Below are 72089 nucleotides of genomic sequence, written 5' to 3'. Positions count from 1 at the left end.
AGGTATTTATGTTTATAGATACCTCTGCTTCTATTGTTCAAATTGTTTTGCATTGATGCATGTGATTGTTTCTGCATTTTCTTCTAGGCTTTGATTTGGCATAGCTTGGAATGTTAGATAATTTCCCGTGATCTACATGTCGGCCATCTTTGTTCTTTTAGAGCAATCCTTGTTATTACCATTCATTATTTCTGCATTCAAGAATAGGCGATTGTATTGATGGCTTACGGACTCACAATTCGTATATTTCTCAATTACCGAGTTTGGCGTTGGATATAAATGGGTATGTAAACTGTCTATGATGCTATCTATCCCCCTCCCCCTTGTTGAATTGTTCATGTTAACAACCATTTTATCTATAAGCTCAAGCATGCAGAGGCCCCTTGTGTGTGGTCAGGTTTCACCGTATAACTACTAGTCTAAACATGTACAATTATTTAAATATTGGGTTTGGCTGTGCGTTAAGAACTTGGTACCTTCTCCTAGTCTGATGCCATAATGAATTGTTAACTATCATTTCTTCTAAGAGCTCGAGCTTCTAGAGAGACATGCAACTTTATCTTTATGTTATTATTTTTCCCTCCCTCTCTCGGTCTTTATTTTTACCTCCCTCTGTCGCTCTATGGTTTTAGATTGGTTTAATCTTACTCAATATTTTTTAAACGTTTTCTCTGAAAGTCTTTGTTTGCTTTCTTTTTCCTCCAGAAGAATCCTAGTAGCAGACTTATTAGTCTTTAGTTTATAGTAGCACTAAAATTTTCAATTAGGTTATCTTAGACGACAGCAGTGTTACTATTTACCCTCTCCATCGTTATTCATATTTTGGTCAACTTAAAAATGACTACTAGGTTTTGCTGTGAGGCATTTGGCCATAAAACATGGCCTGTTAGCATGATTTGATGACTCATTGGTCAATTTAGGAAGGAATTCTTCATTGTTTAGTAAAAAAAAATGTAGAATTTGGGAGTGTTAGCATTTTCAACTGTTACTTCTTGGCATATTATGAATAAAATTGGGTAGAGCCTCATGTTTGAGTTGCCTTGATTTTATAGTTTCTCTGTGGTAAATATTCTTGTAATCCTTGCAGGTTTTTAGCAGGGGAACAACAGGATGAAGTAGAATAACCTGCCGTATAACAAATTGACGGTCTCTTCCTTGCAAATGTTTGTTGTTGTTGAAGTTGCATAGATTACTCTTCAAAGCAACATGGATGAATCTTACTTGACAGAATTAAATAGCTGTTTCTTAGTTGATTTTTGATTTCTTGTTCAGGGTCATACAAACTTGCCAGTTCTGTTCAATCATTTAAAGAGATCGATAAATGTTTAGTGAATTTTACGAAAGAGAGGAGACAGTCCTTATACCCATGTATCAGTAGGAGGAATTGAAACCATTTGATGGAAGATGGGATTAACAAAATTTTCTGCTGCTGAATTGTTATTGTGGATTATTTGGCAAGTGAAGAACAAGCAGAATGTTGGGAAAGGCTGTAGTATCAAATATTTGCGGTGCATGGTTCACCAACTCAGAATTATGCCTGGTTGAACAAGATTGATGAGTGTTGGAGCAATGGGAAGAACATGACCTGGTGTATTCTAGAAACCCACAGCAAGCTTCCATCAATAGAATGCTAAGATAGGATTGAAATTGTTGAACATATTAAACATGTTTATTCAATATTTATTCTAGCATGATCAGCATTTTTAGACATGTTTTTCCTCTTCTTTGTTTTTCGTTCTGAAGAATTCATTTATTGTTTTATTCTTTGACTCTACTTCTACTACATGCCATACTTTACTTTTAAAAACTAACTCTCCAAATTCATTTCAGCTTGATTTAGTTTGATTTGAGTTTGAAAAGATGGCTACTATAAAGTTGCGTGCAAGTGGAGCAGAGAAGTGTCTGTCAGCCCAGGAGCAACAAGCAAAAGTATGAACCCCCCTCATTTTATTTATTGAAGCCTTACTACTTTCTTCATTAAAAATATTACTAGGGATATCATTGACCATAGATCTATATGGCAGATAAGATAACCCATATTATGTTCCATTTATTTGAATGAAGAGCTGCATTGGTTTGATCTCTAAATTAGATCGTTTGGGTGGAGAAAACTTAATTGGAGCAATTAATTGTCTTGTTGCTTGGGTTTTCTTTTCTTGATTCTCTTATCATACAAGAAAAGATAGAACTAGAAATAATGTTATTCGTGATAAATCTAGAGCGGCTCTCATTAAAGATAAGATGCGTAAGACACAATTAAGATGGTTTAGTCATATAGGAAAAAGACCAATCGAGGCTTATGCATGGAGAGTGGATTGAGTAGAACAAGTCTTTAGCAAAAGAGGTGGAAGAATACCAAGAAAATTTGTTTGTAAACTCTTAGGTATAATATGAGCTATAAGGGCCTTGTAGAAGATATAGACAGAGAATGGAAATGATTACAAGCTGGAAATCATGCCGACCCCACTTTGTGGGATTAAGGATTGATATGTTGTTGATTCCCTTGGTAAAATAAAACATAAAGGGTAAGGAAAGTATTATTTTTCTTTTAGGCGATGAAAACATCAACTCTTTGCTATCATAGTATTCTTTTTCTGTTTGTTGTGTCAGAAACAATAAACAAAGTGCCCATTTGAGATCCACCAAAGAAAAAGGGAAAGAATCAAGATTTGAAGAGAGCTTAAAGCATTGATTCAGATATGCAAAAGCATGTTTTACTATGGTGTTCTAACTATAATTCATTTCAATTATGAAGAAGCAACTTTAGTTGATACAACTTACTTTATTACATTTTCTTCTTCAATGCTTTTGCTTTAGGTGCCTACTGCAAATAGCACCAACACTTCTAAGATGTGCCTTGTTGGTGCTAAAGATTCATTGGACATCTATACTTGTTAGATACACCATCCAGCATGCGTGAGATTAATTGTTCTAGAACTGGATATGCTTTTTACTCTTTGAGTGGCATATATCCATCAATGTATAAGGTTTGAAGAGAAAAACTTGGAACTCAATCATATAAGGGAAAGTTATTTGGACTACTACACTTTTAAATTGAGGGATGCTAAGTGCAAGACTTTCAATTCATTTACTGATAAAGTTCTTTTAATAGATGATAGGCTTTTTGTTAGTACATTCTCCAACATGCCGAATGTGAAAATGGTTTCTTCCTATTTTGATATAGCAAAATATTGATGTATTTCTAGTAGTTAATATGTTTGTTGAATTGTTAACAACCATCTAATCTAAAAGCTTAAGCTGTAAAATAGAGGATTAACTTTATCTTTTATGTTATTATGTTACTCTTAACACACCCCCTCATGTGTGGCCAAGCTTCACTAACAACTTGTCCAACCATGTGCAACAATTTAAATATTGGGTCGGTAGTGAGGTTTGAATTTAGGACCTTTGCCTACTCTAATACCATGTTGCATTGATAACCACTATTTGATCCAAAAGCTTAAGCCATTAGATAGAGGGTTAACCGTATTTTTTATACTATTATTTTACTCTCAACAATGTTCATATAGACATGGGAACTTGTGTTTCTTTTTTGTTGTGCCCTTACCATGCCACTTTTATTTTTCTTTTCCTTTATTTTTGCCTTTCTTTTTTGCAAAACTTGGCATGTCGATGAATTTGTCTCATCATTACAATCATGCATCTTAGATGGAGGAACATAGGGAAATGATAGCATTCTCAATTGATTATTTTGCATCTCCATTCATTTGTGTAAAGAAAGATGGGATCGTATCTCCAAGAATTTTGAATTTTTATTACTCTAATGTTTGTTTTTTTGGTTTGGTGTTATATTGAGCAAGTAGTTTAATTTCATTATTCCATCCAAAATAAAACAAAAAATTATCTTCATTGAACACTAATTCTCTTATCTTTGACGTGTTTCAAACCATATTGTAGTTAGAAGGCCTCTGTGAAATGCCAAATACAATGTATATGTTGTAAAGAAAAACTAATAGGTAAGCTAATGTTGGCCCTTTTGTTTCAGATAAATGAGATTAGAAAGTTGATGGGTCCTATTGTCAGCATGTTTCCAGTGCTTTGTTCAGAGGCATCAATGTTAAGATACCTCAGAGCAAGGAACTGGAACACAAAGAAGGCAAGCAAGATGCTGAAGGAAACCTTGAAATGGAGGCTGCAATACAAGCCAGAGGAAATTCGATGGGTATACACTTTATGCTCATTAGTTTTTTGCTTTACTGATTAACATGTCTTAATACGTTACTGATCAAGGAACAAAATTATTATGTCAACATGCTGTGTACCATTTTAAATCTAACTGGGATATGGGTTTCATAACTGATTGTCCATTCTAACAATGCTGTTAATGCCTGTGAAATGTGGAATATAGTAACTGATCTCTTTTTCAATTCACTGTTGTGTTGGTCCTTGGACATCACGTAGTTATTGCTTCTACAGGCCTGAGAACATGATTCTACTCCATGGCATACCAGCTAACCTGAACAAATAATTTTGGAAGAAATTACTTGATATCTCACCTCCAGTAATCAGCTGTACAGTACATATATACAAGAGATCTTTCTATCTAAGGCTATACAAGAATAGGAAACTACCAAATACAAGAATAGGAAACTTAGGCTTTAGGAAACTACCAAAAAACTAAAACAGAAAGTTGACCTAAGATAATTCCTTTGATTACTCCTTTAATTTGGGGATTTAATCTTTCCAGTCATTCCCTCTAAGTCAGGGATTGATTCCGGATTACAACATAACCCTCCAGGGTGGCTGCATCACTTCCCTGTCCCTTCAGAAGCCTCTAAGCATGATGTCTACTGCAATGCAATGCCATGTGTCCTCCTAAGAGGGCACTTTACTACAGCAGTAAAACTGGGAAAAAAAATTTACACATTATTGCTAGAAATGACCTTGTATAGGCCTAAAATATTTTAGTTTTAAACACATCTTGTTTGTTATCCCTGTCAAGCAATTTTTTTGGTCATTCCTAGTTTTATGCACATTACTATTTGGATTTGTATCAGTTTTGCATACAAGCTTGAAGCATGCATAACATTTTGAACACTTTCTTGTTTCCTCTCTCTCTCTCTCTCTCTCTCTGCTAACTAAAATGGGAAAATAGGGGGTGGTCAGTGTAGCTCCTTGCAAAGATGTGATTTTAGCTACTCTTATCCCTCCCAAGCCCTTGGGAGATCAACTAAGACATAGCTGTAGACCGGTAGATTCTTACTAGTGTAAACTAACGGGGGGGATTGTTGTATATTGATATAGTTTACACCATTAAAAGGTACAGTATTGTCAAAGGGTATACCTATATAGATATGACTAATCTCGTTAGTCATGTCATTTTGTTGTATACCCATTCATAAGAGGTGTCTATTTAGTTTAAATAGACATACCTTTTGGTGAATAGGTAGTTATTTTTTGGACTTCTAAAAGGTGTGTTTAATTTATATGGACACACTTTTTGATGAATAGGTAGTTACCTTTTGTAACTTTTCCTAAAAGATGTGTCTATTGAGTTTACCTAATGATGAATAGGTGACTATGTCTTTTGGAGAGGTTGTCCATATGGAAATGAATGAACATATCCCTCCATGGATGGTTGTATTCTTTCATCAAAAGGTATCTATTCAAACATAACTAGTCCAAGGTTATAAATAGGAATCCATTGGATCAATGGAGGTATATATTCCCTTCAATCCTTTCTTGTCCTTCCCAATTCTGAACACAATTTTGAGATTGCTATTATAGAAATCTTCCGTATTGCTGGCTGCAGATTTCCATGACACTGATAACTCTTGGGGGTGGTTTTCTGTCAACCTTGCAGCAATTTTAGTGGGGACAAATAGCACCTTAAAGACAGTGATTCATCACTGTCAAAGTTAGGTTATACAGAATCCTCACAATATTTCCCCAACAGAGCCCAGCTAAGGATGCTAGTTGAAAAGATGCCCTCCTCATGGTGTCTAGATATGAAATTCTTACCAGTAATGAGTTCTCCTCCATGGCCACACAAGAGAGTGTGCAAGTCAAACTTGTGACCAAAAATCCTCTGTGTCTTTTCCACCAAACTACCTCCCTTGATGCTTTATTGTCTATGTTGATGTCGCATCTTAGCTATTACTTGGGTCTGGTTGTTAGTGTCTTTGTTCCAGTCACAACAATTGTTACTTATGAGACTCACTAAGTAATTTCTTTTATGCAAATTTACTTATGGTTGAGCTAGATTATTGATTTTTTTTTCCCCTGGTTTTAGGAAGATGTTGCTCATGAAGCTAAGACTGGGAAACTTTACAGAGCTGACTATTTTGACAAGCATGGGAGAACTGTTCTCATCATGAGACCTGGCTTCCAGGTAGATATGGTTGTATGAAAAGGCTTGCAGGTTATATCACTAGTTTCCAATATTATTCTGCATTTTGTTCTGCTGTGAAATTCTCCTCTTATGGTGACAGAGTACAAGCTCAGTAGACATGCAAATCAAATACTTGGTTTATTGCTTGGAGCGAGCCATAGCAGAATTAGGAACGGGTCAGGAGCAGATGGTGTGGTTAATTGATTTTGAAAAGTGGAACATGTCAAGCATATCTGTCAAGGTGACTAGGGAAACGGCTCATGTCTTGCAAAATCACTACCCAGAGAGGCTAGGACTTGCAATCCTTTACAATCCTCCAAAAGTCTTTGAGTCGTTTTGGGTGGTAGGTTACTATCTTACCAGTTCTTACATTCAACATGTGCTTGTCAATCTTTATTTTTGACCATTTTTTCCCTTACTGTAATTCACACAATGTCAGTGGCTGCTATATCAAAATACTGAAACTGCTATGGTGATTAGCCTCTGTTTTTCTTACTGTCTTGTCCTTGCATTGTTGCAGGCGTGGAGAAAAAAGTCTTGGTTAGGTTGTTGCAACTAATTGACAATCTCCCATTTTAAATATGAATTTCATAAATATCAAACAAATTGTCAGGCATTTTATCTAAGGGGTTCAATATATCAAACCTTGCAGACCAGCAAGAAATGGGCAAGTGGTGGATTTAGCATTCCTTATGATACATCATTTTCTCAATGTAATTGTTTGGCAAGATTCTTGTATACTCCAAAAGTATGGTTAAAGAAGTTAGTCTAAATATTGAGCTGGAATTGGCTTCTTGGAGTATAAGAAAGTTAGCGATAGATGGGTAGCCAAACTTTTCTGATAGGCACAATTAATGTAACATATCTACAAGAACCTTGGTCAATATTAGATAAAATAAAATAAAGAAATAAGAGGTTGAAATTGCAATGCGTGTACCCATTTCACTTGGGAGATAGTGAAACATAGAGAAAATATTATATCAAGGACTGCATTCCTCTGGATATGACCTAAAGGTTCAATGTCATGATGAGATGATTAAATGCCTTGAAGATGAGATTGGGCATATGTTATAATCTGACTTAGACTAGAGTGGTTTTCATTTGGATACATTTTCAAGTTGTAAGATTGTAATGCTGGTCTTTCTAATATTTTATTTTACAGCAGGTTAGACCAAATTTATAATGTAGGGTTTTTCCTCTTATGTGGGTTAAATATTACAAATTTATGTTTGGCAAAAACCCACGATTCATAAGCCCATTTGATGGCCCCTATATGCTCTCAATATCTCTCTGCTCTGCTCCCTCTTTCTCCTCCCCTGTTTTGTTCTTTGCATTTACCTAGTCTCTCTTCTTTGAGATTTCTTCTCCTTCTCTTTCTCTTTTTCTCTTTTCCTTCTTCTTCTTGTCCCTCAATTGGGTGTCACTTTCTAAAGAAGCATTCTTATGACAATCAAAGCTAGCGTTATACATCTAGCAAAAACATAAAAACGACTAGTGCCCTACAACTCCATCCTATATCTACAAGCATAAGAAATCGCACCATGATCTCGTCACTGTAGGTAAGAGGTAGTAATGACGCATGTTCATGACTTATTTGGTTGAAGACAAAAACATATATCTGTAAGGATAGAGAAACTTGGTAGTTTCCATACAACTGATGAATAAGGATATAAATATAAAACTTTCTAATGAAGAGAAAGGAGTTAAAACTAGAATTATTTTTTCTATTGACAATGGAAGTCTGAAGTTTACCTTTCTTGATTTTTTTTTTCACTACTATTTTTGTTCCTATTTTCTTTTCTCTTTCTGTGGCAGAAACTTGGTTGAAGGAATGTATGTAATTTGCTTTTGCTAAATTAGAAGGGAGTGTGATATCGGATTAGTTGCAAATGTAGTATTCTACTATCTACTAGATCAGAATTGACAGGGGACAGCAATGGATTTTCCTTCCTCCCCTTGCCCCAAAAGAAATAATAATAATAATAATAATAATAATAATAATAATAATAATAATAATAATAATAATAAAAATAATCTTGCATTTAACACAAAACAGGGGAATTAGGGGCTGCTTTAGGTTCATTGGAAAGTACTTGTAAACCTCTCTTAAACCTTTTGTTAGGTTCTAAAGAAGTTTGGACTGTAAAACTCCATCTATTCTTTGGATTTGACACATATATATATTACAAATGGTAACTGCCCATATGGAGACAGTTAAACACAAAAAAAGCTGCCTAACTTAGGAAAACAAATAAGTGTATAATGAATCAATTAAATTTATCTTCAAACTAAATCTTCGATTGGTAGTCTCTGGTAGATCCTTGGTATGTAAGAAATCCACCTTTAATTTTTCTTTTTATGAAGTGTCTGTCTATTTAGGTCACTTTGAACATGTTGAGTTATTTCCAATATCTAATTAGACGACTAAAATATTGGATGATTGAGAGGTTTACTTGACCCTCGCTATGTCTTTAGTGTCAAATACGTCTCCTTTGCGACATCCCAGATTTCTTGTGTCGCCTCGTGGATGATGAGATTTTCTTTGATTTCATTAGTCATGGAATTGACAAACCATGACATTATCATATTGTGTTCTGCCTTCCATGTCAAGTATTTCAAATCTATTGAATTCGATTTAGGGGCTTCACCATTAAGATAGTCATCTTTTCCTTTACTGCTTCTCAACATCATAATCGAATGTCTATTAGAACTAGGAACAACGGGAACTTGAGAGGAAGAAGAAGTAGAGACTGTTGTGGTGAAGGATGGCATTGGGACAATAAAGGAAATTTCTAATTAGAAATGCTCTAATTCCATGAAGAAGTTTGGACTGTAAAGCTCCTTCATTTATTATTTAGATTGGACACATACACACACACACACATATATATATATATTACAAATGATAACTGCCCCTATAGAGATAGTTAAACACAAAAAAAAAAAAAAAAAAATTGCCTAACTTAAAAAAACAAATAATGCTATAATGAATCAATTAAACTATCCCTATTATTTTGCCTAACTGCCTAACTATTCTTATATTTTTACACATCATTTTCTACAGGTTCATTATCTATTATAGACAGAATTATTAATCTTTTTTTCTTTTGCACTCTTCAATGTATGATGTGTTGAACCATTTAAAAAGCAAAAGAGAAAAAGATGGTGGAAAAAAAGAGATTGTGATGGTATTGAAGTCTTATGAGCTACCATGAAGCTAAGTCAGGAGGCACTCTTAAGAAAAATATTGGTCCCTTAGGTGATGGCCACTCAAAAGGGGGAAGGGGGGATTTATTGAGTGATAAAAAAAAAAAAATTGCTTATTAATTATTTATGTTTTTATTCGTTTAATCTTATGTTGTATCTATGTTACTGCAATCAACAAGACAAATATCAAAGCAATAAAGAGTGAGTAATGAATACGGTTATATATAGTGGTTCGGTGTGTCATAAACACCTAATCCACTCTTCCAAGGTCTCAACCACCCCTGGGGTTTCACTAAACCAATCAATGCCAAGGTTTTCCCTTAGCTTACCTTGGAAATTACACACAAACACCTAGATTTTCATCGGATCTAGGAAACCGAAACAAACCACACAAGAGTTTAAAGATTATAGATATCGTCCTCACAGGGACACAAATAAATCACGATATCAAAATATTACAAGGCAACAATAAAATAATAATCGATTATACCCTTAGTTGATGGAGATGAAAAAGAATCACTTTTCAACGCTTTGACCTCTGACTGCCTTGGGCTCGATGTTGATTGAGAAATAGGGTACACAAGCCTTGCGGATCTTGGATGTGGCAATGAGGACTTTGAAAATTCTTTTGATGACTCTTGGAATGTTCAGAATATAATTAGGAACCTTCAATCCAATCTTAACACGAATTTATACTCATTAGGGCGACTTACTTTCCTTTTAAAAAATTTCTGTCCGTTGGGCTTGAGTAGTCGACTAATCTAAACCTTTAGTCGACTAATGCTGAATCTTTAGTTGACTAAACTGAATCTTGAGTTACTGACCTGAAACTAAAGTCGACTTATCTGGATCTCGAGTCGACTTGTGTAGAGGTTTAGTCGACTATTTCTATTTGAAAACGCTTCTCGGCCAAATCAACTAATGCTGCAAAAAAAGAAAAACTCATGCAGAGATGCTTTCTGCTCAGTCGACTAATGCCATAGGCTTAGTCGACTAATGACCCAAATATGCAGAAAATAAAATTGCTCCATTAAGTTATATTTGCAAATGGTTTTGGTAGAAATATTTTACTGGAATTAAGTCCATATAAAAAATAAAGTTGGGGGACAACGATTTGTGCATAAGTCAAAATTGGTCTTTTTGATAATCATCAAAACTCCAAAATTAATTCAATATATCAAGTTGGCTCAACAAAAAATACACGGCTTTTTACAAATAATTGTCCATGATCATATCAAGCCTTAGATGTGGACAATAGATAAGACAGGCAAACTTGTTTGTTGCAATTGACTAGTTGAACTTATTATTCACCTGAGGCAAAACTGACTGGCAAACCCAAAGAGCCAATGGACTGTCTTGCTGAAAGGAGCTGCTTTCCTCATCACCTTCTGACTCATTCTGTTGTGTTGCCACTGTTGAGAAGGCCATCAGGTGCCTTCCTGGAATCAAGCAGTTCATTGATATCCTTCACTGATGGTACTGGCTCAGGGGAAGTAGACGATATAGAGTAGAAGAAGATCAAGAAAAAAAAAAGAAATAAGGACCAGAATGAACCCATGATATTATGAAATGTCCTGGTTAAGATTTTGTCCAATCAAGTATAAGTCTTAAGCATGAAATTTGATTATATAGGGTTTTTGATAGGTTTCATTTTTGGGCTTACTTAAACTATGAGAGGCCACCATATTTGTGTATTCTTTCTTTTGGTCCTCTTTGTATGGCTCTCTATTACTTGCCCTTTATGTTCATATATTTGCAAATGAGATCCTGTTTGAGTAATCTTCAACTGCAATATTAGCTAGCTCTGTGTTGTCCATTTTTAGCTGGAGTTCATCTGTACTTCAGAAATAGATTTCCAACTCCAAGAGCAACCACTAAATGCAAAAGGACAAATAGATGCTCTAGTTTTAGGAAAATTAAGATGTAAGAGGTAAATTTTGTTAGACTTGTATCCGAAAGAGAGAATTTATAGATTATAAAGTTAAAGTTTGCTTGATTAAGTTGGTTTTGTATTATTTGACATGCAAGAATATGTAACTACTTGATATGAAGTCTGGAGTGCATGAGGTTTCTTCGGTCTTAAAAAGAGTTTTGAGTTATCATGTTTCAAATCAGTTTGCTATATATTTGAATAAGTTAACGATTCAGCTGAGGTTGAATAAGTGGCTTAGGATTCTTTTAGAGTCTACTGGATCATGGAAGTTTTTCCGTGATACCATACATCTTGAAATTTTTACTCAATTAAGTTCCTGCTAGTTGCAGTGGTGATCACGAAGTAATTGTCGTCATTAGATTTAATCCTATGTGGCAGTGGAAGGCATGCTTAGGAATCCTGTTGTGTGTGACAAAGACAATTCCTGATAGCCTAATGATAGCTTGAAAGTTCCCATAATGAGTAATTCTAATTTTTATTCTTAGCATGTCTTGGATAATCACTTTGGAGGGAAAATTTTGTCCCAGTTTACATCTTTCTTGCCTTGTTTGTTTTTCTCTTTATTTGCCACTACAACAACAACAACAACATATCCGGCCTTTATCTCACTATGTGGGGTCGGCTAGATGAATTCTAGACTTCCATATATTTCTATCTTTTGTCATATTTTTATTTAGGCCCATTTTCTCTTTATTTGCCATTGTCTTAGTTTATTTCCTTTTTCCATGGCTCCCAAATCAAAGAGAAAGTAAGATGCAAGAATAACCATTTCTTGCTTAATGAGCCTTTGCCTCTGAATTTTGATATTAGATCTTATAACAACTGTCTTCTCAAGTTCCATTGAAATAAACATTTTGTAGATGGTGAAACCATTTCTTGAGCCCAAGACAACCAAGAAAGTGAAGTTTGTGTTCTCCAGCAACCGAGAAAGCCTGAAGATAATGGAAGAGCTGTTTGATACAAACAAGCTCGAATCAATCTTTGGTGGTAGAAACCCGGTCAAGTTTAACTACGAAGCTTATGCAAAGCAGATGATGGAGGAAGACAGGAAAAGAACTAGCTGCCTCAGGTCTGGAGGTTTGTCTCCTTGTGCATCGCTTCTGACATCTCCAGACCCCGCTTCTGAGGCCTCTGACGAAGGCGACTTGTCCTCTGACGATGAAACTTCCCACTCTACTAAAGGTTCTCAACTTGGCCGCAAAGCTGTGGCAAATGCTTCCACCAACTAAATTGAATACGCCGTTGGAATTGAGAAACTGGATATTGGATCCAAGATACTGCTGCTTTTTGTTGTAGTTTCAGCTTGTACAAGCTCAGAATGAGCACAAATTGTGATCTAGATCTCTTTGTCTCATCCCACTTGGCAGTTGCCAATTCTTTATTTTTTTTTTTTCGAACGCACAAGACTGGCCAAAATGAAGCAATAAGATATGCTTTGAGCCAAAATGTATTCACTTTTCCTTTTTCTTTTTACCCTTCTTTGGTTAGTTAATTGTGTAGATGTCCGGATAGTACAAAATCAAATCTTAGTATCTATTTTAGGTTATGTTCAATTAGGATACTCAATTAGGGGATCACTTGGAGAATTTTCTGCTTTTAAATTGTTTCCTTTCTCATTTAATTGATGATTATTAAGATAATTACAATCTATTAGGGATGTGATTAGGGATCCCTTTGTGTATATAAATACATCAGGTATGTGCAACAAGAATTGTGAATAAGATTTTCAGTTTCCCACATGGTATCAGAACAATAATTATTGATACACTGTGTCCCTGTATTCTCCAGCCATAATCGCTGGCAACCCATCCGTCACCTACCGAGATTAAGTATATGCTCGATCACGAAATACGTCCTACTTATTTATGACGTCAGTTGTGACATCTTTGATTTCATCCTTCATTGTTGTCCCTGTCATCCATCTCCAGAATCATCCTTATTTGAATCTGAGCCCAGTTTGTGCCACATTAGTTTTCGTCTAGGACAATTATGGTTGTCAAGAAGGGTTCCTCATCAGTGGATGTCATCTTGAGTCGTACAGGAGTCGCCAACAACTCCTCATTCACCATCACCGACCATACATTAAATGGCCACAATTACCTCCAATGGTCATAGTCAGTGTAGATCTTTTTCTCTAGGAAAGGGCAAGATAAGTACTTTTGTGCAACCCAAGAAAGAGGATCCAAAATATCAATCATGGAAGACAAAGAACAACCTAGTTATGTCTTGGCTTCTCAACTTCATGACAAATGAAATTGGTGAAAACTTTCTCCTATACGGAATAACTACAGAAATCTAGACAGTTACAAATGAGGCATATTCTCACGTGAAGAACACATTAGGATTATTCGAGATAGAGTGCAACCTCCTTGATCAACAGTAAGGAGATCTGATTGTCACTCAATACTTCAGCACTTTGAATCGTCACTAGCAGTAGCTAGACATGTTTAGGGAGCACTAGTGGAAGTGCCCGGAAGATGATTAGTACTACAAGAAGATTATTGAACAAAAGCGGTTGTACAAGTTCTTGATCGGTTTAAACCAGAACTTAGATGATGTTCAAGGCAAGATCTTATCTACAAGAACCACTCCAAGCCTTTGAGAAGCATTTGCCGAAGTCAGATGGGAAGAAAGTAGAAAGAAGGTTATGCTGGGAACTCAAAATCCTTCTCCCGAAGCTACTACACTTAATGTTCGTGGGAACCATCCCTCATCAAATCAAAACAAATAGAAGTGGGAGTGGCCAAAATGTGAGTTCTGTCACAAACTTGGCCATACCAAGGATAAATGCTGGGATTTACATGAGAAACCAGCAGACATGAAACCTCCAAACAGAAAAGATTAAAGGGAACGTGGTTAATTCATAGGAACGAAACAACTCCCTTAATACAACGCTTTTCAGCAAAGAACAAATGGAGTTCCTATAACAGATTTTTAGGCAATCACAAAACAGTACTACATTCGCAATTGTTGCAGTTAGAACAATAGCTCACAAAGGTAATATCCCTCATGCTTTCAGTTTTAAAAACAACCTTTCGAATGTATGGATTGTAGACTTTGGGGCCTTAAATCATATGTTTGAAAACTCACGACTATTCTCTCAAATCTGCCCTTGTAAAGAGAGGTGTATTGTTTGCATTTCTGATGGCACTCAATCCCAAGTAGCCAACATGGGAACAATGAAATTAACTGAGACCTTTCTCTTTCACTGTTATGTTACATGCCTCAGTAACTGTTTTTCATAATGGTTGAGAGTGTGCAACATGCTATAGCCAACTTGACCAAGTTTTTAGGAGTTTGTTATTAGTTGTTTATTTTTAGTCTAACAGTTATGAGAACATGGGCAACGTTGCAGTTTGTTTGCAGTTTGTTTGCTGAGTTTTCTATGTACTTAAAGTGTTTCTCAGTTAAATTAAATTTTATGTGTCTTTCCAGCAACTTTGATTTTCTTTGTGAGTTAGGTATTTTTTTTTTGCCTACAAATTGGTATCAGAGCCTTCTTCTTGAGGGATTGTGAGTTTGAGGGAACACCACACACTCAAAAACTAAACCAACCCTGTTACACCCATTATGGATTCTGATTCACCTTTCACAGCCGCTGCTCCTCCAGTGTTTGAAGGTGTGAATTATCAGGTATGGGCAGTTAGAATGGAGGCATATCTTGAAGCTTGTGATCTCTGGGAAGCTGTAGAAGAGGACTATGTGGTTCCTCCTTTGCCTAACAACCCAACTCTTGCTCAAATCAAGAATCACAAGGAAAAAAGGCAAAGGAAATCAAAAGCAAAGGCATGTCTGTTTACAGCTGTATCATCAGCAATCTTTACCAGAATTATGACCTTGAAATCAGCAAAGGAGATCTGGGACTTTCTCAAGAAAGAGTATGAAGGCAATGAGAGAGTTAAAGGGATGCAAGTGCTGAATTTGATAAGGGAGTTCGAAATGCAAAGGATGAAGGAGTCAGATACTGTGAAGGAGTATTCGGACAGACTTCTCAGCATTGTGAATAGGGTAAGATTGCTTGGAACTGAATTTCCTGATTCTAGAATAGTTCAGAAAATTCTAGTTACTGTCCCAGAAAGATTTGAATCAACAATTTCCTCTCTGGAAAATACTAAAGACCTGTTAAGCATTACCTTGGCAGAATTATTGAATGCTTTACAAGCTCAAGAGCAAAGAAGACTCATGAGACAAGAAGATTCCATTGAGGGAGCTTTGCGGGCCAAGCTTGAAATTGGTCAAAGTAGCAAAGGGAAGAAAAAGACAGCAAAAGGCAACAACTGTGCTCAAACAAAAGGTACGGACAACAGCAGTAGCAATGGAGGTTATAATAAACAAAGTTACCCTCCTTGTCAACATTGTGGCAGAAGAAATCATCCTCATTATAAGTGTTGGAGGAGGCCGGATGTAAAATGCCATAAATGCAATCAGCTGGGTCATATTGCAAAGTTTTGCAAAAATAAAAACCAGCAGCAACAAGTTGAAGCACAGATTACAAGTCAAGAGGATGAGCAATTATTTGCAGCAACTTGTTTTGCTACCAGCAACTCAAGTGAGAGCTGGTTAATTGACAGCGGATGCACCAATCATATGACATACAATGAGGAATTATTCAAGGAGCTTGATAGAACTGCTGCCTCCAAAGTCAAAATTGGTAATGGAGAATTTATTGCTGTCAAAGGAAGAGGAACAGTTGCAATGGAAAGCAGTTCAGGTACTAAAATTATAACTGATGTTCTTTATGTACCTGAAATTACTCAAAACTTGTTGAGTGTTGGGCAGTTGCTTGAAAAGGGATATAAAGTTCTGTTTGAGGACAGATTATGTCTAATCAAAGATACAGCGGGACAAGACTTGTTCAAAGTGAAAATGAGGGGCAAAAGCTTCTCATTAGACTTGATGGAGGCTGAGCAAGCTGTCTTTCTTAGTTCAAACAACAGTGTAGAGCTTTGGCACAAGAGGATGGGACACTTCAATTCTAATGCGCTGCTGCTAATGAGGAAAATGGATCTTGTGCAAGGACTACCACCGCTGAATGAACTGTTAATGTCAAGCTGCAAGGTGTGTCAATATGGCAAGCAAACCAGGCTTCCTTTCTCACAGACAGCTTGGAGAGCAACAAAGAAGTTGCAGTTGATCCACACTGATCTCTGTGGACCTCAGTCAGAGCCATCATTAAAAGGAAGTAAATATTACATTGTCTTTATTGATGATCTAACCAGAATGTGTTGGATTTATTTTTTAAGATTCAAATCAGAGGTTGCAGAAGTTTTTTGGAGATTCAAAGCTTGGATTGAAAATCAAAGTGGCTACAAAATTCAGATTTTGAGATCTGATAATGGGAAGGAGTATACATCAGCTCAGTTTAATCAGTTTTGTGAAAAAGCTGGAATTGAACACCAACTTACTACCCCTTACACTCCACAGCAAAATGGGGTGAGTGAAAGAAAGAATAGAACAATAATGGAGATGGTTCGATGTTTGCTACATGAGAAAGGACTTCCAAAAAACTTATGGGCAGAAGCTGCTAATACAGCAGTGTTTCTGCTGAATAGACTTCCTACAAAAGCTGTCAATGGGAAAACTCCATTTGAAGCATGGTATGGTTATAAACCTTCACTACAAAATTTAAAAATTTTTGGTTGTATCTGCTTTACTCATGTGCCTCAGGTGAAGAGAGATAAACTTGATAGGAGAGCAGAACCTGGTATTTTTATTGGTTATAGCAACATCTCTAAAGCTTACAAAATTTATCAACCTCAAACTGGTAAGATTCTAGTCAGCAGAGATGTTCATTTTGTGGAAGAGCAACAATGGTGTTGGGAAGGACAAGAAGTAAAGCAAATTTCTGAGCAAATTATTGACTTTCCATTGGAGCAAAGTGAACAAGTTGATGAACCACCTGTTAGAGGAACCAGGCTGCTCACTAATGTTTACCAGAGATGCAATGTTGCAGTGTTTGAACCAAAGGGATTTTGTGAAGCAAAAGAAGATCCAAAATGGGTAGCTGCAATGCAAGAGGAGCTGAAAATGATTAAAAAAAATCAGACCTGGAAGCTAGTTAAGAGGCCTCAACACAAAAATGTTATCGGAGTCAAATGGGTATTTAGAACCAAATTGAATGCAGATGTTCTATCAACAAGCACAAGGCCAGACTTGTAGTGAAGGGGTTTGCTCAAGTGTTTGGAGTTGACTTCTCAGAAACATTCGCTCCTGTTGCACGACTTGACACCATCAGATTGCTCTTGGCATTGGCAGCTCTAAAAAGGTGGAAAGTGTTTCAGCTTGATGTGAAATCTGCCTTTCTTAATGGTTATTTACAAGAGGAGATATATGTTGAGCAACTTGAGGGATTTATAATGCAAGGGGAGAAAGACAAGGTTTATTTACTCAAGAAGGCCTTGTATGGATTAAAACAGGCTCCAAGAGCCTGGTATAGCAGAATTGATGAGCATTTGTTGAGTCTTGGTTTTGCAAAAAGTCTGAGTGAGTCAACTCTTTATGTTAAGCACTCTAATGCTGATACTCTGATTGTTTCTTTGTATGTGGATGATCTCTTAGTGACAGGAAGTAATGTCATGCTCATTGAGCAGTTCAAGCAGGAAATGATGAAAGTCTTTGAAATGACAGACCTAGGAGTAATGGCATATTTTCTTGGAATGGAGATTAGGCAAAATCAGCAAGGAATTTTCATTTGTCAAAGAAAATATGCTAAGGAGATTTTGAGGAAATTTCAAATGGAGGATTGCAAATCAATGAGTACTCCTATGAATCAAAAGGAGAGACTTCACAAGGAAGATGGTATAGACAAGGTTGATGAAGCTGTTTATAGGAGTCTCATAGGCTGTTTGATGTATCTCACTACAACCAGACCAGACATACAACAAGCAGTGAGTGTATTGTCAAGATTTCTACATTGTGCCAGCGAGGAGCATTACAAGGCAGCCAAACGTGTGCTGAGATATGTCAAAGGGACTCTAGATTATGGAGTTTTGTTTAATCATGGTCAAGATTATCATTTCCATGGATTTTCTGATAGTGATTGGGGTGGATCCATAGATGACATGAGAAGTACTTCAGGGTACTGTTTTACTCTTGGATCTGGTATGTTTTCATGGAGCTCAAAGAAGCAAGAGATAGTTGCCCAGTCTACTGCTGAAGCTGAATTCATAGCTGCAACTGCAGCTGTAAACCAAGCACTGTGGCTAAGGAAAATCCTGGCAGACTTACATATGGAGCAGGAGGAGAGTACTAAAGTGTTTGTGGATAATCAAGCAGCAATTGCAATCTCAAATAATCCAGTTTTCCATGGTAAAACTAAACACTTCAATATCAAGCTATACTTTCTCAGAGAAGTACAGCAAAATGGTGAGGCGAGTCTGCAATATTGCAATACAACTGATCAATTAGCCGATATATTTACAAAGGCCCTCTCTAGGAGCAGATTTGAATTTCTAAGAGTAAAGTTGGGAGTGTGCAGCTACTGACGCAGGAGGAGTGTTATGTTACATGCCTCAGTAACTGTTTTTCATAATGGTTGAGAGTGTGCAACATGCTATAGCCAACTTGACCAAGTTTTTAGGAGTTTGTTATTAGTTGTTTATTTTTAGTCTAACAGTTATGAGAACATGGGCAACGTTGCAGTTTGTTTGCAGTTTGTTTGCTGAGTTTTCTATGTACTTAAAGTGTTTCTCAGTTAAATTAAATTTTATGTGTCTTTCCAGCAACTTTGATTTTCTTTGTGAGTTAGGTATTTTTTTTTTGCCTACCTTCACGTCGTGTTATTCGTTCTCAATTTAGACTACAACTTATTTATCTATTAGCAAAATCATTCAAGATTATAAACTAAGTTTTCCAAAAATCTGTGTGAATTTCAATATTTGGATTTGGAGAGGACGATTGGAAGTGTTAGGTAGTATTCGGGGTTATACCTTCTCTCAAGCACTAACTCTCCACGGGATTGAAATCTGCAAGTTGGTAATTTAAGTTGTAGTAGTACCTCTTTTAAAGTTTCTATTCTCAGCTCCAATGATCAAGCCATGCTTTGGCACTTTTGATTAAACCATCAGAATCTTACTCATCTTGAGAAGTTGTTTCCATTGTTTATTCAAGAATAAAAATTCAAGTTTACTCCAATGTGAGTTGTGTTAATTATCAAAACATACCTGCAGTTCCTTTCTATCTCAACCATATAAATCATCTCGTCTATTTTCCATGTTTCATAGTGACATATGGGGACCCTCTCGCATAAGACATGTTTGGGATTTCGTTGGTTTGTGTCTTTCATTAATGATCACACTAGCTTAACTTGGGTATTCCTTCTAAAAGAAAAATCTAAGGTTGCTCAAGTTTTGAAAATTTTCAACACCAGGATTTAAACTCAGTTTCATACCAAAATCCAAGTTCTAAGAATCGACAATGCCAAAGAATACTTCAACTCTATCTTGGGTGATTATCTTTTACAACAAGGGATTATCCATCAAAGTTTTTGTGCCGATACTCCTTAGCAAAATGGCATTGCTTGTTATTTTGCTCTTATTTTTTGTTTTGATGATGAAAAACATTAGTTTTATATCTATGCCCAAAATCAATTTATAAGATCATTTTGGTTTCAAATGAAAATCAATTTCAAATGCAAATCATTTCTTTTAAAACATCTTGAAGGAAACTGGAAAAACAAAGTTTTATGATTCAAAAGATTATCCTAACTTGTTTCATAATTAGTATTAAAGTGTTGGAGAAAATTGAGCAAAATGTTTCAAAATGCTTTAAAAAGCAAAGGGCAAGCTGTCAACCGATTTTTAGGAATAGTTGACCATTTTTGTTCATGTTAACTAGCCTTTATAGGCTATTGACTGGTCAAGTCGATAACTACTGCATAAAAATTGGTCGATTGTTTTTGCTCTTAATGTCGATCAATTTTCAAATTTTTCTACTAATTTGTCGACCAATTCTATGAATTTGTCGACCAATTTTCTCGCAAAATTCTCCAACGGCTAGTTCTGAAAGCTCATTTAATGTCCCCAACTACCACCAATGATCATATTTTTGAAAGCACTCGTCAAGCTCTATAAGTAAAGGGCTGGTGGATCATTTAAAGCTCTAAGAGAATTTATTACAAGGATTCAATTGTTCATCTACCCAAGAGTTCAAATTGTTTTAAACTTTCTTTTTTAAGGCTTTGTTCTACATTTGTATCTATTTCTTCAAGCCTTGTGTTGTTTTGAGAGATCTTATAACTAAGAGATTATTCTCTTATATTCATTCTTTTTGTAATTTTGATTGCATTTTCCTAACAAATGTGTTAGCTAACCTACATTTATTGTAAGAGGTTGTAATTTATAGTTTTATAAACTAGAGAGCCTACTTGTGATCAAGTAGGTGGATATAGTGAAGTGTTTGAAATCCTAAGGAGTTAAGGTAATGGACCAAATCATTTGGTTGAACTATTATAAATCTTGTGTGTCTCTCTATTGCTTTTATTTTTATTCCATTTTTCTTGTTAAGCATTTTCACCAATCACTATCATTTGCACTATATCCTCATTTTTTAGCAAAAATATCTCAAATTCAATTAAATTTTTAAATAATCCAATTCACCCCTTTCTTGGGTTGTGGTGCCATTGTTATACAATTATATCATTGTTGAACAAAAAAATCGTCACCTCCTTGAAGTCACCCAGTCTCTCATGTTTTCCACTAATGTTCTATCACATTTTTAGGGGGATGTCATTCTCACAACCACTTACCTCATTAATCGAATGCATTTTTGAGTCCTTCAATTCCAAACTCCTTTCCAAACACTCCTCATGACCTATCCCCATCCCCATTCTCTGTTTGTGTCCACCATTCCACTTAAAGTGTTTAAATGCTCAATCCTTGTCCACTTTCATCCTTATACTTGTGGCAAGTTCAATCCTCGAGCCATCAAGTGTATTTTCTTAGGATACTCTCATAACTAGAAAAGTATAAGTGTTTTCCTCCTTCCACACAAAAGTACTATCACTCCATGCACGTCACTTTCTTTGAACATCAACCTTTTTATCCCAATCCTATCATTCAGGGGGAGCGTAAATTTATCAAGGAGTGTCAGTCTTGGGATGCTTTGAATATTTTTACTCATACTCATTTGTTATCTCCCAACTCTAACTAATACTCCTTAATCTAAACCTCATCCTTTATCTAACCTTACTGATGTTACCTTACTAATTGAGCCTCATCCTCCATCTAATCCTACTAATGTTTACTTACTAACAAATAAAAAACTTCATGTCTACTCCAGGAGAGGAAATACTCGAGATCAAGAAGAACATTGGTCACTGACTGAACCTAATCAACCATCCAATTCAAATTCAATGAATGAAGGTAACACTATTCCCGACAATACACCTAGTAAGGTGCCTGAGAATGATTTGGATTGACCTATTGCACTCAGGAAGAGAGTAAGATGATGCACAAAACATCATTTTCATAATTAAATTTCGTACAAGGGTCTCATCAAAATTCTGAGCGTTTGTTATCAGTTTGGATATAGTCCAAGTTCCTATCAACATCTAAGAGGATTTGAAGGATCCTTCATGAAAGGATCTAGTTTTAGATGAGATATGTGCCTTAGAAAAGAACCAAACATGGGAAATCACTAATCTTCCTTCCAATAAAAATCTGGTTGGATGCAAATGGATCTCCACTGTGAAGGATAAGGAAGATAAGAGAATTAGCAGATAAATAGCTCTCCTCATTGCAAAAGGTTTCGCCTAGTATTATGGTGTTGATTATCAAGAAACAATTGCACTGATTTCCAAACTCAATACCATTCAAGTTCTCCTATCCTAACAATAAACTTAGATTGACCACTACTTTAACTTGATGTGAAGAATGCGTGTCTAAATGGTGACTTAGAAGAAAAAGTATACATGAAGATTCTCTCAGGTTTTGAGATTGAAACTATAAAGAATCAAGTATGCAAGTTGAAAACATCTCTATATGGTCTTAAGTAGTCACCAAGAGCATGGTTCGATAGGTTCACAAGAATGGTCAAGCCTCATAATTACTCTCAATGTCAAGTCGATCATACTCTATTCGTGAAGAGGTTGTCAGAAAGTAAAATATCCATCTTAATTGTATATGTTGATGATATCATTGTCACAGGTGATTTCATAGAGGAAATAGATGGTCTAAAGAAAATCCTTGCCAAAAAGTTTAAGATCAAAGATTTAGGAAATCTTTGATATTTCCTAGGAATGGAAGTGGCCAAATCTAGCAATGGAATCTCTGTCTTAGAGAAAATACATTTTGGACATGCTAAAGGAATGTTGGGTGTTCAGGCATAAACCTATTGACACTCCAATGGAAACCACTACCAAGCTTGAAAAGGGAAAGAAAAGTGCTCTAATTGATAAGGGTTTAGGGGAGAGAAATCTCCAATATATTAGTTGGAAGACTCATATATCTTTCTCACATCAGACCAGATATCTGTTTCTCAATTAGTGTTATGAGCTAGTTTATGAGTGATCCAAAGGAAGAACATATGGAGGTATTCTACAGAGTCTTGAGATATTTGAAACTAACTCCAGGGAAAGATCTATGTTGGAAATCTATGTTGAAGACTCCAAGGAGAGTCTTCAACAAAAGTTCCAATCAAGGAGTGGAAATCTATGTTGGAAAAATCATATGCCAGTGTATACAAATTTAAAAATTTTACACAACAGAAGCCCAACTCTACATTAACCATATGCGGTTTGGGTATTCAAGCAATGCGATATTGCATCATATGCAATACAATTAACAACGTGCATGTAAGTCTAATGTCAAGTAGGTGTAAAAACTATTTTTGTACTTAGACCGAATCCTCCTCAAACTATATAGGGCTTAGTTCGTCCACACCTAGCAAACCTTTTGGTATTTACTCATAGTCCTCGTCCCATGCTATCTAGAGGACCTTAAATCACTTGCACCCGTCAATCTTTCTTAGACTATTAGAAATTTCTTGGCTCAAAAATTGAGCCACGTATAGTAAGAAGCAAATAAGGAGTAGAAGCAGAGAAGAAAAGCAAAGTAGCCAAGAGGAAGAAGCCAAGAGCTCTGTCTAAATCTCCAAGACTTCTCTTTGATTTTTACCTCATATTGGAGACACTAGCAGCCTCCACATGTCACCCAAAGAACAACCACTAAGATAACACGTGTAAGCCACTAATTTGAGATAAGGCTGTAGAAATGGTCAATCGTTTCTCTCAGATAAGGAAAAACAGTCGACCGTTTATAAAAGCAGTCAACAGTTTTGACTTGCATGTTGCATAGTCCCACATATAGATGCAACTAGTTCATTAACATTTAACGAACCATGTCATTAACTCTTAATGCATATTCTAATCCATCATTAACTATTAATAATGTTGAGAACACAATAGGTGCATAGTTTTGATACAGTATGCCATACTATATGGTGTGCGACTTTCTAAGTTCACTGCCTAATAGCAATCAGATAATGTCAAACTCTTTTAACACTGGTCAAATACTTCGATCCATCTCAAAAATCTCTTCATATTCTTGAGACGTTCTGAAAGGCCCTGGGTAACGCCTAATAATAGCTTAGAACAATATAAAAGGCAATGAAGTCTAACTTCAAGTAAGTCTATTACAATTAACGATTACCGTATAATATAATCCTTCCATCACCTAACGTCCCGATTAAGCGAGAGTCATGATATGATAAATTCTCAAACTCAGTAACTGTGTCTAATCTTATTAGTGTGACTAAATGTCAACTCAAAAAACTCTTTCCTAATTAATCATACTACATCGGCCAAAGACTTTCCCATCACACCAATAGTAAACCACATAGGACGTTTGCTCCAACTTAATAAGGGTGATAGATCCTATCTGTGAACATCTACCTCCATGCACCAACAAGACAAGATCACCTAAAGGAATGTCCCCACCTCGTAATTGGATGGGTCAGCGCATCAGCAAATCTCGCACACCAATACACAAGACAACTATGTTGCATCAAATCAAAGGATCAATTACACAATTGCAACTTAATGACAAAATTATTATCCGCCATGCCATGTGATCAGTTATCGGTGTCACGTTCAATGTGTTGTTCTCTAACTTACTCACGAGTTTACTATAAGCATCACATGCTATGCAGTATGTGACTCAGCACCCTTAACCATTAGTATCTCATACTAAGCAAGACAATAAACTATGTGTTGATCCATAATCGATTAATCAAAGTCCCCATTTGAATATTCTAAGAACTAAGAACATTTAAAAAATTATGTTACCAAATGATCTTGTCACATATTCTTAACACCTTAAGAATAAGAATCTCGAATAAGAAATCTAAACACTCATTCATACAATAAACTAGAGAATAATGAATGATAAAAAACTTGGCTTTATTAAGATATACAAAGGCACATCAAATATATATACATGCTCGCTAAATGTTATCTAAATCTAGCATTAAGGCACATCATTAACAATCTATAGTGACATAGACTGGGCTGGTTTAGTCATAGATCGAAGGTTTATTTTCAGATGCTACACCTATGTGTGGGGCAACCTTGTTACTTGAAGAAGCAAGAAACAATCAGTGGTCTCTAAGAGCAGTGCAGGAGCAGAATTTCTCGCCATAGCTCATGGTATTTATGAAAGAATGTGGATAAATAAATTACTCAAAGAACTTGAGCCAAGACAAAGGGCCTTATGAAACTCTTTTGTGACAATCAATCTATCATCAATATTGCTAAGAACTCTGTACATCATGATAAGACTAAGCATGGAAAAAAATTGACCATCAATTCATTAAGGGGGTGTTTGTTAAAATGAGTAAGATAAGAAGTATCAAGATAAGATTGTAATGCATTTCGGATCAAGATATGGAATTATCAAGATAAGGTTGGAAAGCATTTCAAGATTTCTATCAGAGTGTTTGTTAAATTTTTTAAAATCCACTGATAATTATATTTTTTCTTTTTATGTGTTTGTTAATGCATATGATAAGCACCAAGATAAAAGTTTTTTTATCGAAATATCCCTATTACCAAATTTATGATTAAAATAATATTTTGTGATTAATATGAATTGTCAAAAAAATAAAAAAAATATTTTATTTTCTAAATTCATGTTCAAAAATAAATTTAAAAAGAGTTGAAAAATAGAAATAATTATTGTTAGAATTACAATAATTCCACCTAGATAATTAAAAATGGCCAAAACATATTTTTATAATAGATAATAAAATATAAAATTAAAAAAATAATTTAAAAATTGGTGAAAGGAATTATATTAGTTAATAAAATATATATAGAGAGAAATTTAAATTTTAAAAATCGATGAAATGAATAATGTCATTAAAATTTAAAAAATTGTCAAAACATATAATTATTTAAAAATGTATTAAATAATATTAATTATAAGACTTGAATAAATAAGTCTTTTTAATAAATTTAAATCTTTAAAATGCATTAAATTGCATTAACTATTCTACGAGGGGCATATAAGTGATTGAACCTTATCTTGAAAAAGCCAAATAAATTTATCCAAGGGGGAGGTCGGATAAATTTATCTTGAAATGGGAAGATAAGAGGTCACGTGAGGGTTTTTTCGAAAATGGTCAGATAAGCTTAACAAACACGTTAGAAATACCAAACATTCAGAATGCTTCCCATATCTGATTTTTTTCTCCCTCTTATCTTGATTAACAAACACCCCTTAATGAGAAAATTGAAAGGAATGTTATCAATCTAATCTACACACCCACAGCTTGCAAGTTGTGAATATTCTAACTAAAGTTTTGCCTAGAAAATGCTTCAAATACCTAAGTTCCAAGTTTGCAATGAACAATATCTTCACCCCGACTTCATGGGAAGTGTAGATGTCCGGATACTACAAAATCTAATCTTATTATCTATTTTAGAGAATCACAACTATGAGAATTTTTCACTTTTAAATTATTTTTATTTTTATTTGATTGATAATTCTTAAGATAATCACAATCGATTAAGAATGTGATTAGAGATCCCTTTGTGTATATAAATACATCAAATATTTAAGCAAGAATTGTGAATAAGATTTTTGAATTGTTATTGCTATTGTGGCTGCATAAAAAGCTCCATTACTGTTGGTAATTTTGAGGTTGTAAAGTACATAGATCTAAGAATTAGTATGTCATAAAAATAAGATGAACAATAGAATTGTCACTATCATTCTATCTAATGTCATATGCTGCAGATTATGATTATTATTATTATTATTAAAATGAAGAAGATAAGGTTTGATGCTTAAGACTTAGGTGTGAATTTTGGATGGTTGACAATCTGATTCTCTGTGATTAATAAACATGACAGCAGTCCCCATCAAATTTCATTTTTCCAACTTTTCAACTGCCCAAAGAAAAATCTCCTCTTGGCAGTTGAATGAAACTAAATCGATCTAGTTATTATTGTTATTATTATTATTATTTTGGATTTTGAAGTTTGACCTAAGCTTTCGTTTGGAACTGAAATTTGTGCAAACAAAAATAAATAATATATTTAAAGGAAAAAGTTTGGAATCATGTTAGGGTTACATATTACATGTGATTTGTAAGTTGCGACGTACATTCAAAATTTAAAATTTACACCAACGGTCTAAAAAATTTATTTTGTAAATTTAATAGCCGAGTTATAATTAGTGACGAACTCAAAATTTATATTTGACCAAAACTTTTTCATATTATCTTTGTTTTTTCTCTATTTTACATTCAACTTCTAAATTATAAATTAAAATCTAAATTTAATAAAAAAAATTCTTATTCAAATTCAAATTTAAATTCGATTCACATTCCAAACCCGTTGGCAAAATAGAGTAGAAGAAGAAAATAAATCACATTTGGATCGTACTAGCCAAATTAGACTTAGCCCAGTTCGAAAGGCCCAAAAATCGCTCAACCCACGCCCTAATCTCGGCCCAACTTCTGCCTGCAACGACCATCATCACTGTCATACTCTGACACTCTCACACCTACTACCAGTCCCATCGACATTTACTACAGGTCCCGTCAGCACCATACCTTTGATAAGAAATCTCGCCAGCACCCAAAGCCCCAATCCTATCCCTCTGCCATAACAGAGGAAAAGGTACATGCAAGTGGGTATTCTCATTCCTCTATATATTTTAGTCTAATCATAAGCTAAGGTATGTTCTTTTCGAACTTATTGATATTCTGACACTTTAATCTCTTATTTACTTGAGCGATGGAGTGTTTATAGGTGTTAGTCATCCTCTGTCGTGTCGATCACTAGAGCCCACTCCCTACGGCTACAAGCTCACGCTTGACCATTCATTTGAGTAAGAAGAAACAACGTTGTACTCTATTACTCTAAAATAACATACTAAGGTATCTTTTTCTTTTAAGATATTTTTAAATTATAAAGAGTTTATTTACAAATGACTAAAACCATTGGGCTCTAAGTGTAAATTATCTTTTATTTTCGAATTTTCTTGCTATTACCTTATTAAATAAGGGCAAAAGTGGAAAATGATTAAAATTAATTTTCCATCATCTTTTCACGTTGATGATAATATATTTTATGACCTTTTTGGTAGAAAGTCTTTTATAAGTATGCTGTCATTTTAAAATACGAAGGGGACTTAACTTTTTAATTTTTATTTTAACGAAATTGCTATTTAGCCCTTTAAATTTGATATTTATGATAATATTTTATATTATATATTATATTAACATAAATATATATAATATCAATGTAAAGTGATAGTAAAAATACCAAATTTAAATACCTAAATAATATTTTTGTTATTTTAAATTTTTATCTTGAGTTGATGGAAGACATTCATTTTGACTTTAAATAAATAAAAAAAATGATAATATAACACATGAAATTAGCAATCGGTTATAACTCAAACTTTGCCTTTCTGTTGATTAGGTCGACTTTTAATTTTGTCTCATATTTTATTATTTTAATTAAAAATATTATCATTGTTCATAATCCTTCAATGTATGCTAAAAGGATCAATTGTATATTATAAGAATTCTCTAAATTTTGCTCCCCAAATATAAGTTAGATAGCAAAAAGACAAGCAATAAATCGATATAATTTAGTAGGTCGTGAGTTTAATTCTTTCTTTATGTAAGGGTTAAAAATCTAAGCTACGATTTATCTTATCCTGCGTAATCAAGAGTACGAGTACAGGAAGTTGCACAAAGATGATGATCCCCAATATTCTCTAAATTTTTATAAATTAATTAATATATGATTGTGTATGCAAATAAATTTCCAATTAATTACACTTAGGATACATAATTTATAAAATATTGTGCATATATTCAATAATTTTATGCCGTACTTCACTTCAAATAGTGACAATAAATAAGAAAAAGATGGAAGGGAGTAGAGGACAGGGAGACAGGCGGTGGCGCCACTTTGAGTTGGAAGGTGTGATGGGAGTTAGGAAAGCGCCTCCAAACGAGGAAAAGTAATGATGCCCCTCACCAATCCCCCCACCGCCACCACCACCGCCCCCACCGCCACCACCGTCCACTTGCCTTGTTTCTCGTTCATTTTTATTCATTTGTTTAAACCGACGTCGGGCACGGCAACAGCCTCCGTCATCCGTGGCGGCGGTGGTCCGGTGTCGCTGCTAATAGCAACAAACTCCCCCGCCAAAACAAAACCTTGCCAAATTCCTGGGACCACACACTCATGTGATATAATTATAATTTTGAGTGTAAGTATCAAATTGCTCCATTTAGTTTGGTTGTGGTGAGTTTCTCACCCTTATTTTTAAACGGATTAACTGATTTTTATTACATGTCATCATTTTTAGGATTATCGTGCTGTCCTTTATTATTTATATCTTTAATTTCAATAGATGAGATAAATCATATATAGAGACTTTGTCTCACTATACAAAGTAAAAAATTAAATTCACGATCTATTAATACGAATTTTAATTTATCATGACGCAATCATTTAACCCGTACTTTAAGAGCTACATATCTTCACTCTTGCTAGTTGTCAATCACTAATATAAGTTAAGTCTCACCATCAGATTGATAGATCAATCGATATCAATTATATTTGTTGTTGAGGAATGATCTGTTGCCCCACACGGACGAGCAAGGGGGATAATTGGGTCTTACCTCCCTTGTCAGCCCTATCTCGAACAACATAATTGTTGCTTGCATTGGGCAATAAATTATTTTGCCTTTGTTGTTACACTCTACTCTTTCTCCTATATCTTTATTAATAAAAGGCATTATGAAATTTATATAATGTAATAAAATATGGTTAGCACAGATTTGATTCCACTAAGCTTAACCTAATAGTGGGAGAAGAAACTATACTTACTTTTCTTGCATTCAAGTATTCGTCACTTAATGTATTCATTACATAATATAAGAAGAACAGTTAACTGGTAGTTTTGTTATTAACATCCCTTACACAATTTGAGATTTTAAGTCGAATTTTAGTGTTTAATAATTATTTAAATAATTCCATCATAGAAGGATAAGGGGATCGAGTGTTTTCTTTTAGATGAATTCTATTATCAGGTTCTCTTAAATCATTGATATTTTAACAACTCTTCAAAATGATGAAATAAATAAAATAAAAAAAATGTAATAGTCCCTTTGTCAATTTAAATCTTTGTAAAAAATCAAACTTTATGCGTGAAATACACTTTTTCGCTTACATGTGTTACCACAGCCACAGGTTTAGTATATTTAAAAATATATTGATGTTGAAATTAGAAAAACAAAACAAAAGAAAAGAAAACAATTTTCAAAAGGTAATTGGTCTACTAAGAAACCAACGAACACAGATGAATGAATCGAATCGGAGGATACTTTTCCATTTCATTTGTTTTTCTCTTCATCAGCTTTCGGTGTCGGCCAGCCTTCTCCACGTTTCTTCAGTCTGTATAATTCAATGCCAATACGCACGACAGAGAGTATGCATAGCTGTTGCTGAGCCAAAAAGGCAAGAAGAAAAAAGCAATAAAGGAAAGTTCAGCGGATTCTATTGCTTTTTCTTGCTTCCTTCGGAAACTCATCTCTTTCTCTTTAACCCTGGTAATATCATGTCTTTTCAATTTCGCCCAATTCTTTGCCACTCCGTGGATCATCTGATTCTGTCGGTTTTCTGAGGTGGGTTTCTTCGAATTCTGTCGATTTGATCTGATTTATTGGGTTTCTTTTGTCCCTAATTTGATTTCCATCTGGACCCGATTGGGAGCTAGAAGGTGATTTTCAGAGAAATGGGTCCTGAGATGTTCAGGTTTGGAGTTCAAATGAGAAAAGTCGTGATCTTGTCGATCAGAACTTGTTTTCGATCAGTTCGGAATCATCCATTTCTTGTTGCTGTGATGTTTATGTTGTTTTTACTGTACAGATCGTTTCCCTTTCTGTTTTCCCTTTTAGTTTCAGCTTCGCCTGTTCTTGTTTGCACTGCTATTTTGCTTGGAACTCTTTTGAGTTTCGGGCAGCCAAATATACCCGAAATTGAGAAGGAAGAGAAGGTGACTCATGAGATTGTGTCACTTAAAACTGGGACTCAGAGTGATGCCTCTGTAGTTGAGAGAGATGAGAGCTTTGCGGTGGAGAGGTACACTTCGAAGAAGAGGGATTTAGATGAGAATTCGATTGGGGAAGCAAGTTCAGTTGGGGATATGGTCAGTGAAGTTAATAGAAGTGATAGTGGTTTGGTTTATAGTGCCGCATTGATCCATGAGAATTCCCGGGAGATTCAGTTTGAGAAGAAGGTAATTGATGAAGGGGAAAGGGAGTTAAGTGATTCAGGATTCGAAAGGAAGGCTGAAATGAGTGAAGAGAAACTTGACAAACGGGTGATTCTTGAGAATCAGTACTCTCAAATTCGTAGTGTGGAAGATGAAAATGGTTACTTGAGTAATGACAGATCACCGGTGGGATCTATAGATTCTCGGATGGCAGATCGGGCAGACTCTACCCCAGGTTCACTGTGGAAACGAGTTGATGATGAAGAGGAAGTGGATGATGGGTCTTCAGAAACGGGGTCTGATCGGGCTGAGAGTTCTTCGCCTGATGCTTCGATGGCTGACATCATTCCAATGCTTGATGAGCTCCACCCTCTTTTAGATGAAGACGTTCCTCAACCTGTTCATGTGTCTCATGATGGCTCCGATGCTGGTTCGGAGCAGCTCCAGAAATCTAGCAATGGCACCAATGAATCTGATGAGGATAGTGAAAACCATGAAGAGGAAGTTGGTGATGAACATGATGATGGGGATGAAGAGGAGGAAGAAAGATGTGATGGCAAAGATGTTGCAACAAAATCTGCAATTACCTGGACAGAGGATGACCAGAAGAATCTCATGGATTTGGGGACTTCTGAGTTGGAAAGGAACCAACGATTGGAGAATCTTATAGCCAGAAGAAGGGCACGAAGGATGATGACTGAGAAGAACTTGATAGACTTAGATAGTACTGATCTTCCCTTCAATATCGCGCCTATTTCAACTATAAGACGTAATCCTTTCGATCTTCCTTATGATTCTAATGACAACATGGGGTTACCGCCCATTCCAGGGTCTGCCCCTTCCATCTTGTTACAAAGACGAAACCCATTTGATATTCCTTATGACTCGAGTGAAGAGAAGCCTGATCTTACTGGAGATAGTTTTCAACAAGAGTTTACTACATTTGCTCCTAAGGAGATGCTCTTCCGCAGGCATGAAAGTTTTAATGTGGGACCATCGCTGTTTGGGCCTCCCAGGCAGGAGAAGCAAGAGATCAAGCTAAAACCTTATTTTGTAGCAGAAAAGTTTGTTTCAGAAGGGACAAGCTATTCCTCCTTCCAAAGACAAATGAGTGATCTTAGTGAGTCCAAAGTGAGTTCTGTTCCTGAAACGGATTCTGTGTGTTCTGTTGGGGACCAGGACGATAAGAAGCTTTCTGAAGGTGATTTTTCTCAGGAAGCAGAGTTGATGTCTGATGTAGAGAACCCTGCTGAGCATGTTGGACATGGAAGTGAATCCTCTGAAGATTTTGATGTTGTGGAATTAGGCCAAGTTGAGAATACAGGCATTGAACATGATGAGCTGGAAATTAAATTGGGGGATGTTGAAAATCATCCTGAAGTGGTGTCTGACTTTTTCGGGGCAAGAGATGAAGCTAATCTTGGAGAACATGACACAGCTGAAAGTCATTTGACTGCATTAGCTGATGAGGTTAATTACAGTAGTAGATCAAGCTCATCGTCATTGTCAGAAGTACATGAAAGGATCTTTGATGAGAAGGAAAATGAAGGACACAAAAGGATGTTTGATGAGAAAGAGAATGAAGTGGATGAAAAGATCTTTAAGGAGAAAGAAAATGATGTATCCTCAGGCATGGAGACTAAAACAGTAACTATTACTGAGAGTAGCATATCAATTCAATCTTTGTTGGAAGAGTTAGACATCAATGCTGCTGTAGGCTTGGTGGTTGGCAGTCAACCAAAGGAGCCTGTTTATGACTTGAGCCCGCAGGCAGTTCAGAAGAATCTCTTGTCTTCGTCCATTTCCTCCAACATGCAAGTAGAAACATCTGAAAAGTCCTTTACACCAATATTGCTTGAAAGAACAGTGTCTTTTGGAGATAAGGAACCTGAAGTGAGTAATCAGAGCATAAAAATGGATTCTCCTAGCAACAACCAGATTTCGGTAGACTCATCACAGGTACATCTAGAGGATAATTCAGATAAAGAATCTGAAGTGATTAATCAGAGCATAAAAGTGGATAATCCTAGCAGTGAACAGATTTCAGGAGACTTATCGCAAGTACATCCAGAGGATAAATATGAGCAAAGTACAAGTGTAGTAACAGAGAAAGCTGAGGATGTTATTTTGAATCATGGGTTCTCTAGAGACGGCCAAAACTTGGACACGGCAAATGCATCAATAGTTCCAGAATTTCTTGCTGAGTCTGTTTCAAATAATTTAAATCCATCTTCAGACTCTGAAGCAGTGGAGGACCATCTGATTTATCAAGATGGAAGTTATCATCACGAACAAGTACCCTCATCGAGCATTAATATAGATACTGATGTTGCCACTGACAAAGTTGAGGGTGACAATGTGGATTCTGTGGCTCTTAATTCTGAGTACAAGTCTTCTGGAGATTTGACTTCCACTATTATGAATAATGAACAGCCTATGGTGGTTTCTGAGCAAGTTTCTGATATCCATCCTGTTGCATCTTCTTGTGAAAATGAATGCATAGAAGAGCATCCAGTCAATAAAGAAGTAGTTCTTCAGGTTACACAAGATCAAATCCACTCATCAAGCTCTGATGCAAATTTCCATGTTGGCATCCTCCAAGATGCAAATGATGATATATTGTCCACACATTCAGAATCTGTTTCTGAAGTAAAGCCTGTGTATGAGTTGGATAAAGCACAGCCCTCATCAGACAAAGCTGTGGTGGAATTTTCTTCTGAAAATCATCATGAATTGGTAGTAAGTCGTGAAATTCTTGATTTGATTTTTTTTCAACATTACATAGAGTTGCATATTGGCGTACTGCACAAGTACATTCCTAAACAATCCCATCTAATTTTCATGCTCAGGGATGCTAGGACAAATGATTGTCATAATTCTTAAATGCCTATGTTAATGTTTAGGATGAAATGATGTTAACCATCAATGGAGATTTTCTGTGTAGAATTTGAGACTTACTTATTTAAACCCTATTATGGATTGAATTTTGTTTCGTCCATTTTAAGTTATGCTATTTAAACATAAATACTATTATATTAAAGAAGAGAAATTGGATGTCATGCCCCTTTTGAAGGAGTGTGCCGCTCTTTGAAGTTCCAAGGAATAACCATAAAGCTATTTAATTACCATTCACCATTTTTCTTTCTTAGATAACTGAGTGCAAATTTGGGAGAAAATTTATCACAGCCTCCATGTCCTACATCTAATATACTGCTTTAGGTTCTGGACACTTTCCCATCTTAATTGCTAACATGTCTCCACATCCATTATTCAATCTCATAGAGTTGTTGGTGTTCATGTCTGATCTGGTGAATCAAGGCATCGATTTGCCTCTCCCTGTACATCCTCTTTTGTTGCAAATGCTGGTTTTGTTGTTTTGGCTCTACTTGTGCTCTTTTATTCAGTTTAAAGATTTGATTCTCAGTTATTTTATTTACTTTTACTAAAAAGTACTTCAAACAGATTTTTCTCAATATTTTGTGTGTTTTTGATGTGCTGTTTGTCTTCCTAAAGCAGACCAGAAAAAAGTTGTCATATTCTTTAGGATAATTGCATAATTTCAGTTGCACAGGTATTGCCTGTGGCTGGCTTCTAGAATCCGTATGTGCATTTTCAACTAATTTTTTGGAAAATATCTTAAAACACACTAAAAATAATCCAGATGATATAGTTTATTACTGCTTTGCAAATTGCTCATTTTGCACCGGCATATTAGTGGTGAACTTTCTTAGAAGAACTGCAGTTTAGAAATTTTTCTTCAGGGCTTCTGCAAGTTACTTAGAGAGCACCTTGTGGTATGTCCGTTGTAAACCATGGAACTTCTAGCTGTTTCCTAGTAAGAAATAGAGTGACATCTTGCTGAAAAACATAAAAGGCTGCTTTCTGAACCGTCAAGTAAAAGAAATACCTCAAAATTATGTCAAGCATATAAGCAATCAATACTCAATGCTTAATATATTTGTCAAACCACAATGAAATTGAACATGCAACATGAGGGTGCTTAATATATCCAGCATTCATCTTCTGATCTCCTCATATCTATAGTGCTTATTCTAGATTTGGTACATTCCTTTAGAAGCCATGGAGCCACATATTTGTTTTTGAATTGTCAAGGAAGTCTTTTTTAACATGACTTTGACAGTCTAACACAACTTTTGAACCAGCATGTAACGTGTTCCTTTTCCTATAGCAAGAGTTTGTGCCCTTACATAATGACAATAGCATGATTTTTTTAGTAATAGAATTGGTAATTGATGCGAGGATCTCAAAGCTGATCTCTAGCTTTAGATTTGCAATCCTTACCCAGATTCTGAACTGGTTGTAAGCTTCTCATCACCTAGTTTTTAAGGAATTAAATTGCTGGGAAAATGCTGGACAATGTGATTCTTAAATACATGGAATAGCCTTACAGTTGTGCACATCATGGAGGAAAATAAGAATTCAAATGAATGTGATTGGACAGTGCCCTAGTCATCAGAATTGAGATGGTGCCAATGGATGGATGAGATGCCTCCAAATGGGGAGGAGAATGTCCTGAATCTCAGTGTTTTAGGAACATGCATACATCTTTCAATGTCTTTGCATATACCCGTCTTCTATATAACACATTAGTTGTACATATAACCTTGCATTGTACCTTACATCTAAAGGTCCCTATTGATTACTTCTTTGATTAATTTTTCATGGTAATCACTCAACTGCAAATCTTTGCTTATCTACTTTTCGTCACATTGGCACCATTTTTTTTTGTTAGGACTACATTGGCACATTTAATGGATTTAGTTAAAGAATAACATTGCGTTTAGTGGATTCAGTTAAAGAATAACATTGGCACATTTAATGGGTTCATTTATTTTGTTACCCATAGTGCATAAACAGTATTAACCATTGCTACAATAATTGATCAGGATGAGTCAATTATCCACGTGATGCATACTGTGGAAGTTGGGGCTGACAGCAATTTTGATGCTTCTGAAGTCCAGCCAAATGAAGTTTCATCAAGTGTCTGCTCTCTTTTAACTCATGAACCTAGCTTCTTGACATCTGAGGTTTCTGAAAGCAGATCAACGACAGCTTTAGTTGATTTAAATGACAGTACCCTTGATCTGATTGAAAATCCAGACTATGGTTTGAAAGTTAAGACATTCAATTTTTTAGTGGAAGCAATTGGTTCCGAGGTTCAGGAGCAGGCCTTCATTGAAGAGGAAGATGAGATCAAGGAGATAGATGAAGGGTTATTGGTGGAACTGGATTCTGTTGGAGACTTTAGTGTTAAAAATTTGGGATCAAACTTGGATGAGATTGAAAGTAACAGGCTTCCTGGTGGAGAGATAAACTCTGAGATGCCTCTTGTTGAAGCACGATCAATGAATGATATTGATTCCATTTTTAAGAACACCAGCCCACTAATGAAAATTGAAGCTGAAGTTACACAGCAGGGTCAAATTAAGGAAGAGAGCAATTCTGTAATGCCATCACCTGAAACAAGGTCCCTTGAAGGTGTTGATGCATCTTGCAGGCAAATCAGTGAAGAAGAAACCAAAATGCCTGTTGTTGTGGAGTCGCTTAATGCTAAGCTGATACCTGAAGGAACACAGACTGTGCGTTCTGACCATGGGTCATCCCACAAAGATTCAGACATGACAGCGACCGAGATGGAGTTGTCCGTTGTTGAAGCAAGATCAATAGAGGATATTGAGTTTTCCTTTAAACAGCTCCATAACATTGAGGGAGAGAGTATTTCCAGTTCAGTTGATGATAGGCCCACTTATGTAGAACCCATGGACCCGGCAAAACCCAATTCAGACCTGCATGTTGAAAGAGAAAGAATCATGAGTCCAGTTGATTACAGTTCCAGTGTTGTAGAACAAGAGGATCCAACAGAAACCAATCCAGACTTGCATGCTTTTGAAGTAAGATCGCTTGAAGATGCTGATATGGCTCTAAAGCTATCCTCAAATGATAACATAGACAGGCTGCTGAAATCAGATTCTGAAGATGGATCAGCAAAAAGAGAAACAGACGAAGTGGGTTCCAAAACAACTGAATCCAGCACCAAAGAGCCTGGTGTATCACAAAGTTGTACTAGCACTCCCGAACCAGACTATGGAGCTGAAACATCTGGCTATATAAGTTTGAGCAGATCAGATGACAAAAGTGAGAAGGCAAAGTCTCGTAAACCGCACTCTAGTTCCAGCTCCAGCTCAAGCTCCAGCGACTCTGTCTAGGGAGTGAAATTGCAACAGCAAGCAACAGAGAAGAAATAATTTGGTGTTTTGAGTCTTCGCCTTTATTGTTCCTTTGAGATATTGGCAGTTTTGGTCTACTCGTTTGGTTCCAGTTTGTGTTTTGGATAACAGAAACCGGCTTTTTTGTTGCTTCTGGTAACTTCTTAACTAATTTATTTGCCCTTCAAGAATGAGTTTTTGGTTGATTTATTCATGTGTGAAATTTCCTTGTTCTGTATTTTGCAGTTTGAGGCTTGTTGAGTGAGATCATTTTCCCTTTCATATTGTAAATGATATTGTTAACAGCTACACGATGAGTGTTTGTAAAGAACATTTTCTGCGGTCCTTTTTTTCCTCAAATTTATTGTTGCCCTGGATGGAGATGATTGGAGAGTCAGAATTCCGATGTTTATTTATAGTTTGTTCAACTTGTTTAATGCTACAATAGTGTTTCTGGGACATCTTTTATGTTACACATCCTAAGGTTCTGCTTGTGCATTTGATGACAGAAAGGAACTGCAAACTAACAGGTTGTCTTTTTTCCTTGTTTGGTTGGAGTGCATGTGGTATCAAATTCTGTTCCTATTTCATTATCAACTGTGAGAAACTGTTCCATTGTGCATTATCTTTTATCTACACACAGGGCTCCTTGACCATTTTCTTTGCAGTTCCGGATTCTCTATATGCTGTGCAGATGGGGATGATTTAACTATGTTCCAGATCACTTTCCTTCGATGTCTCTTGATGATCAATGTGCGCCCCCATTTTATACAACCAAGGTGGGTGCCCTATGTCATCGACATCTCATACCTTTGCAATGTGCTTAATCATAATGCTTTATGGTTTTGATATAAAATGCTAGATGCTCTTCTTCTCCTTGTGTTTGTTATGCTGTACGGATGGATGAATGAGAGGAGGGTTTTGCACTGTTGATTGTTGACTTGTTTCTTATTCTGTAAAGCATTCATTGTTTCGGTTTCTTCTGTTCTCAAGTTATCCATCCATCAATGTGTTATTGTTATTATTTTTTCATTTGAATCAGCTTCTTTGCTCTGATTACAAAGACAACTCCCCCCCGACCCTTGCAAAATAAAGAGCCTCTCGTACTCTGGGGACGGCCGGCCATTTATAGGTCTGTTGCATCTGTTTGTTCCCATGTTTAGCTAAGAGCCATTGGGTTGTTCTTTTGTAAAATTAAATTGCTTGGATGAACTCCAGATGCAGTAGTTTAGAGCAAAAACTTGTTATTAGGTAAAAGCATCACCCAGTGTTTAGTTCTTTAGAATTTTCTTAAATATATATATATATATATATTTTGAGTGGAATTGTTCTAGGTAATTAAATCATGGTTTAGGTGGCATGGCATGTAGAGAATTGTCACATCTTGATATTTACAAGAAATTATATTGTATAGACTAAGTTTACCTAGTGAAGGTAAACTTAGCCCAATCAATGCCAAATCCCATGCAGGCAGGCTCCACACAGGCTTCATATTTAAGGAGGTGACCTCCCGAATGGTCACATACAATAATTTTGTAGCCACTTTATGGAATTCAAACTATAGAGTGGCCAGATGTAGATCTCTCTCTCTCTCTCTCTCTCTCTCTCTCTCTCTCTATATATATATATATATATATAGCCTTGCCACATGGGTATCGATGTTTAAGCATGTACCAATGTCTTAGGATACCATAAAATTTCTTCTTGAACTGGACGTATGATCAGATGGTGGCCCCATCTGGTTAATATTAAAAGATTGGTTCAGCAGTCGGTTCAATTGTCATGATTTGATCGTTCATTTTTACCCACTTGGCCACTTTGCATGTTTTCACCTTCCAACATGCTTGTATTTGTATACTTTTAATTACTTTAGTATGTATTTTTGAAAATATTATGTACATAGATCTCCTTTTAGTTATTGAGCATGATAAGGGACAATCTTGAAATTATGTTTATTTATTTATCCTCAAAATTTCTTTTGAGAAGAGTCTATCAAGACAAAACATGTTGCGTGTTCTATTAGTCGAAACACGACATGTATCATATTTATCAAGGACACCACATTTGTCTTATCAAATCCTCTATCAACAAGCAAAGAGATTCGGACTCATAAATCTCTCCAAAGTTCAAAAATCCCAGTTAAACATGGTTTGTTGAAGATAATAATTTATTTTTATTTAATTTCATATTATTACTATTGTTCTGGTATTGCCCAGAACAGGCGCCCCACACCACGGGAGGGAGGTAAATCAGGACCCAGCTCCCTTAGTTTCAAACCCGGGAGCATCCGCACTTGCGGTACCTCCATGAGAGCGCCAGAGCCACTCAGGCTGAGTCCTAGGGGCCATATTATTACTATTGTTATTTGTTAGAAAGGAGGGACAAGGAGGTCATCATGATAATCTAAAATTTTAAATTTTTTTATTAAAAAATTATATAAAAGATATTATAAATCCATCCACAAGTATAACCCATCAAAAGTTAATTTTCTGCTTTAAAATTAAATATACTTGAGAAACTACCAATTAACTAATACTATAATACATATGGTTAGTATTAAATTATAATTATTTATCTGCTTTGAGGGGTTGTAACCAGTATTAATGTTAATGTGGATAGGGTCGTAAATAAGGTGAACTGCTTATGAATGGCTTGATATTTGACTTGATAAAAATTTGTTTAAATTCATTCGTATTCAACTTGATAAAAATTTATTTGAATTTGTTCATTAAAGTAATGAACTAAATTTAAGTTTAATTTTAAAATTTAATTTGTAAACGATTCGAATTTAAATTTAATAAATTTCAACTTATTAACTCGTAAATTGGCTCTATTAAAAACTCACGAGCATGCCTAATTTGAAATTCACAATTAATTGGTGAACAAAGTCATTTATAAATATATTATTTAAACATAAGTAAATACATATACATATAATTATATAATTATATTAAGGTTAAATAAGGGAGGGGTGTTTTCCAAGAAACTCTAAATTCATTCAATTATTCTTCTTTGCTATTCCTATCTCTCCTCCCTCTCTCACTGTATTAACACTGCCTCGCCTCTTCGCTCGCCTATTCCTTTTTTTCTTATATTCTTTTCCTACAGTAGCAATAGTTGTATCTTCACCTTTGGCGCTTCGCCTTACTCTTTCTCCTACTTATGAGACTACCGACGATAAAGTGAAGGATTGCAACACAGTGTCCATCTTCTCCAACAATAAAGCGAGGCCTTGCTTTTCCTTGTCTTTTCATTGGCTTCTCTTCTTCTTCTCCTTCCGGCATTGGCAGGGATGACAAGGAGAGTTAGATCAGATTAGATTTAGTGGTGAGAGACGATCACAACATTGCCCATCTTCTTCGATGACCGACATGCACCTTCGTACCCACGACGACCAAGCCTAAGCCCTTGCCAAGCTTCCTAACGAGCTGAGGCCAAGCTCGAGCTTGAGCCAGAGCCAGGCTTTAACACTCGAGCCGATACACTTATTCACCAAGCTAAACTTGAGCTTAGCAAAGTTCAACTCAACTCAATAACAATCCTAGTGTTGAAAAAAAAAAAAATTTTAAACATTACCATAGGGGCAATGAGTTTAAATTGAAGTATGAATACACACACATGCGCACAGACAACATGCATAGATACATACACATCTAGGCTACAGTCTTTCTATTTTTATTTCTATATTTTCTCTTTTTTTTATTATATAAATTTTTTATTATTTTAATTACACTCTCGTACCTATATTTTTTAATCAATTTAACCCTTTATACTTTAATTTTTTTTCGTGAGACAACTTTTTATTATTTAAATTACACTCATATATCTGTATTTTTAAATCAATTTAACATTTATACTTTGACATATAAAAAATAAAATAAAATGAGATAAATTAATACTTTAGGTAAAAATTTTAACTAATTTGTCAAATTAGAACATTGCCAACAATTATCTTCTTTCATTCTTATGCTCTCTTATTTCTTTATTAGATATATTATGATCATTTGGATATGATTAGGGAGAGGAGGATCAAACAATGAAAGAAATTGCAAGTACTATCTTTTTGCATTTTTTACAAAATTACAAATCTATTAATAAGAAAACTGTAAATTTACAAAAATATAGAGTAAACTAAAAGATTCATAGAGAGAAAAAGAGAGAGAAGAGGGGGCAAAATGTTGACTCATCCCATTTTATCTTTATTTTTTTATATATCAAAATATAAAAATTAAATTGACTCGAAAATGTAAATATAAAAATATAATCAAAACAACGAATAGTTCGAATTGCTACATGAAAAAAAAAATTTAAATACATGAATTAAATTGATTCAAACATGCAAATCCAAGAACATAATTAAAACAATGAAAAGTTCATATGATCACACAAAAAAACATAAAAGCACAAGGGTAAAAATATGAATTTAGCCTGCATCTAGATATACATACATACATATACATATACATATACATCATGATTCATAATACATGTATATAATTAAACTGATGTGCATTGCAACGTGCCATCTTCAAAACATTTAGAAAGTGAAAGGACCCCCCTTGGCTTGAGTCTCTGGTGCCTTTAATGACACCCACAAATAATAGAAAAATGATCAACTTCCATACTCAAATGACATTTCAATCTCAAACCAGTAAATATGATATACATTACATTTTCCCATCAAGTGTGTTATGACAATATGGCATTGTTGCTCAAGGAGTGGAAGAGCCCACTTCGGTCCTAAATGGGACCCATGAATAATGGGAAAACGACACATCTAAGGCCTGCTATAATACCACTTTAAACCTCCACCCCCCCCCCCCCCCCCCCCCCACACACACACACACACAAAAAAAAGGAAAAAAAAAAAACACATTATATACTCATGTGATATTCCATCTCTAATCAACATGATGAGATGTAACAACATGCTAACATTCTCCCAATCGCATTTTCCACAACCCGGCGTTGACGTGGACTTGATTAATGTGGTAAATGCCATTTAAAATACAAAATATGCTCTGCCAAGTGAAAATTTGATCATTTTTTCAAATCTCTAAAACCGAATTTGTTATGTTTTGGCAAATTAATTCCATTACCTTTGAAAAATACATACATGAAGCAATAACCATGTAGGGGCGCTGGTTATGGTTGCTCCAACAACTTTTTATCCATGGTGGTGCCATGGCACTTTGATGAATTCAGACCAGCAATGTTTTGGCATTGATCGTAAGTGCAGCAATGAAGATGACTTACTACTGCTTCTGTTTCTTCTGCAATGGCCCCGTAGAAGATCCAACCTGCCCAAAATGAAAGAAAGTTAGAAGAGGAAGTGAGGAACACAGTTCAAAGACAAGTTTTTATCCCAGAAAACCAAGTGCTTTATCCCCACCTTCAACCAAAGTAATTATTACCACCATTCAAAAGCATGTTATAGTATACAACCCCAAATATTGCTGCATAACAGTAATAAGAAGAAAACATTAAGTCCTGAACTCACTATATGGGGTCAGCTACATGAACTGTAGCTTTGATCTGATCCTACACATCTCTATCTTTAACATATATTTTGTCTACAACCTATGATGGAAAGATCTGAAGGATTTTACACTAGCTGTCCGCAACCTAATATCTTCCTCCAACTGAGCTTGGGACTGACTATGACAAGGAGTAATACATTTAGCACTACTTAACTATAATATCCATAACCCACTGCAAGGTATTGAAAAAATAATACATTCTTCTCAACTCAACTCAACTTTTTACAACCCTTTTTAAAGATACTACTCAATTTTACGTATCTAGCAATTTTTGAACTTACAGAAGTATCCCTATCATTAGTATTTCATGTCATCATACAACAAATTTGTAAAGAACTTTAGTTCAGAAGTCATCAAGTCTTACATCAAAGGGAAATAAAGTCACAAGCCTAAACAGGTCATCTACTAAAAAAATCACTTAGGGTCCAATGTTAAATTAAAACAAGGTAAAAATGCATCCTCAAATTCTAACTATGCTTTCCTTACTTCACAACTTCAACCATGTGATTCTTAGCATACATGCCAAACTGAATCTCCAGCAAACATTTTTGACATTTCTGGAAAAGTACACATGTATAATATTTGTCTGAAAGAGTGTCTCAATGCTTCATATACTGTGAAACTGCTTTGGAAAAGATGAACAAGAAGAACAGGAATAGGTGAAAAGTCCTTTAATTGATTATAGACAGAGAGACAAGTTTCAAAAGTTGATCTTCGGTGCTGATTTTTTCTCAGACAAGTGTTGATTCACTAATATCAAAAATGAAAATGAATATGCTTACAAGACTCGATAGTTGTTCACTTATATAAGTCATTGATCTTAACACAGCTTCAAGGGAGTCTCTAGTAAGCTGAAACTTCACCTCCATCTGTCCTGAAGGAGACTTGGTATAATCCTGCAACTGGACAGCAGAAGAAAAGAAATAACATTGTAGAGAATGAGAAAGAAATTAAGTCAATCAGCTGATCAATGACAAAATCAGAGTGTTTCATTAATTCTCTAATAGATTACCCCACGTACAAGCTCAGCATAATGAATACAAGGCAGGTACCTCAGAAAATTACAAACAGAAAAGCACCAAAGCTGCCTCCCTCTCACACAAACACACACATGCACGTCAAAATGACTGAAGGTAGAAGAGTTCAATTTGAAGACACGAGAACCAAAGAAAAGGTGTGATGAGGACTCTTAGGAAGGGCATATTTCTTGCAGTAGATTACCAGAATTTTTTTTTGTCAAATTCCATTGATTTTGACAGGAAGATGGTAGTGTTGATGGACTACATCAAGAAGTTCTCCTATGTTACCCATGTGAGTTGGAGACTCTTGAGTTAATGAAGATGAGGTACTTGCACCAACATACAATTTGATGTACACAAGACAGTCTGCAGGTTTTATGCCATGGACTAAAAAAAACTTTACAAATAACGTAAAGCAACCACCCACCTCAGTCCCAGATTGGCCACAAGTCTTCTTTGCTGTAGCTTAAATCCATGATTGACCTTACATAAGTCTTTTTTTGCTGGCTTGAATCCATATCATTTATCTAACTTGTCTTATTGAAGCACTGAAATAAATCTTTTGACTCTTAACAGTGACCAAAGACTAAGCTAAAGGAAAGTTAACCATAAGTGACTTCCTTTTCTGTAAACCTTTTCTGGAGCTACAAAATTTGACGCCAACTTACAGCCAACACACTCTAAAATCTTAGGAAGATAATTCCAACCAAGAAAAGCTAGTCATTTTAAATATAGTATGAAAGGCCACATGGTTCAAGCAACTTTTGATGTGAAAAATGATGGTGATTAGGATGACAGGTCAAGGAAATGAGTGACATATCTTGTGTTGATATTGATGGTGACACCAATCTTGTAATGGTTATGCGGATATAAATATCTTGCAAGTGAAACAATTGTTCAGATCAGTTACTGATTATTGAATACTTAATATTAGTTATTGATCTATTTGTTTCTGTCTCTTTTTAGTTTCTTCTTCTTTTTCCTTCTTTTAGATCTTCTTGCCCCCCTTATTCTATCTCTTCTAGTTTTTCTCTCTTGTCTAATTTGTCATTCCTTCCTCCCTGGTTCTTCTCAATTATATGTTTCTTCAAATTCTTCTCTATCATTTATTCTCTTTGGATGTACACCACCCATTATTTCCTTTGAAAGGCATGCTTAAGATCATTGAAAGCTTGTGAAAACTACACAGGATGGTGAATCTTGGAGACTTGGACACAGAAGATTCAATTGATTTGGAAACTTAATAAACCAACTGATTAAAGACTTAACACATGTTTCCAAATTGGTTTGGTCTTCCTTGAGAAACTTAGCACGAGTTTGAAAATTGAAAATTGGTTTATCAAGTTTCCAAATCAATTCACAACTCAGGGATTCTTCCCACCCTAATGGGTCATTTTGACTACAGAAGTCTCTGTACTCCCAAATTGCGTACACATTACCACTGGTAGTCAGGATTATCCCCTTCATGGTGTTGCTCTTTGATATTTGTTAGCTACCAAAAACATTCCATCCAAAAAATACCAGTGGTCCAAAACTTTGCTCCTTTTTTTCTTTATTTTTCATTTGAAGGATCAAATCTCAAGAACAAAACAACTCAAGAATGATGGAGACCTTCCAACACAATAAAGAGTTCTACAGGACAAAACTAAACAGTAAATAGACCTAATAGATCACTTAGCATGAAAAAGCAATTAACAGAATAATTTTGGATAGTACCAGATTTCTGCTAACAAAAATGTTCACTTAAATTCATATTTCGTTGAACATGCAATGATTACAAAGAAAAACACACTCACAATAATCTCACAACTACCAAATACAGATCAATATAAACACCCAGTGGTAGCACAACAGGCTTGGAGCATGTATACATCCTAGCAGGACACATATGAGCATTATAAATATGACCCCTCTACCAGATAAGTTTTAAAATACCAGCAGCTATAGTTAATTAGCAATGACATTGTAAAACATAAAAGTAAATACACATCATTATAGGTCTCAAGAGAAGGTCATGTTACTGATGGGGACATGCATAGGCACTTTACAGATATGGGAACAGAGATAAAACCTCCCTCACCTCTCTTCATGTCTCTTGTCTTTACCCCTCAACTTCTGTCATGATCTCAAGATTCTACTCATATGTCTCTCTTGCCTTCTAATCAATTTCTCTCCCTCTCTCCCTCCCTCCCTCCCTTGGTTGAGGGTGTATTATCTTTCTCTTGATACCTTCTATCACATTCCAAGGGGTAGATATGTAATTGTGCCCCTATATTCTGTTAGGATATTTTTCTTTTTGTCTTTTTTTCCCCTTTGTCTTGTAGCAAGGCGGTTACAGCCTTTGTCCTGTAGTAAGGGTGTGACAATCAGCTGTGGGCCTATATATGGAGCTGCAGCCTGAGGTTGGATTCATGAATGGAATTAATGAAACTACTGTAATTCCCTCTTATCTTCTTCTTGGTGATCTCCTTACTCTATTCTATTCTCATCTTCTTCTTGCTGCTGCTTCCTTCTTAATCTTTCTGTCTTTCTCTCCCTCACCTGATTCTTCCCCAAATTTCTCTCTTAATCTTCCAAATCCCATTTCACACCCTAGTTCAACCCTAAGGGTGTGACACCTTCCTTCTCTCCTTGGATGATATATATTTTCAGGTTGTGTTATAGTTTTTTTGGCTCTTTGTATATGGTTTCTCCCTTTTGGTGCTTCTTATGGTAAGTAATCCACAAAAATGATAATGATGATTATGAAAGTCATACACCCGTCTTGTCTTCCCACAAGGGTGCAACTTGTTTACGCATAGAGATGTCCAAGAATGCAAACCCCAATTCAGATGGTGTTTCATTTCAATATTTAAACTTCTGTTGATTAAAATACCTTTAGAGTAATGACAGCAACTCTATTAGGTGATGTTTTGCTCTGATGCTCCAATTTCCATGTCATTGACTTGAGTCGGGGTAGAATTACCTGCATAAGTAAAAATTAGATACTGAAACAAAACAGTTGTAACTAAAAAGGTGAAAGTTTCTTGTGAAGTGGAATGTGTAATTGTTCCCACAACTCCAATAGGTCCTGTGCCCAAAACGTGTAACTAGATGTCAATTAGCTTTTTACAATTTTTAATTTTTTTTTGCAAAAAGTAACATCCATAACTGGTGCAACTACACGGTCTTGAACCAAAACTTATATAGCTAAAAATGATTTATGATCGCTAACTTACAAAGTCTAGTATATTGTTTTAAGAATCAAAGTAACAAAATATGCCACAACATCGTACCTTAGTTGCAAAGGAATAAATGTTGGAAGTTTTGGATTTTTCTATGGTTTTGATCAGAAATAGACATGTAAACAAAGTTACTACATGTTTGATCATTAGGCATATATAGAACAAAATTTGCATTAATGCCATTGGAAGAAGTCCAATTTCTCTCAAAAATATATATTACCAGAAATTAGGTTTCTTTTACACTCAGAGATGCTGAACAGATAAACTTTGATCAATTAAGCAACTAATTTTAGTAACAGGATATATAAATTTAGAAAGGAAAAGCAATGAGATTACAACAAATGAAATTTCTCTAAGATAATCAGTGCCGATCATATTGGTTCACATACTTCAGTCACAAGCTACACGTGATAAATAGAGTTATCAATAGATCATATGACACGATGATCCAACTTGAGCTCAGCAAGAAATTAGTGGGTTTGAGTTGACCCTTAACAGGTTTGGGTCACTAGTGGGTCGACCCGATAAGAGCTTATTGGATTTGGGTTAAAAACAAGTCAATCCAAAAAAACCTAAAACCAACTCAATAACAAGGTAGGTTTAAATAGGTCGACAAGAAACCTGGAACTAAAATTGACCCATAATGACCCATTAATTAAAATATCTATTAATTTTCAAAATACTCTCAACAACTTTTTCAATTTCCATTCTTTCACTTTCTGCCAAGTCATTTTTCACACAAGACTTTAATATTTTGATTGTTTTCCAAGTTTCATCATGGATGATGGACGTACTGTTCTTAGTTTATGTCTTGACTATTTTGGATTGTTCAAAAGAATCAGAACGAAACTAATCACTTAATTTGTAATTTGTGGATTACTTTATTTTATTTTTAATATAATATTCTAGTCAGTATTTAAATTTAAATAGATACTTAAACAAGTTAATGGGTTAACCTGAATTGTACATATTAATCTTAACAAGTATTTATCAAGTTAACCTATTTAATTAACATGTCCAGGTTCAGGTTGAGACTTAATATCAAAGACAACCTATTTAGTTAACCTATCAAGTTAACCCATTATTGACCCGACTTGAACCTGACCTGTTTACCTATTTTGAAACCCCTAGTGATAACATCAAAGACAAATTCTTGCATTACTAGGAAAACATCATAGATTGCATGTGTGTGTGGGTGGGTGTGAGGGTGTGTGCGTGAGAGAGAGAGAGAGAGAGAGAGATGAAATATATGAAATGCATGATTATGGAAAACAGGTTAGAATGCTGAACTAAACCTTGTGTAAAAGAAAAATGAGGTTAGCAAAAAAAAAGGAATAAGTCATTACTTCAACATACCAGATTATCAGTAGGACCAGCATCACATTGTGGAGGGATTGAAGCCATATTTGATATACTAGAATCAGCAGTGATTGCTGCAATAGGATTGTCTTGCCTAGGCCACGGTGACGCAAGCATGTCTGATGAGGGGAAAGTTGGCAAATCCGCATTTAACAGGTGGGAGACACTAGTCCTTGGCAATGGATGCTGGCAAAGCAAGTGATACAAGAAAAAAAGAGAGGGGTGAGTAAATGATAAACCACAACTTTAAGAAACACAGGAACTTCTAAAAGGGGGTCATGCCATGTCAGATGCTGACACTCTTCAGGCATTTCCAAATACAACACACACCTGTCTAAATGTATACTACTATTTTGAAATCTTTTCCAGAATAGCAATTGTTGAATATTCATGTTCATAGCAGGAGTATTAGTGTCCAGTGCAACAAATTAGAATAAACATGTACCTTGGGAATCAATCACAGCTTAAAATATGTGGTTTTATACCTACTATTCCTCTCTTCTTTCAGATTTTTCAACTAGGAACTTAGAAGTCTAAAACTCAAAACTTGTTTATAAGTATTTTCTCCAAAAAAACAAATTAAGATTTTTCTTTCTGAGAGAAATTAAAAGTTTTTATTTACACTTTTTCCCTAATATCTAGACTCTGAATTAGTCTCACATACATAGACAAACTATGTAAATAGACCATGCGCCCCTTTAATGTTACAGTGTAATGTCTTAACCTTTCTGAAAAGTGACATGTTTGTGCTTCTATGTTGTCATGTTTCCACGTCAGAATCCATGATTCCAAGCTACACACAAAGATTAAAACCAGAACTTCGAAAGAGGTGAAACCACCATGAAGTTGCAAAAGTTCAAGAGCCATTTCAATGTTACTGCCTAAATGGACTACAGAATTTCCAAAAGTTATTAATGAGAACCTGCAACAGTTATTGTTGTTGATACTTCAGATTCATCAAATTATGCTGCAACTCAACCTGGAAGCTCTCAGCTTTGAGTAGGGTTTCTTGAACTGAAGGAAAGAACTGACTCTGTGCAGCATTAAAGGTTTGCCTTATTTATCCCAAATTGACTTAATTAGCTCCCTCCCTCCTGCATTTAAAAGTGTTTGTGGTTATGTGACTAGTGTCTCGCAAGGGCCATTCTACAGTGCTGTCTTCTATAAGCAAGGCTGCTGAGAGGTAATCACAACCTAACATTTGGCAACATTTGCACAAATCAACCCTCTTCAATTCAAGTTCGGTCATCAATCTTCTAGGCTTCAAAAATTTGAAAAAAAAAAAAACTGACCTGTTCATGAGTAACTTTGGTTTAGCTCATTTAAGTGCTCACTGGAACTCATCCAACACAGAAATGAGCCTTGCTCCAGCTCAATTTAGGCTTGTTTCATAAACGGCCAAGTCAGAGATGATTGAGACTAGATGTTAGTCTGGGTGGGTACATTACAGAAAGTATTGGATTTGTTTTTTCTGACAGTGATGAGTGCTAAAATGACTGTGTTCTTTGACATTTCCACGTAAGCTCGCAGCCACAAGAATATCCTAAAAGATTTTTATTGAAACTTTGAGCATGGAATATTTTGAACTGCTCTCATTGCAATAAATAGGCAAGGCCAAGCTGAAGCTTCTCCTGAGCTGCTCAAGTGATAAATTGAGTTGAACCAGAAAACAAGATATCGAGCTTACAACATGCTTGAGTTGAGTCTAGGAAAAACTAATTGAGCTTAAGCATCTCAAAATAGGACTAGGCTAATTTCATCTGCAACCCCCGGGGGCCAAGGGGATGAGGATGACTTTTTTTCTTTTCTTTTTTTCATTTGAGTTCTATGTTTTCTATAGGTAACTAGTTTTAGAAGATAGCATCAGGAATTAGTTAAACTGTTTGCGTAACAAACCTCTTTTATTATTTTTTAAGGATCCGTCAAGGTTTAATAATGTGTCTGTCACTACCTTCAAAGGTCAAAGTTCATTTTTCAGACACAACACAGGCATTTGTTACAAGTAAACAAATCCAACTCATTCAACTAAACTTATGTACCCTAATTTAATAAACAACTTAGAGAAGCATCACCTGCTCTCTGGTCATTTCCTCTTTCCACTGGCTCTGATATTTCTGGAATAACATAATAAGAATGTTTTGCAAACCAAGAGGCAGATCAGGTGGAAATAGCTTCAAAATATCAGCACTGGAGAAATTCTCATGTACACATTTTCTGGTAAGTGAACGAAGGCATGCCAAAACCTGTTGACAGGGATAGCATATCATGCACATGACAGTGCTGGTTGAAAAAAAAAAAAAAAAAGATAAATAAATAGGGAAGTTCAATAACTTTTAGAAACTACAAAATACAAGTGAATGTACAGCAATTTGTGAAGTAATATTAGTAGGCATATAGATTTTTCCTTCTTTTCCATTCCAGAAGTACTCCCTCCCTCCCTTTACAAGGACCAATCTTTCGAAGAACAATTCTTTCTATCCCATTTTCCTTTTCATATGGACGTGTTAGTTTCAATCAGCCATTATCAGGGGGTGGCCAGCACGCTGCCCAAGTGACCATGGTACTCAACCCAAATAAAAGCAGGTTCTATCCATTCTTCAGTATGATTACCAAGAGTTTGGACAAAGTAGGCAGAATTTTCTCACAAATACATTTCATAACAAAAAAAAAAAAAACAACACTCATATGTAGGATAAAGTCCTTGGTATGAAAATTAAGAGACTGATGGCTAATATAAGTGGAATTTTCTCTGAAATATGTTACATATCAACAAAACATAGCATTCTTATACAAGGAAATCCATCATACAGAAAACTCAACAATACAAGCAAGCAGGCAGGAGCTGCACATTACATGAGCCAGGTTATTTGATATCTTCACCAAACGTCTTATCCTCATATAAAATAAAACAAGTCAAGAGGTACAGATTGAAATAGGTTGCATCAATAGCCAGACATAGTATAACAACAATCCAAAACCCTCATTATGGCCCTTACCAACATCACTATACTTTCAAATAAAGAGAAAAACACACTTCATTAGCTGAAATCGGTATACAATTTCTTATTGTAGAACTGAAAGCATTTTTCATATATCATTCACTGTACAAAGGGATATATATATACACAAGGAGAGCCCAATCAAATCTTACCGGATTGGACTCCTAAGAATCATCAATCAATCTCCTAAGATTGATCAATCAACTAACAAGGAAAGTAATAAAATCAAATAACTGAAAACAAATCAAATCTTCCTAGCTGTGAATCTGCCTAGCTGTACATATTTTAAATTAGCTGTAAGGGATTAAATGCTGAGAAATAAGATATATCCACACTTATGCATACCTACACATGCATGAATAACTCATTATCATTTGCCTTCTCCTGATAAAATAGCCAATCATAAAGTTCTACCCCCAAGATGTCCAAGAAAAGAAAGCAACTTTAAACTGGACCTTTTAGGCTTTTAGCCCTAATATAAGCCCAAAGTTGGAAGATATTCTCTCTTTCTACATGTGTGTGTGTGTGTGTTGTTCTCTCTTCTTATCTTCTATGTCATATTTTCTCTTCTTCTCTGAGATCCTCTGCTTCTATTTTCCTAATTCTTCTATTTTTCTCTCTCTGCAATACTTCTCCATATTTGATCCCTATATATGTTATCCTCACATCCTAAAATTGATTTTAAAGGCCTTTCATTTATGACTCAAACTAAAACTTGTACATACGCTTAACGAAATATCTGAAACTAGTTTAGTTCCAATCACTCTCATTGACCAATTCCCGAATTCAATAGTCAGAATCAAAGTTCTAATTATAATTATGCATATTCTATTTCCTATTAGGCTAAGATATATTTAGTAGCACATAATAAAGGAGAGAGCTAGTGATTTGGACAGCTAGTGAGCGAAATCATTCCTGATTTTCCACAAAATCACAGTTCTAGCCTTCTGCACATCACAATATTCACATTCTTTACCTGCAAAATCAAATAATTTCTAAAACAAATCAAATCCAATAAAATGAAAAGGAAGGGGCAATGAAGAGTGCAGGGCAACTGCTGAAATTTTTAGGGCTGAAAAATTCCTTTGCAGTGTGAAATGCAATTTGATAGTGTTTAATTTATTTTTAATAGAATTTTTTTTCTTTTTGCTAGATTTTCCTATAGTTGATTAGAAGGAATTCAACTATCAAAACTCCAGAACCTTGCAGCACTTCTTCTCATGCTGGTAAATCGATTAACACCTCTACCACATTTAACTTTCATATCATCATATGTTTCTTCCACAAAAATGTGATAGTATACATTGGATAGTGGACCATAGGAAAAAACTTGTGCTTCAAACTAATCATGCTGAAAAAATGCGAAAATGAACATAAATGTAAATATGTGAGCCATTTATTCTAAATCAAATCAACAATAAAAACAGAGCCAAAGGGCTTGCACACTGCATTGTAGTTATGCTTTCAATCTTTTTCATATGCAACTTTTATCTAGTCTCAGGAACAAACTTTGTATTCATTAAAAATTCGACTATCCTTTTGGACTTTAGCTTATAGCAATCATTCTTTTTTAGTTTTAATTGCTTTTCATCTTAAAGATGACCATATTGAGTTTTGTTGGAAGTCCCACCCATGCAAGTCCATGACATTCTTGTAATTGTGTATTATTTAGGAAAGAAGGGCACACATGGGCAGCCCTAGTTTACACTTTTGTTCTTCATATATCCACCTTGTATTTGAATAACAAAGGTATACAAGAGAGGGAAAACTGAGAAAGCAAAGAAGAAGAACAAAATAAGTGTAGTGTCAGCTTCTAGCTTGTAAGAGAAAATCACTGCAATCCCACCATTATTTAGAGCGTATGCTTTCATCCAGGACTCGCATCCTTGATTTTCCCCTAATTTAGAGGGTTTTCCACGTTCAAAAATCTTCGCCTCTTGTTTATAATTGTGTGATTATTTTTGTCTGCTATCAGTCTCTCACATTACAATAACATAATCGGCATAACTAAAAGGCGAAGGCTGCTCAAAATATACATGAAAATCTAGATATATGAGAAGAATTGCATACAGGATCGAGTTGGCCGGCCGCTTGAAGATTGAGGAGAGACTGAAGAGAAGCCTTCTCGGAAGGGGAGACTCCGGTTTTGCGGGTTCTCCACAGGGTAACGAAAAGGCTTTCCAGCTGCTCTTCCGAGTTTATCGCAGCTAGTTTGTGCAGATGCTGGTACAGCTCTGTGTCTCCGTCCATCTTCCTCGCGCTTGCTCCTCTATCTCTCTCTCTCTCTCTGCCGCCAGGCCCGCTACGACACCGCAAACCGCTTACAGGCGACAACCCATTTTGGAATCCGGTAGTTTGATACGATACGAGGGAAGCGAGAAAAGTGAGGCCGATTCTCAGTTTTGATATTTAGAATAATGTTTTTTTTTTTTTTTTTAATTTTAATAATATTTTTTACAAATTATTAACATTTTTTATTTTAAAAGTAGTTGATAATTTTTAATTTTTAAAGTAGTTGATAATTTTAATTTTTAAAGTATTTATAATTTTTAAAAAATAATTATTAAGTTGCACGAAAATTAAAATAAAAAATGGATAATAGAAACAGTAAAATAATATTTTTTAAAAAAGTAAAAAATAAAAACGTGAAAAAACACATAAATAACAAAATATTAAATATTTTTTGTAAATATAATTTTTAATATAAAAATTATTAAAAATAATTAATTAATTTAAAAATAAATATAAATTACATAATACATTCAAATAAATTTTAAAAAAATTAAAAAAATTGAGTTACTTGTTAGAGACGGAAAAAACCTTTTTGTGGATAGAAATATATTTTTAAATTATAAATGTATTTTTAATATTATAAAACGAACCCAAAACGCTTTTAAAATTACAAAAACAACCCACTGCAATTGTATGTATAATAAAGATAGTGTGATGCATAATATTAAAAGTTTATTATATAATACAAAGAGTCTACGTGCCTGATGGATTTTTTATGTAATAATAGTTGTATAGTACATAATTTGTGTTGATTTCAAAGTTTTAATAATTTCAACATTATTAGAATTTTAATAAGGGTAAATTGACCATACATCTTTCAAAATTTGATCATTTAGCCTCAACTCTAAATATTAAAATTTGTCCAATTGGTCTATGAACTTTTCAAAATTCACCATAACATCTCTCTAAATAACTCATGAACTTTGGTATTTTGAAAGGGTATTGTGGCTAATTTTAAAAAATTTATGACTATTGAGTGAATTTTAAAGTTAGGGGGTGTTTGGTAAATTTACCTGATATTATAATTGAATTTCAATTTACATATTTAAAATAAGATAGAAATGAAATTAAAATAAATAATTCAACCATCTATCCTTAACAATTCAATTGAAATACAAAATTAAATAAATAATTTTTGTCTTCTTTACCTCTACCATCAAAAACCTTCGTCACGATTACTTGGTGAAGATGAAGATTTCACCAAATTTCGAACCCTATCACCACCAATGTCTTTCTCTTGTCTTGTTCACCTGCTACTATTGAATCCCTTCATTATTGTTATTTGAGAAAAATGAAGTTCATCAAATTTGAACTCATTTTAGCCTCTAGAACCCTATTACCACTAGCAATAGGTTTTATGACCTATTTTTTTCTCTCTTTTTTCTCATCTTCTTCAATGTTCCCATAACAAGGCCTATATTGATCGCAATGGTTTTATCTATATATCTCTCTATCCTCATCTTTTATCGACACTAATGACAACTAGCTCTACTATCGCCATTTGGAACCATACTATCAAGGGCTAAAATTGACTAAATTAGGCATCGATCACTACCGCTGACTACTTCACCAAAACAGGTTTTGTTGCTGCCAAAATCAAAGAGAAAAATCTACTGCAACTGTCGTTGGTCAATGTTGGCCCACTCGTAGTTGACAAAGGTGCAAAGAGCACTAATGTAAGACCCCGTATCGGTATAAGGTTGTCACGTAATTTAAGTAAGGGTTGAATACCCAAATATGAGCTTGACAGTAGTTATAAGTACCGAATCGACTGCAGGGAGTGTCTCAGAGTGAAATTATCTAAGGAAAATGATATGGCCTCATGAGCGTTTCAAGATAAGATTTATGGTATCGAAAGAAATCGATCAAGAACAATTTTCGGTATAACTAAAATACAGCTGCTATTTAGGCTGCAAAATCGAATTGTTGTAGGGGACTTCTGGGAAGTTAACGGAAGGCTGAGGGGGCTCCGATTTTTCGTAATGAGTAACCTTTCAGTAGTTTCGGGATGAAATAAAGGTCTCGAGAGGACGCAAAGGAGAAATCGTCTATATCGAGTAAAATTTAAGTTATTAATTTTGCGTTTTCGATATTGTAATGTCAAATTAATTCAGTGTTTGAGGGCATGGTTGCAATAAAGAAATTGCCCAAGTGATATTAAGATAGAAATTGGAATTTAATTGTGCAAATTCTTATATATATTAATGTTATATATATATATATAGTCATGCGTGTGCGCGTGTGTACTTGGGATGGCAACCATCCCTCTACAACTCAACCATGCCCTGCAACTCCAAATCAGCCACGCCTCTACAAGTTCGGAAGGGTTTGCATGCATTGAGGGATGGCTTAAGGAATGGCGAGGCGGGCGTGAGGCTGTGGCGTGGGGCCTACAAATAGAGATGAAAAATGGAAGCAAAGGGCAAGCAATTAGAAAGAATTGCATAAAGTTTAGAGAATGAGAGCATGGCCAAGCACGAAGAGAGAGAGGGAGAGGTTGTGCGAGTGAGAGAATAGCGATGTGGGTTTCTGAAGGTAGCTGAGGAAGTGACCCGAGCTAGCCAAAGCTGGCTGCAACAGCTCGCAGCAACCATGGTCGCAAGCTTCCGGCAAGGCCGAGCAGGCAGTGGTCGATGATAGGGCCTGGCGGAGCAACACAGAGGCGGCTGGCGGGGTCACAAGGAGCTGAAGCGACGGCATTGGCAATCGGATCCTGCCGGAGGCGTAAGCAAGCAGCAGTCGAGCCGCTGCGTGCGCAGTAGTGGCCGCGCACAGCGAGGCCGACCATGGTGGCTGCGGCCATGCACGGTGGAGCGGGGGCGGCAGACGGAGGCACGTGGGGGTGCTGGTAAGTGGCGGCGAGGTTGGGATCGTGGCGGTGTGGCGACTGGGCGAAGCTGGTTCGCGCGCGCAAGGGCTGTGCAAAAAAGAAGAAATAGAGGAGAGAGATGATGAATAGTAGAAGAAGAAAAAGAAAAGAAAAAGAAAGAAAAGGAACGAAAATCTTAGAAAAATTCTAGAAAATAGGAAATGAAGTCTTATGGTTATTTCGGAGATTTTGGCAAAAAAAATTGTTCGGGCACGCGTTAAGGTAAGTAAAATTCTCTAGAAAATTTCAAAAATTCAAAAATATTATTTTATTAATTTTCATAGTGAAATATTCAAGGAAATATTTGAGAAATATTTAGTTTGGATTTATTGAGAAAAATATGAAGAAATAGAGAGAAAAATAAAGAAAATGCAAGAAATTATGAAAAAATAGGTTTTAATACTTATTTAAATAATTATAGTGATTAGGATGCTTTGAGGTTTAAGTTGAAGCGACTTGTACAAATTTTGAGGTTAGCACGTAAATCGAGGTGATGCACGAATTTTGAGACATGCATGAATATCGAGGTAGCCCAATAAACTTGAAAAGGTAAGTGGTACTTTCCAACTGAATTTAATTTTATGAAAAATGCTTGGTTTGTAGGTGATTTATCTTTAAAAACCCAATCATCGAGAATGTTTTCATCATATTGACATACTATGATATGTATCCATCACGTAGGCTGCATATATGACATGACTATGAAATGCATATGTACACGTTGAAATTATTGATCACATGCATGTTGTCCGTTAGGAGTACAAACTGGCACCGCTACTTTACCAATGGTGCACCCATACACCCCGATTTCGAAAGAGGTAGCCGTAAAAATGGGAGTAGCGGGAAGGGCTCAGTTGACCCCTACGATGAAGTAAGACTTGCATATATACATGATAAAATATTTTATGCCCTTACTTAGATGATTCATCATCTAATTTGAGCTTTGGCTCTGAAATATTCAAATGTTTTAGATGAAAATTATAGCAGATACGAGGATGAATGAGGCATGAAATGGTACTTAGTAGAGTGCATGGGGAATAAAACGTATGTTATGTAGCCCATGTATTTAAGTTCTACTACTTTGAATTCTGAACGTTTTGAGGAATGATGATGTATAACTTTATTTAGGGTTAATATTAATTGAGAACTTATGATTTGTATTAAGTTATGTTGAGGAACGATGATGTAAGATCTGAATCTCGACTAATGTTAAGATATCAGGTTCGATCATTGCTTCCGCATTTGTTTTGTATAATGATTTTCTTTCGAGAAAAATGAATGAGAATTTTGGGACGGATTCAAGAAATGATGTGGTTTAGCATTACTTTGAAAGAAAAAAAATTATAGTCTCAGAATTGTCCTAAGTTATAACGCACCTGAAAAAACGGGGTGTTACAACAAAAGCACAAATTAGTGCTTGAGGCCTAAAAGCAAAGGTGAAACATAGGTCTCATGCACCAAATGCGCATATTTATTCAAAATGATTAGAAAATATTTGTACATTATTTCTTTCAATATGTACCTATAAAGAGGGATATGCAAACTTGTTAAATCACAAATGACAAATAACTAATATATTCTTATAGAAAAGTAATTAATTTCCAAATATATTAGAAGAAATACAAAATTATTAGCAGAATACACTGCAAGAAAGCAATTAGTTTCCTTTAATTTATTCACAATTAGAAAAAAGAAAAAAAATACAACACACATAAAAAGAGTTACAAAAAACAATTAATTTCTTTTAAATTGCAAAAGAAATGGTGAGAGAGAAAAAAATCACTAGAACACACAATAAAAACATTTGTTTCTTACTCGATTAATTGACATTTTGCCTCTTACTCAGGTATTCTCTATTTCTTAAGTAGGCAACGATGATTAGATGCAACCCCAAAAAGGAGGGGCTCCAAAATCACTTATTAATTAAAATGTAATTTTTTATGTAAAATTATTAATTATATTTTATGTTGATTTTTATTTGAATTGATACTCTGTTTATTTTGTTATTCTATTTGGACGATAGACCCTCACTTCCCAAGTTCATAAATAATTTTCTAATGTTAAATAGTAAATAGTAAGATGTCATTTAGACGATAAAACTCCTCAAGTTCACAAATTATTTTTTAATGTTAGATAATGAATAGTGAAGTGTAAACTAATAACATAATAGAAAAAAAAATAAAAAGTAATGTTATTTTAGAAGGACAATAATTTTTTAGATAGCGAAAATTTCGTATGAGGAATCTACATTAATCTGGGCATTAAAAAAACAAAAATAAATCAATAACTTTTTAATTTGCAATATCTGACTGTGAACTCTTCATATTTTTTATTTATTCAACTCTTACGTTTTTCGATATTTTCCTATTGTCTATATTGTCAATTGAAAAATATTTGCTTTCTGAACTTAAATACAAAGATTTAATTAATAATTTTGTATTTCAAAAAACAAGCAAAGTAAAAATTAAATAAATTTTAATATTTATTTATATTATTAAAAGGCCACCAAAATAACTCCTACCTAGAATCACAAATATTCTTAAGTCAATTTTAATAGATGGCTTATATCGGGTCTCACTCTCATCTCTTTTATCTCTACCAATCCAATGCTTCAGATTAATGGCTGCCAACGTATAAAAGCCTTAACGCCATCTCCAATGATGCTCTTTATTTCACTCCTCGTTATATTATAACCAATTTACTCCTTATTCTGATTTTACCTAAAAAATTGTGCGTGTTCAAACCACTCCTTATTCTCCTCTCTATTATACTCTCTATTTTATTTATTTATTTTAATAAACTTCATTTATATTTATTTTATCTTATTTATAATTTTTGCATATACACAAAATTAATAATCAAATACACAAAAAGTACACACATAAACAAAAATAATAATTAAATACACAAAATAATCAAATACACACATGCACAAAATCAATAATTAAATATACAAATCAATAACCAAATACATAATATCAATCATTCAATACAAAAATAAAAAAAAAATTCTCAAAATATTATAAACCCACTTTCTGCTCGATCTACTCCTCATTAGAGAAGATGTCGTTGCCGCTTTGCTTACCACCGCTAGATCTGATATTTACAACTCGTCTGCCTAGGGGCAGATCTAGAAATTTATGTAAGAGGAGGCTGAATATTTTTTTTTTTTTGAGATATAAAACTGTACATCACAGATTTTAGGGTGCGCTGAAAATTTTTTTTAGACTAATTTATTATTAAAAATTATTTTTTATATTAAAAAAATAATTTTAATTGTGGGTTCACATGTAAATTCTTCACTACATTCGCCACGCCTACAACTTGTCTTATTTGGGCATTTTTGCCGGATCTATTATTGTTGCCTATTCAACATTTTTTCTTCGATCAATTTCACCTTCATCTGCAATGGTTATTTCTCTTCTCGTGTTGATGATTGTTGAGGCGTGGGGGTGAGATGATGAGGAGATTTTGATTGCTGACATTGGTAAAGATTTTTAAAATTGCCAAATTTTTAATTAGAGAAATTGACAACGATGAAGATTGTTGGAATGGCAAATCTTGATTTGACTTTTCAATTTTTGACACCGCTAGAGATGGCATAATGAGGACACCTAAACTAAACCCAATTGCGAGAAGAAACATAAGTACTGATGGCTCGTCGTGACAAACAAGTACGAATAACAGAGGTTAAAATTGCCAAAAGAAGAGATATATATATATACATGTATATATTATGGTCCTGCTCCTACGGACAACAAATTTTCTCGTCAACCAAACATTCAAACTCAAGCACAATTAACTCATTTGGGTGCAAAAGGTGAAATCCCTCATCTTAAGAGCCCCCACACATTGCCCCACGCACGTGAGAGGAGTTAATCATGGTATACAACAGCGCACTAGGTAGGAGACACAGTGCATGGTGCCCACAAAGAGTCATCCCCACAAGAAGGTGAAACTCTCACACTGCGACTACCATAACTCGAACCTACATCCTTGGGTGCAATCTGTTACCTGATAATCAACCGTACTACGCCCTTGAGGGCCACAATTAACCTATTTGAAGAGATGGCAAGCAGTTCTTTCATGCATTTTGTCTCATTCTCAATTCCCATTTTGTCCCTCTTGAAAGCTGGCTGTAGTGGGGAAAGTCAACTTTTGGCTTTATCTCAATTAACAAGTTATTTTGAGTTTTGAAAGAGCCAATTAAATCACTTTTGATTTTATTAATTATTAATTCTTCTATATTATATATAATTTGTATAATAATTATATAATTAATATTATACAATAATTAATTATATACAGAGAACTTTTCACATTTCTATCTATTTTGTCAAAATTATCATTAACTGTTAATGATAATTTAATTAATTATCAACTTTTAATGATAATTTAATCTCTTTAATTATTAATAATGGATTAGAACACTATACCAGCTCAAAATGATTAATTTAATGCTATGCTCACTTTTGGTTGTGACCTTCTACATTTACAATTGAGTAGCAATCGAGACACGTTAAAGAACGATTGAATATTTTGATTTATAATGAGAATCTCTTCATTTTCCCAAAACATCTTGGCTAAACTTATTTGGACGTGTTATGACAATCCTATTAGTAGTGAAGTCAATACTTATAGTAAACTTATTTGGACTTCGATTTCTGTGTATTATAATCATTTTATTGACTAACATTGAGATCGAGTGAATAACATGAATTGATCAAACTTACAGGACTCAGTAACTATATTAAAATTTAATATGGTGTCATTGAGATAACACATCGAAATTCTTTTTGACATCAGAAACTCTTTTTTAGATCGTGCTCACCTTGGCTAAAGTTTTCCAATCACTAACAAACTAATATCACATATGACGTTCACCTCACATTGAGGTCAATTGATTCTATCAGCGATCACCTGCTTCCATACGCCACTAAATAGATAGACAACACAGAGAATATTCTCACATCATATTTAGCCAGTTCTGTGTAATAACAAATATTTGACACTAGCTTACAAGACAACTATGTCACATTCGATCCGATGACCAATTATACAACTGAATGCCAATAATAGATTATTAATCCTCTCAGCCATGTGATATGTTACACGTGTCACATTCACTAGATAGTCAACCAACACCTACCCACATGTTTACTATTTACATTGCATGTAATATGACATATAACTCGCTATCCATTATCATTAGCATTCCATACTAATCAATTGTAGTATTACATATGACAATCCGTAATCAATTAATCATATTCCACTTATGAGAAATCTAAAGATTGATAATTATTTTAAGAAATCATGTGTTTTAGATCTTTATCACATATTCTTAATAGCTTAAGAATAAATTAGAATAGTTAGGTACTCATCATATATAATTGAAAAAGTATGAATGAAAATATACTATTTGTTGATATACAAAATTATATTATTAGACCCAATATATACACTAAATATCATATAAATCTAACATTAAGACACTAACACTAAAAGCATCTCCAATGTTGAGCACCAAATTGGTGTAAAAGGCATCTTTAAAGAATATGTTATAAATAATTATTTAAATAATATTAATAAATTTATTTAAATTATCATAATATTATTAAAAATAATTAGTCACATTTTATAAAAAAAATTAATAATTACTCATAATTTTTAAATTTTGTTAGAAAATATGTTATTCTAATTAATTTTCTAACTATTTTTTTAATTAATTATTTTCACCTAACTTTTATCAAATTAATTGTTTGTCCACCTAATTATTTATCCATCTCATTTTTTCAACTAATATTTTAAATCAAACAAATTGTTTTTCTCATAAATATTTTTTTCACTTAATATTTCAACTAATTTTCTCACATTCTTTTATCCACATATTTTTTTCTCACTTATTTCACAACTAACTTTGCTACATAACACTACCTAACTTTTAAGTCATATTGTTGTTGTTTTCTTATTTTAATTTTTTTTCTATTTTTATCATGTATTTTTAATTAAGTTAATGAAAATATTATTACTTTTTATTATATTATTGAATTTTTGCATTAAGAATATTTTCTTTCTATTAAGTAATTATTAAAATAAAAAACTTTCATATAAATAAACAAAGTTAATTCATTTTATACTAATATGGTACTTATAAAATATATTCAATATTATACTCATTTTATAGATCTTAATAAAATATTTTTATTGGTATATATTTTTTTATAATAATTTAATTTATATTTTTAATTATTAATTAAAATATATAATAATATAATAAAAGTAATAAAGGATATAAAGAAAATAATTTATTTTAAAATTATAATAAAAAGGGTAAAATTGAAAATAAAATTAAAAAGAAAAATTGGTGTTGAGTTATTCAACCAGAGTGCGATTTTGTGCACCCCATTTAATTGGGGTAAGTTTACCCTCCGTCAACTCTGTCAAATAAAGCTCTGCTCATCTATTATTTTAATTTTTTGTGAGTTCCGTCAAGCCCATCCATTTCTTTTAATTTTTTCAAAATCACGCGGCCCAATAACACCAACCCCCTCCATTTCCTGGTTCATGTACTCTTTCTCTCTCACTTTATTTCCAGAGAACAACTTTCTCTCTCGAGGACGTGGACTTCTTCCATCTCCGATAAGCTCTTTCATGCATCTCTCTCTGTCTCTCTGTGTGTGGAGGCAGGCTTCCATCTCCAACGTGGTCCAGCAGTGACCCTCACTCTCTTCATCCCCTCCAGTAGCGGTTACGACTTCCCTTCCACATCTGATGTTTCTTCCAACAACAACTGCGGCATCCCCTCCACCTCTGGCACCCCAATAGCGATCCTCCACTTTCGGCATCAATCCTTACATTCTCTCAAGTTTGTGTTTAATTTGTTTCACCTTATTTTGCTTCATTCGTATTTCATTGCTTTAGGTTATAAAACCCTAAACATTTGGATTTTGTGAAACAGGAACTACATAAACGGGTAACGGCCGCGGCGTCCCCTCCCTTCTACCTTCGTGTTTCTAACACTGGATTTCCAGGCATTGCTAATTTTTTACTCTTTTATATTTGTTATATTTATATTCTGGATGTTTGATATATTATTGACTATTTTGGGGTTGATAAACTTATGGAGTTTTTTTTTTTTTGTAAATAGTTGTCCAAACAAATTTTGGCCTGATATATTATTAATTTCTTAGCTTTGTTTTTTCAATTTATAAATTTTGAAATTTCTTTGTCTGAGTACTTAGCTTTGATTAGTTGTTACTTATCATTAATCATTAATTAATGTAACCTATAGGAGAAGTATAAAATTAAGACTAAATTTTGATTGAACTACAAAACTGTAGAATTAAACTTAAATTAAAAATTGTGTAGCTTCAAAGACAATTTACCTACTTCCATAGCATAATACAATAACTATAACACAACATCAACACCATATATTTGTGAAGTGTTGTATATTCGTAATGAATATGTTACTATGCAGATAAATGTCTCGTTCACAATCTTATAACAGTCGAATGTCTCAATCAATGGACAACACTTCAAATAATGGAAGTACATCACCAGAGATGAAAACATGTTATTGCGGCCAGATTGCTCCATTGATTACAACAACAACCTCCAGAAATACAGGAAGAAAATTTTTTGGGTGTGGTAATTATGGCCCTAAAGGGCGTGGGTGCGAATATTTTGAATGGTTTGATAATGTCGTCAATGATTGGTATGTTGAAGCACTGCATGGTTTAATGAGAAATAGAAATTATCTATTAAGGGAGCTTGCAAATGAGAAGAGAATCAAGAGACGGTTAATAGCTATGTTATTGTATAGTTGGATAGTTTTTGGAATGATCTTGTACAATTTGATTTGAATGTATGTTTAAATTTTGAATGTATATAACTCCAAATGCTCGTTGGTAGCTGCTTTTAATGGTAATTTTAAACATTTTTTCTTTGTAAAATTTGAAACAATCAATTAAAATTGTGTTCCTTTGTAACATTTTTCATTAATTTACCTGTTACCCTCTTATTTATAGCAGATAATGGGTTTAATTCTAATTAAATCATTTAGATATATATATATATTAGTACATTATTGATTAGATTTAATTTTTAATTTTTAATTTTTAATAATTTAATCAAAATTTAGAAAAAAACACCTTATAATGTATTTAACAAAAAGAATCTTTTAACAAAGGCCATCAAATCCAATTGTTCTTAAGCTATGCAAACAAAACATAATCATCAAGCAGACCGTGAAAAATTGTCAAAGAATCTAATTCCTAGTCCTGAAAATTTCTTCTACAGAAAAAGACCAAATACAACCTATAGGAAAAGCCTGAAACCATTTACTAAGGGATAAATCCCCAACAAATTTAATAGCTCCAAACTCCCGTCCTAAGAGTTGCATTTTGAAGCACATCTGCTATATGACTTTTGATGATTAAGATTCATAAAATATAGTTAGTTATCAATATAAAGAATCATATGTCCTCGTTATAATAAATTCAAGAGTATGGAGAGAACAACTACAAGTTGTTACTTAAGTAGTGGCTTCTGTTTACAGTTCATGATTCTGTAGCGTTGCAATTAGGATCATCACAGTTTATGAGATTGAAAGATGAGAGCATAATTATTATGGGTTTGGAGCTTTCTATTTTTTGCTAAAACATTTAAGTGGACTGTAATCCATGAATTGGAGATCAGAAGTGACAAGATATAAAAAATAGGCCCTCAATTTGAGAATTATTGCGACAAAGGGACATATCATTTGTTTAAGCATTTGGGACACAAGCAAGCAAATAAAAAGTAAGCATAATTATGTTTAAGAAGCAAAAAACATAAAGAGTGTCTTTGCCACACGTCCATGAACAATTAGATTTGCATGGTTCTTTGTTACACGCTCATAAACATAATTATAAAAAAAAATTCAACAATTTCACTAATAACAATAGCTTCAACAATTTATCTGCTTCTATCTCGTTAGCAACACCTTCAACAATTTCAAGTGCAAATCAACATCTGCTCTCCAAAAATCCTCCATAATGACAATTTACATCATTGACTAAGTCTTTTAGAAATTGCAGTAATAGAAAACCATGAGCTTCATGGATCTCAACTCCATCAAAACCTGCATATTAGACAATGAATTAAAATTCACCTTAACACTACACCACTAAAGCATATAGAAAATCCAAGGGGCTTTCTCCAGTACATAGTAAATGCTCTTTGTCAATTTAGCTGTCAGCTTATATCACACTGCAAACTATAACCATATCAAACGTTTCTTGTATTAAGATGCTTCAAAATCCTCCACAGCTTCAAGTCTTTAAGGAAAACATTCTTTATTATGGCATTTTCTACCTGCGTTCCAATCGATTATTTAACAAGCCCTTCTAAACTTTAGTTCCTAACACATATATTTTCTTTAAGAATCCTAAGTTCTTGGCAAGTGGAATTTTCACCATTTTTAGTTTCCTAACCATCCATTCAGCCTTCACTCAAACCCTTCAAAAATATAACTTAACAATGAGGAAGTAAATCTAGAACCAACAGATGTCCAAGGATATACAATTGATAATATAAACCTGGATATATCATTCACAAAATCAAACAAAGAATTAGAAATACAATGCTCATATAATGTTTTACATAAACTCAGCCTACACGAGAATCAGCCCAAATAAAAAGTGCATCATGTTAAAAGAATAAAATAAATAAAATAATTAATTAAATAGTAACTTACACTTAGTGAACCACTACTTTCTACAATGTTAATTAATTCGTGAAGTTTGATGTTGACGAACTTTGAAATTGTTGACTTCTGGGTATTTTTGGAAATGCATACATTTGGGATGAAAAAACCTAATGAGAGTCCATAAAATGAATAGCAAAATCATAAGTTGAGATGGTAAAGGCAACATAGAGACCAAATTTGTAGAAACATATAGAATTTATGTACCTCCTGTGATATTGAGAAATCATTTGAGGGGAGTGCCCTCTGTTGAGATGCGATATTCCATGGTTGAAACATGCCTTGAGGTTATAAGCTTGCATGTGGATACGTGCCTCCGGGATGCATCAATTGCCAACTATTATTGTTATAATATACTTGTTGGGCTATTCCAAATACCCCCTACATAAATATAAAAGAAAAATATTAATTCACATAAATATAATAAATTTAAGAAGAGAATTAACAACAAACATTTGCTTTATAAAAATAGAATCGTTATTTACCATATCTACAACATGATTAGAGTTCAAGCATCCAAGATTCATGATGTGGGTTGCATTCCTATTATCTGTCTTGCCATCCAAAAAAATATACTGTGTTATTTTTCTTTATCACATACATACATGAATGACAAATAATACAAGTAAGTTTGGTTAACAACTAACCTGTTACTTTTGGCGATTTCTTTTTTCGTGATTTGGTTTCCATTGAACCTTTCATTCTTTTGCTACATTGGCCTTTCAAGCGTCTTTTTGTTGGGTCTTTCAATTGTAGGTCATGCTACATGTTTGATTCTGAATTATGATGTGTGTCGATCGGAATGCTCTTGTTCACATCTTGATCGGAGGCTATAGCCAAGGCCTCAATCTTTTCTTCCACTTCTAGCAATAGTGACTTGCTTAATGGAAAAAAATCAAGACACTTTGAACCCTTGACAATAATTCTTTGTGAAATTTGTGATAACTCACTATAATGAGCTGATAGCATTGGATCATTGTCATTTGGTATTATCTCTCCCATGGGGTCACAAATAATATCATGTGTTGCTGCCCGTGTCCATCTTTTCAAATAGTATTGAGAAGGTAAACTTTTGAACTCTAAGTGGCGGAATAACTTCAATGCATGCGAACAAATGATTCCATTGAACTCAAAGCTTCTACATGTGCATGACACTGTTTGTTCCAATTGATTGTATGTAAGTGTGCGAATCCTTTGTCGACCTTCCATCTCTTTAGCTTTATATGTACGAATAGTTCTATCATCATTATCCAATTCCAATGACAAATCAATAGTTTGCTTAATACCTTCTTGAAACCAATAAAATATTTTTTTGGTGTATTTTTTTGCAGCTTCATGTTCTACAGACTAATTACAAACCAAATTAGGTGTTGTTTGTTGTGTTAAGTGTTCAGCCTCCCTTTCTTTTTCACGGCGATTATCCGTGGCCCTAGAGTACAAACTTACAAATTCCCAAAGAACAATTCTACCATGATTAAAATAATCCTTCAAAAACTTATTAATGCTCTCACTTCTCTGTGAAGTAGTCATGCCAGCACAAAAGTGAGCATAACTGTACACTTGAGCCCATTTCTTTCTCAACTCATATGTTCTTTGCAACCACTCATTTACCTCTTAGCCCATTATCTTCAAGCAATTTGTCCAAACTTTGTTCAAATTCTTCAACTGTTTCAAGATTATAAATGCAAGCTTTGAATTGTGGTGCAAATGATTTATATCCATTATTACTCAAGTTCTTTTCAGCATTTGGACATAAATGCCACAAACACAATCCATGGTGGGCTTCAGGCAATATCGTATCAATAACACTTGATATAGCTGCAGACTGATCTCTAAATATGCTTCTTGGTTTTTTTCCTCCCATAGCCTTAAAGAAAGTAGTAAACAACCACATTACTGCATCAATTGTCTCACCATCAAGTAGACCACATCCAAAAAGTGATGTTTGCCCATGATGGTTGATGCCAACAATTGGTGCACATAACATGTCATAATTGTTTGTCTGAAATGTTGTATCAAAACATATTACATCACCAAATAACCCACAATCACGCCTCGATTTTTCATCACAAAAAAATACACCGCGTATCTCACCATATTCTCGAGTTCGAAAAGAGTAAAAAAAATGTTTGTTTTCCCCTTTCTTTTGTTTGAAGTATTCAAGGAGATATTCAGCATCACCTTTCTTGAAAAATTTAGCCCGTGTTCTTTGTAATAAATTGTTGCAATCAGATCTTGTGAAATTAAGATTTTGGGCTCCACCAGCTTCTTCACACATGTAAGAGAAAATTTATCCTTGTCTTATTCCAGATGAACGCATTTTGTTCATAAATTCAGCTTGTGAAAAATCGATTTTCCTATGGAACCTCAAATAATGGGAATGCTCAGGTGGGACAGGATCATGAGTATGCTCTGACTTGAACTCAATTAGTCTATACTTATCATCGGGAATTCTTTTAATCACAAAATTTGCCTTACAATTAAATCTCTGACTATCTCTTTTTCTTTCAGGTGTCTTGACTTTTCTAGAAATGCCCTCACATGAACAAACTAGTGCTTGTCGTTGGATTTTATTTTTGTTCTTATTTGTTTTTAATATCCTCACACTAAAGCCAACCTGTCTTGCATATCTATTATAGAAGTCATATGCTTCTTTTTTTGTGTCAAACGTCATTCCAATTTTTGGTTCTACCTCACAATCTATATCTATTTCAAATTGATCATTTGAACCCTGACACCTTTCATCAACTACATGAGATTTCTCATCATCACTAAAATCCAAGTCTTGATTACTCATTTCTTCATCAGAACTACTGATAGTTGCATTCATATTTAGAGTTTTATTATTATCCATGTTAACCTGCAGAAAAGTATAAATAACAAAACATTCATCCATAGAAAAATATTTCAATATTTTTAATTCTGTTATAAGGAGTGATTTTGTGTCTTACCTGGTGTAACAACCTACTCCCACTTTCGGGCGCCACCGGTAAATAATCGACTGGATTACTTACCCAACAAACCAACTGAAGGGTTGGACTATGTTTCAACAGGAAACGCCCTAGGTGGGAACTAGGCTTCGTCCTTCCCTTCGCTCCACTCAGGAAATGGGTCCCAACCCAAACAAGAAAACACAGCGGACCGAGACCTGAACCCGAGTGAGCTTCACCTCTCTTCAGCTCGCCTCATAGCAAGCCAAGGGTGACCCAGGCACAAAGCTAGCATAACAAACACTTCGTTGAGTATTGGGGATTTATGAGAACATATCTCGCTTATCTTTACTCGGTTTGAACTTGGCTTCAATAACTAAAGCCACATATACATCACATAGACTCACAACCTTCTATCACACTATTATGATTACAACAATTAGATACATCTAACGCTCAACAACACATACATTTACTCACAAGGGTATACATACATAACACCACATGGATACATACAAGAGATAATAAAATACACAATTCAGGCAACACCGCTAGTTGCCACAATAGCTTCCCGGCACCATCCCTGCTTGAATTTGGTCTTGCATCATCTACAACATGAGGTAAAATCTCATGAGTCATAAAGACTCAGTAAGGGTGCAATGCATGTAAATATGAATATAATCATGTTTATGTATGCCAAATGCATGCAAATGAGGCTAGGCCCATCCATCCTCACAACCCTCCAAGGTTTGAGGCATTAACCTATCAACCTCCACAACACTAGTCCTCCATATGGCCATAGGTTCACTAGATCTCACATCACGCAAGATAACCACTACATGCAAATATTTCATAAAAACATTATTAAACATATTTACCAACTTGCAAGGCCACCTCCACATAGGGCCATCCCTTACCTGGCTTGAAGCCTCATCTTTGTCTCGGCACGAATTCCAGCCTGAATCTCAAGTTCTTCTAGGATCACGGTCTTCCCGGTCGAACCTAGAGACAAACACACAAAACCCCAACTCTATTAACATCTGGCACTACACCAATGCCCTCAACTTCGCCACACACACCATCAGAACCATCCATCAACAATTCAACAAAAATAATACCAACCAGGCATAAACCAGTCATCAACAACTTTCCAAACAACACTACACAATTCATTATCTCATATAATGGAAATATCCTTAAAAGAGTTAATTAACTTACCTCAGTCAATCTGGAAAAGAAACTCGGCCAATCACCCACACCGGCGTTGCCTCCTTAACTGACATCTCATGCCTAAATCTCCGATTTCAAGCCTTTGGCATGCTCCTCGAGTCTCGAAATAATTTCCAGACTATTCCCCATTTTTTTTGGAATTTTTCCCTATTTTCCTCAATTTTTCAAATTTTCTTTCATTTTCTTTTTTTTTTCTTTTATTTTTTTTTCTTTTATTTTCTTCCCATTCCTCCACCATTCTCTCGCGCGCCTCTTTCTTCCCCTGCTCTTCTTTTCCTTCTTCTTCTCACGCACTCGCGCACAGCAGCCCGCTCGTGCACGCCAGCCACCGCTGCCACCAGCTTGCCCTCGCCATCAGCTTCTCGCCTCCAAGCCACCGCTGGCCGCACCGTACCAGCTACCCGCGCGCCTCAACCGTTGCTACCAACTTCCAACATCGGCCATGGCAGCCACAAGTAGCCTTTTTGGGCAACCAGTCGCTGCCCCTGCAATCGTCGCAATCAGTCGCTGCAGACTCCAACCTCCACCATGCGCCATCGGCCACTGGTAGCCACTATTGATGCTCGATTGACCTCCATTGCAGCGGCCATGGCTGCTGTTGCCTTCACTGCTGGAACCAGCCAGCAGCCGCCCTCCGCCTCTCTCTCGATCTCGCACTGCTCTCTCTCTCTCTCGCTCACGAACTCTTTCCTCTCGGCCATGGCTTTCCCTCTCTCGTATCAGCTCTCAACCTCACTCTTCATCTCTCTGCAATTTCAAAATATCAGAGGCAAAGGAAGCTTCATGGAAGCTCACGCACCCGCCAATATATATATATATATATATAATTTTACACATTAACCCCCAAATAACTCATAATTCCACTTAAGCAACTTATTAATGGTACTTGAGAATTTTTTATAATCACACTTGGACCCTCCAAGGCTTGAATTAATTACTCTTAAGACACTTAAAATCTCGATTTTTCAAAATTAATTACCGACGCTTACTCGGGAATATTGATTTCGTCCCTACGCCTACGTGGGACCTTTATTCGACCCGAAAATACTTCAGAGTTGTCTTACTTGCAAAGATGGACCACCCTTAGGGTCCCCTCATCTTCCCGAAGGTCTTCTACGATCATTCGGGACTGGGACTCATTCGGGCTTATACCGAAATTATTCCGAAAATTATTCTTGGTCAACCGCTTCCAGCGTCATTATTCTCATCTAGAGACGCTCACCAATCTCTTGCCCTCTTTCCTGGACATCCAAGTCCCGAGGCATTCCCTGCCGCCAACTCGATAAATTTCATTAATTAATTTCTTGAAACCGACTTTCGGGCTTCCCGAACCACCTGAGGTCCCTTCAAATAATCGAAATTTATTTATTTTCAACACCATGTAATACCAAGTATTACACCTGGTTCTTTGATCATTT

At 34.9% G+C, this 72089-nt stretch overlaps 3 protein-coding genes across 11 annotated transcripts in view; 2 read left to right on the top strand and 1 right to left on the bottom strand.

Moving 5' to 3' along the window:
- The window catches only part of LOC127787839 (uncharacterized), a 13252-nt gene extending 180 nt beyond the window's left edge, over nucleotides 1-13072 (top strand). The window contains exons 1-8 of one of the 7 annotated variants that reach the window (XM_052315868.1): nucleotides 1-2; nucleotides 88-283; nucleotides 1088-1146; nucleotides 1831-1929; nucleotides 4007-4183; nucleotides 6254-6352; nucleotides 6453-6695; nucleotides 12353-13071. The exon at nucleotides 1-2 is cut by the window's left edge and continues 180 nt beyond it. In XM_052315868.1, the coding sequence (XP_052171828.1) occupies nucleotides 1861-1929; nucleotides 4007-4183; nucleotides 6254-6352; nucleotides 6453-6695; nucleotides 12353-12721 (957 nt within the window). In that variant the 5' untranslated portion in view covers nucleotides 1-2; nucleotides 88-283; nucleotides 1088-1146; nucleotides 1831-1860 and the 3' untranslated portion in view covers nucleotides 12722-13071. Of the gene's footprint in view, nucleotides 3-87; nucleotides 284-1087; nucleotides 1164-1272; nucleotides 1930-4006; nucleotides 4184-6253; nucleotides 6353-6452; nucleotides 6696-12352 lie in introns of all 7 variants that reach the window. The other 6 variants (XM_052315870.1, XM_052315871.1, XM_052315867.1 and 3 more) reach the window with 6 other exon arrangements.
- A 17228-nt stretch (nucleotides 13073-30300) lies between these two features.
- LOC127788628 (uncharacterized) lies at nucleotides 30301-37649 on the top strand. 2 transcript variants are annotated; one of them, XM_052317124.1, is made up of 2 exons: nucleotides 30301-33967; nucleotides 36139-37649. In XM_052317124.1, the coding sequence occupies exons 1-2, from the start codon at nucleotides 30752-30754 to the stop codon at nucleotides 37456-37458; spliced, it is 4536 nt and encodes a 1511-aa protein (XP_052173084.1). In that variant the 5' UTR covers nucleotides 30301-30751; the 3' UTR covers nucleotides 37459-37649. The 2 variants fall into 2 exon arrangements, with proteins under 2 accessions (XP_052173084.1, XP_052173083.1); XM_052317123.1 differs by having other exon boundaries at nucleotides 30301-33970.
- A 4624-nt stretch (nucleotides 37650-42273) lies between these two features.
- Nucleotides 42274-53963, bottom strand: LOC127787860 (uncharacterized). Of its 2 annotated transcripts, XR_008020261.1 has the most exons (7): nucleotides 53670-53963; nucleotides 50673-50843; nucleotides 48598-48786; nucleotides 46893-46982; nucleotides 43781-43900; nucleotides 42558-42758; nucleotides 42274-42479 (listed from the first exon to the last, which is right to left on the bottom strand). XR_008020261.1 is itself a non-coding variant. In XM_052315910.1 (6 exons), the coding sequence occupies exons 1-6, from the start codon at nucleotides 53847-53849 to the stop codon at nucleotides 42714-42716; spliced, it is 795 nt and encodes a 264-aa protein (XP_052171870.1). In that variant the 5' UTR covers nucleotides 53850-53963; the 3' UTR covers nucleotides 42275-42713. The 2 variants fall into 2 exon arrangements, 1 of the variants encoding a protein (XP_052171870.1); XM_052315910.1 differs by having other exon boundaries at nucleotides 42275-42758.
- Nucleotides 53964-72089: the final 18126 nt, after the last annotated feature.

The sequence above is a fragment of the Diospyros lotus genome, chromosome 13, assembly GCF_014633365.1.
Source record: "Diospyros lotus cultivar Yz01 chromosome 13, ASM1463336v1, whole genome shotgun sequence".
NCBI lineage: Eukaryota > Viridiplantae > Streptophyta > Magnoliopsida > Ericales > Ebenaceae > Diospyros > Diospyros lotus.
Note: the sequence above shows the minus strand (reverse complement) of the source record. Positions and strands in the feature narration are given on the sequence as shown.

What these genes read in the sequence shown, in the direction of transcription:
- LOC127788628 (XM_052317123.1), top strand. Translation starts at nt 30,752, where the DNA reads ATGGGTCCTGAGATGTTCAGGTTTGGAGTTCAAATGAGAAAAGTCGTG. An exon ending in AAAATCATCATGAATTGGTA is followed by an intron (nt 33,971 to 36,138) that starts GTAAGTCGTGAA and finishes ATAATTGATCAG; the next exon opens with GATGAGTCAATTATCCACGT.
- LOC127787860 (XM_052315910.1), bottom strand. Translation starts at nt 53,849, where the DNA reads ATGGACGGAGACACAGAGCTGTACCAGCATCTGCACAAACTAGCTGCG. An exon ending in CGGCCGGCCAACTCGATCCT is followed by an intron (nt 50,844 to 53,669) that starts GTATGCAATTCT and finishes CCCTGTCAACAG; the next exon opens with GTTTTGGCATGCCTTCGTTC. An exon ending in GTGAACAACTATCGAGTCTT is followed by an intron (nt 42,759 to 43,780) that starts GTAAGCATATTC and finishes CATTTTGGGCAG; the next exon opens with GTTGGATCTTCTACGGGGCC.